Below are 60235 nucleotides of genomic sequence, written 5' to 3' on the forward strand. Positions count from 1 at the left end.
TCAAATCTGATACTGGGAAGATGACTACCATCTAAGGCGAACATGGGCGTAGGCTTCTCTAACTCTCTGAAAGGAATGTCATGTTTCCGAACCCATGCTTCGTCCATGAAACAACCCTCAGCCCCAGAGTCTATCAAGGCACTACATGTAGCACCCGAACCGGTCCAGCGTAGATGGACCGACAAAGTAGTACAGGATTTTGATGGAGAGACTTGAGTAGTTGCGCTCACCTGTAGCCCTCCGCTTACAGATGAGCTCTGGCTTTTACTGGACATGAATTAACAAAATGTCCAGCAACTCCGCAATAGAGGCACAGGCGGTTGGTGATCCTCCGTTCCCTCTCCTTAGTCGAGATGCGAATCCCTCCCAGCTGCATGGGCTCAGTCTCAAAGCCAGAGGAGGGAGATGGTTGCGATGCGGAGCAGGGAAACACCGTTGATGCGAGCTCTCTTCCACGAGCCCGGTGACGAAGATCTACCCGTCGTTCTATGCGGATGGCGAGAGCAATCAAAGAGTCCACATCTGAAGGAACCTCCCGGGAGAGAATCTCATCCTTAACCACTGCGTGGAGTCCCTCCAGAAAACGAGCGAGCAGCGCCGGCTCGTTCCACTCACTAGAGGCAGCAAGAGTGCGAAACTCAATAGAATAATCCGTTATGGACCGTTCACCTTGGCATAAGGAAGCCAGGGCCCTAGAAGCCTCCCCACCAAAAACTGAACGGTCAAAACCCGAATCATCTCCTCTTTAAAGTTCTGGAACTTGTTAGAGCAATCAGCCCTTGCCTCCCAGATAGCTGTGCCCCATTCTCGAGCCCGGCCAGTAAGGAGTGAAATGACGTAAGCAACCCGAGCTCTCTCTCTAGAGTATGTGTTGGGTTGGAGAGAGAACACAATCTCACACTGCGTGAGAAAGGAGCGGCACTCAGTGGGCTGCCCGGAGTAGCAAGGTGGGTTATTAACCCTAGGTTCTGGAGGCTCGGGAGGCCAGGAAGTAACAGGTGGCACGAGACGTAGACTCTGGAACTGTCCAGAGAGGTCGGAAACCTGAGCGGCCAGGTTCTCCACGGCATGGCGAGCAGCAGACAATTCCTGCTCGTGTCTGCCGAGCATGGCTCCTTGGATCTCGACGGCAGTGTAACGAGCGTCTGAAGTCGCTGGGTCCATTCCTTGGTCGGTTCCTTCTGTCATGCAGGTGAAAGAGGACCCAAAAGCGACTTAACAGAAACAGAGTTTATTCAAGTCCAAACAGAAAACGACAAATCCTGAATCCTTAACAGGAAATGTCCAAACAGGGAATAACAGAAATCCTCTAGTCTGTAGAGGGGAATAACAGGAGAGGCGGCCACAGACTGCAGGTCGCTTCGGGTAGGCGCAGGCCGTAGCTGACAGAGACACCTGCTCACACGCAGCATCTGATGAAGGCAAAAACACGACAGGACAGGGCGATACACAATCACAGCACGGTGAATTCTAAACAAGGAACCGACAGGACAGGAACGGAACACAAAGGAAGAAATAGGGACTCTAATCAGGGGAAAGGATCGGGAACAGGTGTGGGAAGACTAAATGATGATTAGGGGAATAGGAACAGCTGGGAGCAGGAACGGAACGATAGAGAGAAGAGAGAGCGAGAGAGTGAGAGAGGGAGGGGGAGAGAGAGGGATAGAAAGAGGGAAAGAACCTAATAAGACCAGCAGAGGGAAACGAATAGAATGGGGAGCACAGGGACAAGACATGATAATAAATGACAAACATGACAATAACGGATTATTCTATTGAGTTTCGCACTCTTGCTGCCTCTAGTGAGTGGAACGAGCCGGCGCTGCTCGCTCGTTTTCTGGAGGGACTCCACGCAGTGGTTAAGGATGAGATTCTCTCCCGGGAGGTTCCTTCAGATGTGGACTCTTTGATTGCTCTCGCCATCCGCATAGAACGACGGGTAGATCTTCGTCACCGGGCTCGTGGAAGAGAGCTCGCATCAACGGTGTTTCCCTGCTCCGCATCGCAACCATCTCCCTCCTCTGGCTCAGAGTCTGAGCCCATGCAGCTGGGAGGGATTCGCATCTCGACTAAGGAGAGGGAACGGAGGATCACCAACCGCCTGTGCCTCTATTGCGGAGTTGCTGGACATTTTGTTAATTCATGTCCAGTAAAGCCAGAGCTCATCTGTAAGCGGAGGGCTACAGGTGAGCGCAACTACTCAAGTCTCTCCATCAAGATCCTGTACTACTTTGTCGGTCCATCTACGCTGGACCGGTTCGGGTGCTACATGTAGTGCCTTGATAGACTCTGGGGCTGAGGGTTGTTTCATGGACGAAGCATGGGTTCGGAAACATGACATTCCTTTCAGAGAGTTAGAGAAGCCTACGCCCATGTTCGCCTTAGATGGTAGTCATCTTCCCAGTATCAGATTTGAGACACTACCTTTAACCCTCACAGTATCTGGTAACCACAGTGAGACTATTTCTTTTTTGATTTTTCGTTCACCGTTTACACCTGTTGTTTTGGGTCATCCCTGGCTAGTATGTCATAATCCTTCTATTAATTGGTCTAGTAATTCTATCCTATCCTGGAACGTTTCTTGTCATGTGAAGTGTTTAATGTCTGCCATCCCTCCCGTTTCTTCTGTCCCTACTTCTCAGGAGGAACCTGGCGATTTGACAGGAGTGCCGGAGGAATATCATGATCTGCGCACGGTCTTCAGTCGGTCCCGAGCCAACTCCCTTCCTCCTCACCGGTCGTATGATTGTAGTATTGATCTCCTTCCGGGGACCACTCCTCCTCGGGGTAGACTATACTCTCTGTCGGCTCCCGAACGTAAGGCTCTCGAGGATTATTTGTCTGTGTCTCTTGACGCCGGTACCATAGTGCCTTCTTCCTCTCCGGCCGGGGCGGGGTTCTTTTTTGTTAAGAAGAAGGACGGTACTCTGCGCCCTGCGTGGATTATCGAGGGCTGAATGACATAACGGTTAAGAATCATTATCCGCTTCCCCTTATGTCATCAGCCTTCGAGATTCTGCAGGGAGCCAGGTGCTTTACTAAGTTGGACCTTCGTAACGCTTACCATCTCGTGCGCATCAGAGAGGGGGACGAGTGGAAAACGGCGTTTAACACTCCGTTAGGGCATTTTGAGTACCGGGTTCTGCCGTTTGGTCTCGCCAATGCGCCAGCTGTTTTTCAGGCATTAGTTAATGATGTTCTGAGAGACATGCTGAACATCTTTGTTTTTGTCTATCTTGACGATATCCTGATTTTTTCTCCGTCACTCGAGATTCATGTTCAGCACGTTCGACGTGTTCTACAGCGCCTTTTAGAGAATTGTCTCTACGTAAAGTCTGAGAAGTGCTCTTTTCATGTCTCCTCCGTTACTTTTCTCGGTTCCGTTATTTCCGCTGAAGGCATTCAGATGGATTCCGCTAAGGTCCAAGCTGTCAGTGATTGGCCCGTTCCAAGGTCACGTGTCGAGTTGCAGCGCTTTTTAGGTTTCGCTAATTTCTATCGGCGTTTCATTCGTAATTTCGGTCAAGTTGCTGCCCTCTCACAGCTCTTACTTCTGTCAAGACGTGTTTTAAGTGGTCCGGTTCCGCCCAGGGAGCTTTTGATCTTCTAAAAGAACGTTTTACGTCCGCTCCTATCCTCGTTACTCCTGACGTCACTAGACAATTCATTGTCGAGGTTGACGCTTCAGAGGTAGGCGTGGGAGCCATTCTATCCCAGCGCTTCCAGTCTGACGATAAGGTTCATCCTTGCGCTTATTTTTCTCATCGCCTGTCGCCATCTGAGCGCAACTATGATGTGGGTAACCGTGAACTGCTCGCCATCCGCTTAGCCCTAGGCGAATGGCGACAGTGGTTGGAGGGGGCGACCGTTCCTTTGTCGTTTGGACAGACCATAAGAACCTTGAGTACATCCGTTCTGCCAAACGACTTAATGCCCGTCAAGCTCGTTGGGCGTTGTTTTTCGCTCGTTTCGAGTTTGTGATTTCTTACCGTCCGGGTAGCAAGAACACCAAGCCTGATGCCTTATCCCGTCTGTTTAGTTCTTCTGTGGCTTCTACTGATCCCGAGGGGATTCTTCCTTATGGGCGTGTTGTCGGGTTAACAGTCTGGGGAATTGAAAGACAGGTTTAGCAATCACTCACGCACACTGCGTCGCCGCGCTTGTCCTAGTAACCTCCTTTTCGTTCCTGTTTCCACTCGTCTGGCTGTTCTTCAGTGGGCTCACTCTGCCAAGTTAGCTGGTCATCCCGGTGTTCGAGGCACTCTTGCGTCTATTCGCCAGCGCTTTGGTGGCCGACTCAGGAGCGTGACACGCGCCGTTTCGTGGCTGCTTGTTCGGACTGCGCGCAGACTAAGTCGGGTAACTCTCCTCCTGCCGGTCGTCTCAGACCGCTCCCCATTCCTTCTCGACCATGGTCTCACATCGCCCTAGACTTCATTACCGGTCTGCCTTTGTCTGCGGGGAAGACTGTGATTCTTACGGTTGTCGATAGGTTCTCTAAGGCGGCACATTTCATTCCCCTCGCTAAACTTCCTTCCGCTAAGGAGACGGCACAAATCATTATCGAGAATGTATTCAGAATTCATGGCCTCCCGTTAGACGCCGTTTCAGACAGAGGCCCGCAATTCACGTCACAGTTTTGGAGGGAGTTCTGTCGTTTGATTGGTGCGTCCGTCAGTCTCTCTTCCGGGTTTCATCCCCAGTCTAACGGTCAAGCAGAGAGGGCCAATCAGACGATTGGTCGCATACTACGCAGCCTTTCTTTCAGAAACCCTGCGTCTTGGGCAGAACAGCTCCCCTGGGCAGAATACGCTCACAATTCGCTTCCTTCGTCTGCTACCGGGTTATCTCCGTTTCAGAGTAGTCTGGGTTACCAGCCTCCTCTGTTCTCATCCCAGCTTGCCGAGTCCAGCGTTCCCTCCGCTCAAGCGTTTGTCCAACGTTGTGAGCGCACCTGGAGGAGGGTGAGGTCTGCACTTTGCCGTTACAGGGCACAGACTGTGAGAGCCGCCAATAAACGCAGGATTAAGAGTCCAAGGTATTGTTGCGGCCAGAGAGTGTGGCTTTCCACTCGCAACCTTCCTCTTACGACAGCTTCTCGTAAGTTGACTCCGCGGTTCATTGGTCCGTTCCGTGTCTCCCAGGTCGTCAATCCTGTCGCTGTGCGACTGCTTCTTCCGCGACATCTTCGTCGCGTCCATCCTGTCTTCCATGTCTCCTGTGTTAAGCCCTTTTTTCGCACCCCCGTTCGTCTTCCCTCCCCCTCCCGTCCTTGTCGAGAGCGCACCTATTTACAAGGTACATAAGATCATGGACATGCGTTCTCGGGACGGGGTCACCAATACTTAGTGGATTGGGAGGGTTACGGTCCTGAGGAGAGGAGTTGGGTTCCGTCTCGGGACGTGCTGGACCGTTCACTCATTGATGATTTCCTCCGTTGCCGCCAGGATTCCTCCCGAGTGCGCCAGGAGGCGCTCGGTGAGTGGGGGGTACTGTCATGTTTTGTCATTTATTATCTTGTCTTGTCCCTGTGCTTCCCATTCTATTCGTTTCCTCTGCTGGTCTTATTAGGTTCTTTCCCTCTTTCTATCCCTCTCTCTCCCCCTCCCTCTCACTCTCTCGCTCTCTCTTCTCTCTATCGTTCCGTTCCTGCTCCCAGCTGTTCCTATTCCCCTAATCAATCATTTAGTCTTCCCACACCTGTTCCCGATCCTTTCCCCTGATTAGAGTCCCTATTTCTTCCTTTGTGTTCCGTTCCTGTCCTGTCGGTTCCTTGTCTAGAATTCACCGTGCTGTGTTTGTGTATCGCCCTGTCGTGTCGTGTTTTCCTCAGATGCTGCGTGGTGAGCAGGTGTCTGAGTCTGTCTGGTTCAAGTCCCTTCCCGAGGCAACCTGCTGTTCACCTGCTGTTCAAGATCGAGTCTCCAGTTTGTCCTCGTCATTTCGAGTGAAAGTTGTGTTTTTTGTTTGTATTTACTTTACTGGATTAAAGACTCTGTTTTCGCCAAGTCGCTTTTGGGTCCTCTTTCACCTGCATGACACTACTCTCTTTGTTTACTGTTGTGCTATCATCAGATAATAGCTTCTTATGCTTTCATGTTGGCTGGATTCACAACGGGTGTAGCTTTAATTGAGTGATTTAATGAAAGTTAGATTTTTATATCATTTTGTTTGAATTTTCCACGCTGCATTTTCCCTGGCTTTTGGCCAAGTGGGACGCTAGCGTCCTCTATCCTAGAGAGGTTAAGGAGAAGTGGATCTAAAGTTCCATGCATAACACTTCCATTTCCATCAACATTTATAATGAGTATTTCTGTAAATTGATGTGGCTCTCTGCAAAAATCACCGTATGTTTTGGAGCTACTGAACATAACATGCCAATGTAAAATGACATTTTTGATTATGAATATGCACTTTATAGAACAAAACATATATGTATTGTGTAACATGAAGTCCGATGAGTGTCATCTGATGAAGATCATCAAAGGTTAGTGATTCATTTTATCTCTATTTGTGCTTTTTGTGACTCCTCTCTTTGGCTGTAAAAATGGCTGTGTCTTTCTGTGCGTTGGTGGTGACCTAACATAATCGTTTGTTTAGCTTTCGCTGAAAAGCATTTTGGAAATCAGACAATGTGGCTGGATTAACAATAATTTTATCTTTAAAATGGTGCCTAATACTTATATGTTTGAGACATTTGATTTATAATATTTCTGTTGATTTGTATTTGGCGCTCTGCAATTTCATTGGCTGTTGGCGAGGGGCTAGCGGAACCCCGTCCCCAGACAGGTTAAATAAGCCTGACCATTTAAAAAAATGAACTAGGAATAGATATAGTCCTTGGTTCACTCCAGACCTGTCTGCCCTTGACCAGCACAAAAACATGCTGTGGTGTTATGCATTAGCATCAAATAGCACCCGCGATGGTGCTTGCCTACGGAGCTGTGAGGGGAACGGCACCTCAGTACCTCCAGGCTCTGATCAGGCCCTACACCCAAACAAGGGCACTGCGTTCATCCACCTCTGGCCTGCTCGCCTCCCTACCACTGAGGAAGTACAGCTCCCGCTCAGCCCAGTCAAAACTGTTCGCTGCTCTGGCCCCCAATGGTGGAACAAACTCCTCACGACGCCAGGACAGCGGAGTCAATCACCACCTTCCGGAGACACCTGAAACCCCACCTCTTTAAGGAATACCTAGGATAGGATAAGTAATCCCTCTCACCCCCCTTTAAGATTTAGATGCACTATTGTAAAGTGACTGTTCCACTGGATGTCATAAGGTGAATGCACCAATTTGTAAGTCGCTCTGGATAAGAGTGTCTGCTAAATGACTTAAATGTAAATGTAAATGTAAATGTGCAACTTTTCAGTGAAGTTAGGAGCAAATATATACAGGCAGTTAGGAAAGCTAAGGCTAGCTTTTTCAAACAGAAATTTGCATCCTGTAGTATTATTTTTTTAAAATTCTGGGACACTGTAAAGTCCATGGAGAATTAGAGCACCTCCTCCCAGCTGCCCACTGCTCTGAGGCTGTCACCACCAATAAATCTAATTTCAATAAGCATTTCTCCACGGCTGGCCATGCTTTCCACCTGGCTACCCTTACCCTGGTCAACTGCCCGGCACCCTCCACAGCAATCCGCCAAAGCCCCCACCATTTCTCCTTCACCCAAATACAGATAGCTGATGTTCTGAAAGAGCTGCAAAATCTGGACCCCTACAAATAAGCAGGGCTAGATAATCTGGACACTCTCTTTCTAAAATTATCTGCTGAAATTGTTGCAACCCCTATTACTAGCCTGTTCAAACTCTCTTCATATCATCTGAGATTCCCAAAGATTGGAAAGCTACCGCGGTCATCCCCCTCTTCAAAGGGGGTGACACTCTAGACCCAAACTGCTACAGACATATCTATCCTACCCTAAGGTCTTCTTTCTAAGGTCTTCAAAAGCCAACATAACAAACAGATTACCGACCATTTCATATCAAATCAAATCAAATCAAATCAAATGTATTTATATAGCCCTTCGTACATCAGCTGATATCTCAAAGTGCTGTACAGAAACCCAGCCTAAAACCCCAAACAGCAAACAATGCAGGTGTAAAAGCACGGTGGCTAGGAAAAACTCCCTAGAAAGGCCAAAACCTAGGAAGAAACCTAGAGAGGAACCGGGCTATGTGGGGTGGCCAGTCCTCTTCTGGCTGTGCCGGGTAGAGATTATAACAGAACATGACCAAGATGTTCAAATGTTCATAAATGACCAGCATGGTCAAATAATAATAAGGCAGAACAGTTGAAACTGGAGCAGCAGCACAGTCAGGTGGACTGGGGACAGCAAGGAGCCATCATCTCTCACAAACTGTGAAATCAACTACGCTCAAATTGAAAAGGAGCTCTACGCCATTCTGTTCTGATGTAAACGTTTCCATCTGGTTCCGGTTGGAGCGAGTGGTCGCATCTGCACGCCGCTCCAACGGGTAGTATAACTTTTTCATTATATTTCATTATATCACAACGGTTTGATTTGTCTTATCTTAGCAATTTCTTCTCAGCTAGCTACATAGCCGTCTTTGTATCAAAGATAATTGCGTAATTATCGTATTTCGCCGTCCTAACGTAGTCTTCACTAGCCAGCTAGCTAACGTCCACTGATTAGCTGCACTGAGAAACTATTACTATTTCACTCAACTGAACGACTTGATTAGTTTAGTGTTAGCTACCTACATAGCTGTCTTTGCTGTCTTCGTATCATCGTATCCAAGATAATTGTGTTGTTTAGGTTTAGAGTGTGTAGTCTTAGAGTGATTATCTTAATTTACCGAGGTTACCGAGGTTAGCTAGCCAGCTATTTGTCGTCCTTAACGTAGGTGACTCTGCTAGCTAGCCAACAGCTAGCCAACGTCTTCTGTATAGAACTCAACTACCCGGTCGCATTCACAGGTTGTATCACTTTTTCACTTCATTTCATTACAGTACAACGGTTTGATTTGTTTGATCGTAGCTAGCTACTTAGCTAGCTACATAGCCGTCTTTGTATCAAAGATAATTGTGTAGTCTAGAGCGATTTTCTAGGTTCGCTAGCCATCTATTGTCGTTCTTTTAACGCAATGTAACGTAAACAACACTGCTAGCTAGCCTGCTAGCCCCCGAATAGCAACACTGCAGAAACTATTACACTCAACGGAACGACTTGATTAGTGTAGTGTCAACAACGCACCCACTGCCAGCTGGCCTACTTCAGCAGTACTGTATCATTTTAATCATTTTAGTCAATAAGATTCTTGCTACGTAGCTTAACTTTCTGAACATTCGAGACGTGTAGTCCACTTGTCATTCCAATCTCCTTTGCATTAGCGTAGCCTCTTCTGTAGCCTGTCAACTATGTGTCTGTTTATCCCTGTTCTCTCCTCTCTGCACAGACCATACAAACGCTCCACACCGCGTGGCCGCGGCCACCCTACTCTGGTGGTCCCAGCGCGCACGACCCACGTGGAGTTCCAGGTCTCCGGTAGCCTCTGGAACTGCCAATCTGCGGTCAACAAGGCAGAGTTCATCTCAGCCTATGCCTCCCTCCAGTCCCTCGACTTCTTGGCACTGACGGAAACATGGATCACCACAGACAACACTGCATTTAAGTCATTTAGCAGACGCTCTTATCCAGAGCGACTTACAAATTGGTGCATTCACCTTATGACATCCAGTGGGACAGTCACTTAACAATAGTGCATCTAAAACTTAGGGGGGGTGGGGTACTCCTACTGCTCTCTCTTCGTCCGCCCACGTGTTCTCGCACACCCCGAGAGCGTCTGGTCAGCGGGGTGGTGGCACCGGGATCCTCATCTCTCCCAAGTGGTCATTCTCTCTTTCTCCCCTTACCCATCTGTCTATCGCCTCCTTTGAATTCCATGCAGTCACAGTTACTAGCCCTTTCAAGCTTAACATCCTTATCATTTATCGCCCTCCAGGTTCCCTCGGAGAGTTCATCAATGAGCTTGATGCCTTGATAAGCTCCTTTCCTGAGGACGGCTCACCTCTCACAGTTCTGGGCGACTTTAACCTCCCCACGTCTACCTTTGACTCTTTCCTCTCTGCCTCCTTCTTTCCACTCCTCTCCTCTTTTGACCTCACCCTCTCACCTTCCCCCTACTCACAAGGCAGGCAATACGCTCGACCTCATCTTTACTAGATGCTGTTCTTCCACTAACCTCACTGCAACTCCCCTCCAAGTCTCCGACCACTGCCTTGTATCCTTTTCCCTCTCGCTCTCATCCAACACCTCCCACACTGCCCCTACTCGGATGGTATCGCGCCGTCCCAACCTTCGCTCTCTCTCCCCCGCTACTCTCTCCTCTTCCATCCTATCATCTCTTCCCTCCGCTCAAACCTTCTCCCACCTATCTCCTGATTCTGCCTCCTCAACCCTCCTCTCCTCCCTCTCTGCATCCCTTGACTCTCTATGTCCCCTATCCTCCAGGCCGGCTCGGTCCTCCCTCCCGCTCCGTGGCTCGATGACTCATTGCGAGCTCACAGAACAGGGCTCCGGGCAGCCGAGCGGAAATGGAGGAAAACTCGCCTCCCTGCGGACCTGGCATCCTTTCACTCCCTCCTCTCTACATTTTCCTCCTCTGTCTCTGCTGCTAAAGCCACTTTCTACCACGCTAAATTCCAAGCATCTGCCTCTAACCCTAGGAAGCTCTTTGCCACCTTCTCCTCCCTCCTGAATCCTCCGCCCCCTCCCCCTCCTCCCTCTCTGCAGATGACTTCGTCAACCATTTTGAAAAGAAGGTCGACGACATCCGATCCTCGTTTGCTAAGTCAAACGACACCGCTGGTTCTGCTCACACTGCCCTACCCTGTGCTCTGACCTCTTTCTCCCCTCTCTCTCCAGATGAAATCTCGCGTCTTGTGACGGCCGGCCGCCCAACAACCTGCCCGCTTGACCCTATCCCCTCCTCTCTTCTCCAGACCATTTCCGGAGACCTTCTCCCTTACCTCACCTCGCTCATCAACTCATCCCTGACCGTTGGCTACGTCCCTTCCGTCTTCAAGAGAGCGAGAGTTGCACCCTTCTGAAAAAACCTACACTCGATCCCTCCGATGTCAACAATTACAGACCAGTATCCCTTCTTTCTTTTCTCTCCAAAACTCTTGAACGTGCCGTCCTTGGCCAGCTCTCCCGCTATCTCTCTCTGAATGACCTTCTTGATCCAAATCAGTCAGGTTTCAAGACTAGTCATTCAACTGAGACTGCTCTCCTCTGTATCACGGAGGCGCTCCGCACTGCTAAAGCTAACTCTCTCTCCTCTGCTCTCATCCTTCTAGATCTATCGGCTGCCTTCGATACTGTGAACCATCAGATCCTCCTCTCCACCCTCTCCGAGTTGGGCATCTCCGGCGCGGCCCACGCTTGGATTGCGTCCTACCTGACAGGTCGCTCCTACCAGGTGGCGTGGCGAGAATCTGTCTCCTCACCACGCGCTCTCACCACTGGTGTCCCCAGGGCTCTGTTCTTGGCCCTCTCCTATTCTCGCTATACACCAAGTCACTTGGCTCTGTCATAACCTCACATGGTCTCTCTTATCATTGCTATGCAGACGACACACAATTAATCTTCTCCTTTCCCCCTTCTGATGACCAGGTGGCGAATCGCATCTCTGCATGTCTGGCAGACATATCAGTGTGGATGACGGATCACCACCTCAAGCTGAACCTCGGCAAGACGGAGCTGCTCTTCCTCCCGGGGAAGGACTGCCCGTTCCATGATCTCGCCATCACGGTCGACAACTCCATTGTGTCCTCCTCCCAGAGCGCCAAGAACCTTGGCGTGATCCTGGACAACACCCTGTCGTTCTCAACTAACATCAAGGCGGTGGCCCGTTCCTGTAGGTTCATGCTCTACAACATCCGCAGAGTACGACCCTGCCTCACACAGGAAGCGGCGCAGGTCCTAATCCAGGCACTTGTCATCTCCCGTCTGGATTACTGCAACTCGCTGTTGGCTGGGCTCCCTGCCTGTGCCATTAAACCCCTTCAACTCATCCAGAACGCCGCAGCCCGTCTGGTGTTCAACCTTCCCAAGTTCTCTCACGTCACCCCGCTCCTCCGTTCTCTCCACTGGCTTCCAGTTGAAGCTCGCATCCGCTACAAGACCATGGTGCTTGCCTACGGAGCTGTGAGGGGAACGGCACCTCAGTACCTCCAGGCTCTGATCAGGCCCTACACCCAAACAAGGGCACTGCGTTCATCCACCTCTGGCCTGCTCGCCTCCCTACCACTGAGGAAGTACAGCTCCCGCTCAGCCCAGTCAAAACTGTTCGCTGCCCTGGCCCCCAATGGTGGAACAAACTCCTCACGACGCCAGGACAGCGGAGTCAATCACCACCTTCCGGAGACACCTGAAACCCCACCTCTTTAAGGAATACCTAGGATAGGTTAAGTAATCCCTCTCACCCCACCCCCCCTAAGTTTTAGATGCACTATTGTTAAGTGACTGTCCCACTGGATGTCATAAGGTGAATGCACCAATTTGTAAGTCGCTCTGGATAAGAGCGTCTGCTAAATGACTTAAATGTAATGTAAATGTAATGTCAGGTAGTCCTGGGGCACGGTCCTAGGGCTCAGGTCCTCCGAGAGAGAGAAAGAAAGAGAGAATTAGAGAGAGCATATGTGGGGTGGCCAGTCCTCTTCTGGCTGTGCCGGGTGGAGATTATAACAGAACGTGGCCAAGATGTTCAAATGTTCATAAATGACCAGCATGGTTGAATAATAGTAAGGCAGAACAGTTGAAACTGGAGCAGCAGCATGGCCAGGTGGACTGGGGACAGCAAGGAGTCCTCATGTCAGGTAGTCCTGGGGCATGGTTCTAGGGCTCAGGTCCTCCGAGAGAGAGAAAGAAAGAGAGAAGGAGAGAATTAGAGAACGCACACTTAGATTTACACAGGACACCGAATAGGACAGGAGAAGTACTCCAGATAAACAAACTGACCCTAGCCCCCCGACACATAAACTACTGCAGCATAAATACTGGAGGCTGAGACAGGAGGGGTCAGGAGACACTGTGGCCCCATCCGAGGACACCCCCGGACAGGGCCAAACATATCCCACCTTCTCCGCTATGCAATCTGGTTTCAGAGCTGGTCATGGGTGCACCTCAGCCACGATCAAGGTTATAAACGACATCATAACCACCATCGATCGATAAGAGACATTACTGTGCAGCCGTATTCATCGACCTAGCCAAGGCTTCCGACTCTGTCAATCACCACATTGTTTTTTGGCAGACTCGACAATCTTGGTTTCTCAAATGATTGCCTCGTCTCGTTTACCAACTACTTCTCAGACAGAGTTCAGTGTGTCAAATCGGAGGGCTTGTTGTCCAGACCTCTGGCAGTTTCTATGGGGTTGCCACAGGTTTCTATCCTCGGGCCGACTCTCTTCTCTGTATACATCAATGATGTTGTTATTGCTGCTGGTGATTCTCTGATCCACCTCTACGCAGACGACACCATTCTGTATACTTCTGGCCCCTCTTTGGACACTGTGTTATCTAACCTCCAGACGAGCTTCAATGCCATACAACTCTCCTTCCGTGGCCTCCAACTGCCCTTAAATGCAAGTAAAACTAAATGCATGCTATTCAACCGATCACTGCCCGCACCTGCTCGCCCGTCCAGCATCTCAACTCTGGACGGCTCTGACTTAGAATACGTGGACAACTACAAATACCTAGGTGTCTGGTTAGACTGTAAACTTTCCTTCCAGACTCACATTAAGCTACTCCAATCCAAAATTAAATCTAGAATCGGCTTCCTATTTCACAACAAAGCATCCTTCACCCAAGCTGCCAAACATACCCTCGTAAAACTGACCATCCTACCGATCCTCGACTTTGGTGATGTCATCTATAAAATAGCCTCCAACACTCTACTCAACAAATGGGATGCAATCTATCACAGTGCCATCTGTTTTGTCACCAAAGCCCCACACACTACCCACCACTGCGACCTGTACGCTCTCGTTGGTTGGCCCTTGCTTCATACTCGTCGCCAAACCCACTGGCTACAGGTTATCTACAAGTCTCTGCCAGGTAAAGCCCCACCTTATCTCAGCTCACTGGTCACCATAGCAGCACCCAGTCGTAGCACGCGCTCCAGCAGGTATATCTCACTGGTCATCCCCAAAGCCAATTCCTCCTTTGGTTGTCTTTCCTTTCAGTTCTCTGCTGCCCAAAATCTCTGAAGTTGGAGACTCACTAGCTTTAAGCACCAGCTTTCAGAGCAGCTCACAGATCACTGCACCTGTACATAGCCCATCTGTAAACATCCCATCTATCTACCTACCTACCTCATCCCCCTAATGTATTTATTTATTTATCTTGCTACTTTGCACCCCAGTATCTCTACTTGCACCTTCATCTTCTGCACATATACCATTCCAGTGTTTAATTGCTATATTGTAATTAATTCACCACCATGCCTTAACTCCCTTATCTTACCTCATTTGCACTCACTGTTTATAGACTTTTTGTTTTCTTTTTTTGCACTGTATAATTGACTATGTTTTGTTTAATCCATGTGTAACTCTGTGTTGTTGTATGTGTCAAATTGCTATGCTTAATCATGGTCAGGTCGCAGTTGCAAATGAGAACTTGTTCTCAACTAGCCTACCTAGTTAAATAAAGGTGAAATAAATTTAAGATGGTGAGGAAAGCACTTTTAAAGAGTAACCAGGCACCTTCTACTGACAGGATGAGGTCAATATCCTTCAAGGGGCCCCGGGCCAAGTCATTTAGAAAGGCCTGATCACTGAAATGTTTTAGGGAGCGTTTGACAGTGATGAGAGGTGGTTGTTTGACTGCGGACTCATTACGCACGCAGGCAATGAGGCAGTGATCGCTGAGATCCTGGTTGAAGACAGCAGACAAGTTGGTCAGGATGATACCTAAGAGGGTGCCATTGTTTAAGGATTTAGGGTTGTACCAGGTAGGATCCTTGATAATTTGTGGGCAAGTTGGTCAGGATGATACCTAAGAGGGTGCCATTGTTTAAGGATTTAGGGTTGTACCAGGTAGGTTCCTTGATAATTTGTTTGAGATTGAGGGAATTTAGCTTAGATTGTAGGATGGCCGGGGTGTTAAGCATGTCCCAGTTTAGGTGACCTAACAGTACGAACTCTGAAGATAGATGGGGGTGATCTATTCACATATGGTGTACAGGGCACTGCTGGGGGCTGAAGGGGGTCTATAACAACAAGCAGCAACGGTGAGAGACTTGTTTCTGGAAAGGTGGATTTGTAAAAGTAGAATCTCGAATTGTTTGCGCACAGACCTGGATAGTAGGATAGAACTCTGCAGTCTATCTCTGCAGATTTCAACTTTGCCCCCTTTGGCAGTTCTATCTTGTCGGAAAATGTTATGGTCAGGGATGGAAATTTCAGGATTTTTGGTGGCCTTCCTAAGACAAGATTCTTTAGAATCTTAGAATCTTTAGATAGAACATGGCTAGGACATCCGGGTCAAACTTAGGGAGGAGGCTTCTAATGTTAACATGCATGAAACCAAGGTTTTTACGCTTTTACCAAGGCTTTTACGGTTACAGAAGGCTGCAGGGCTGCAGGGTTAACCTCGACATCACCAGAGGAACAGATGAGGAGTAGGATAAGGGTACGGCTAAAGGCTATAAGAACTGGTTGTCTAGTGCGTTCGGAACAGAGAGTAAAAGGCTTTTACGGTTACAGAAGGCTGCAGGGCTGCAGGGTTAACCTCGACATCACCAGAGGAACAGACGAGGAGTAGGATAAGGGTACGGCTAAAGGCTATAAGAACTGGTTGTCTAGTGCGTTCGGAACAGAGAGTAAAAGGAGCAGACATCTGGGTGTGATAGAATAGATTCAAAGCATAATGTACAGACAAAGGTATGGTAGGATGTGGATACAGTGGAGGTAAACCTAGGCATTGAGTGACGATGAGAGAGGTTTTTGTCTCTAGAGGCACCATTTAAGACATATGAGGTCATTGTATGTGTGTGAGGTGGAACTAAAGGGTTAGCTAAGGTATTTTGAGCAGGGCTGGAGGCTCTACAGTGAAATAAGACAATAATCACTAACCCAAACAGAAATAGACAAGGCATTAGGGATAGGCATGAAGAGCCGAGTGGTCATAAGGTCCAGTGAGTAGCTAGGCGAACTGGAGACACGGTAACAGCTAGCAGCAATGCACCCTGGACTGAAGAGACAGACAAATAGGAGAAATGTGCAGGAGAAATTACACGTTAAATTACACATCTCTCCAGGTAGGAATAGCGCAAAAAAATATGATCAACGGCTCATTTTAGAGAAGACATTCTCCTGAGTGATGACATCAGCCAGTATTGTAATCTGACATGTATGATAGACGTTTTTGTGATCTACAATTCCTATTCCTATTAATAACTTCCAGTGTAGTGAGAGAGACTTTACCACAGTACTACGTCATACTGAGAGAGACCTTACCACAGTACTACTGAGAGAGACTTTACCACAGTACTACTGAGAGAGACTTTAACACAGTACTACTGAGAGAGACTTTACCACAGTACTACGTCATACTGAGAGAGACTTTACCACAGTACTACTGAGAGAGACTTTACCACAGTACTACTGAGAGAGACTTTACCACAGTACTACTGAGAGAGACTTTACCACAGTACTACTGAGAGAGACTTTACCACAGTACTACTGAGAGAGACTTTACCACAGCACTACCGACCGAATTTCTTACTGATAAAAATAACACAACATTCAGAATGGGTGAATATTATCCTTTAACCATCAATCAACTACCTCCAGATATCAGTGCATCAGATCTCCCTCTCTGCTCTACTAAACCCTGCTTCCTGTCGCACATAGACTCCTCCTGCAGGGTTCATCTCAGGTCTCTGATGGTTTAGATGTTCTCATAAGGAGGCAGCATCCCTCTATAAGATCACTGAGATGAGTTGATGAGAAGCCACCTCTAATTCATGTGGAGTGGTTTGTCTGTCTCATTCTTTCTGTCTCCTTAACAGTGAGTCAACATGATCAGAATTCTTATCTCCATCACCATGGGTTACACAGCCTGGGCTGCAGGTATTCAGATCACTGTATTAATCAACTACTAATATCCTTGTTTCATTGTTTTGATGTTTCACCTCTGTCTCTCTCTCTCTCTCTCTCTCTCTCTCTCTCTCTCTCTCTCTCTCTCTCTCTCTCTCTCTCTCTCTCTGTCTCTGTCTCTCTCTCTACAGTTTCTTATCTCAGTAACCAGGTTTACCAGAGTCCTGCATCCCTGTACAAGAAACAGGGAAAGTCGGCTAAGATGGAGTGTTCACATAGTATATCAGGCTATAATCGTATCCTCTGGTACAAGCTGTCCAACTACAGAGAATTAGTGTATTTAGGATACCTGTTTGGGAAAGATGGATATCCTGAGGCTGGATTTGATATAGAAGGAGATGCTAATGCAGGTGGTACCAGCACCTTAACCATCAAACAACTAACTCCAAATAGCAGTGCTGTGTATTACTGTGCTGCTAGTTTACACAGTGCATCAGATCTCCCTCTGCTCTACAAAAACATTTAAGTCATTTAGCAGACGCTCTTATCCAGAGCGACTTACAAATTGGTGCAATCACCTTATGACATCCAGTGGGACAGTCACTTAACAATAGTGCATCTAAAACTTAGGGGGGGTGGGGTGAGAGGGATTACTTAACCTATCCTAGGTATTCCTTAAAGAGGTGGGGTTTCAGGTGTCTCCGGAAGGTGGTGATTGACTCCGCTGTCCTGGCGTCGTGAGGGAGTTTGTTCCACCATTGGGGGCCAGGGCAGCGAACAGTTTTGACTGGGCTGAGCGGGAGCTGTACTTCCTCAGTGGTAGGGAGGCGAGCAGGCCAGAGGTGGATGAACGCAGTGCCCTTGTTTGGGTGTAGGGCCTGATCAGAGCCTGGAGGTACTGAGGTGCCGTTCCCCTCACAGCTCCGTAGGCAAGCACCATGGTCTTGTAGCGGATGCGAGCTTCAACTGGAAGCCAGTGGAGAGAACGGAGGAGCGGGGTGACGTGAGAGAACTTGGGAAGGTTGAACACCAGACGGGCTGCGGCGTTCTGGATGAGTTGAAGGGGTTTAATGGCACAGGCAGGGAGCCCAGCCAACAGCGAGTTGCAGTAATCCAGACGGGAGATGACAAGTGCCTGGATTAGGACCTGCGCCGCTTCCTGTGTGAGGCAGGGTCGTACTCTGCGGATGTTGTAGAGCATGAACCTACAGGAACGGGCCACCGCCTTGATGTTAGTTGAGAACGACAGGGTGTTGTCCAGGATCACGCCAAGGTTCTTGGCGCTCTGGGAGGAGGACACAATGGAGTTGTCAACCGTGATGGCGAGATCATGGAACGGGCAGTCCTTCCCCGGGAGGAAGAGCAGCTCCGTCTTGCCGAGGTTCAGCTTGAGGTGGTGATCCGTCATCCACACTGATATGTCTGCCAGACATGCAGAGATGCGATTCGCCACCTGGTCATCAGAAGGGGGAAAGGAGAAGATTAATTGTGTGTCGTCTGCATAGCAATGATAAGAGAGACCATGTGAGGTTATGACAGAGCCAAGTGACTTGGTGTATAGCGAGAATAGGAGAGGGCCAAGAACAGAGCCCTGGGGGACACCAGTGGTGAGAGCGCGTGGTGAGGAGACAGATTCTCGCCACGCCACCTGGTAGGAGCGACCTGTCAGGTAGGACGCAATCCAAGCGTGGGCCGCGCCGGAGATGCCCAACTCGGAGAGGGTGGAGAGGAGGATCTGATGGTTCACAGTATCGAAGGCAGCCGATAGATCTAGAAGGATGAGAGCAGAGGAGAGAGAGTTAGCTTTAGCAGTGCGGAGCGCCTCCGTGATACAGAGGAGAGCAGTCTCAGTTGAATGACTAGTCTTGAAACCTGACTGATTTGGATCAAGAAGGTCATTCAGAGAGAGATAGCGGGAGAGCTGGCCAAGGACGGCACGTTCAAGAGTTTTGGAGAGAAAAGAAAGAAGGGATACTGGTCTGTAATTGTTGACATCGGAGGGATCGAGTGTAGGTTTTTTCAGAAGGGGGTGCAACTCTCGCTCTCTTGAAGACGGAAGGGACGTAGCCAACGGTCAGGGATGAGTTGATGAGCGAGGTGAGGTAAGGGAGAAGGTCTCCGGAAATGTTCTGGAGAAGAGAGGAGGGGATAGGGTCAAGCGGGCAGGTTGTTGGGCGGCCGGCCGTCACAAGACGCGAGATTTCATCTGGAGAGAGAGGGAGAAAGAGGTCAGAGCACAGGGTAGGGCAGTGTGAGCAGAACCAGCGGTGTCGTTTGACTTAGCAAACGAGGATCGGATGTCGTCGACCTTCTTTTCAAAATGGTTGACGAAGTCATCTGCAGAGAGGGAGGAGGGGGGAGGGGCGGAGGATTCAGGAGGGAGGAGAAGGTGGCAAAGAGCTTCCTAGGGTTGGAGGCAGAAGCTTGGAATTTAGCGTGGTAGAAAGTGGCTTTAGCAGCAGAGACAGAGGAGGAAAATGTAGAGAGGAGGGAGTGAAAGGATGCCAGGTCCGCAGGGAGGCGAGTTTTCCTCCATTTCCGCTCGGCTGCCCGGAGCCCTGTTCTGTGAGCTCGCAATGAGTCATCGAGCCACGGAGCGGGAGGGGAGGACCGAGCCGGCCTGGAGGATAGGGGACATAGAGAGTCAAGGGATGCAGAGAGGGAGGAGAGGAGGGTTGAGGAGGCAGAATCAGGAGATAGGTGGGAGAAGGTTTGAGCGGAGGAAGAGATGATAGGATGGAAGAGGAGAGAGTAGCGGGGGAGAGAGAGCGAAGGTTGGGACGGCGCGATACCATCCGAGTAGGGGCAGTGTGGGAGGTGTTGGATGAGAGCGAGAGGGAAAAGGATACAAGGCAGTGGTCGGAGACTTGGAGGGGAGTTGCAATGAGGTTAGTGGAAGAACAGCATCTAGTAAAGATGAGGTCGAGCGTATTGCCTGCCTTGTGAGTAGGGGGAAGGTGAGAGGGTGAGGTCAAAAGAGGAGAGGAGTGGAAAGAAGGAGGCAGAGAGGAAAGAGTCAAAGGTAGACGTGGGGAGGTTAAAGTCGCCCAGAACTGTGAGAGGTGAGCCGTCCTCAGGAAAGGAGCTTATCAAGGCATCAAGCTCATTGATGAACTCTCCCGAGGAACCTGGAGGGCGATAAATGATAAGGATGTTAAGCTTGAAAGGGCTAGTAACTGTGACAGCATGGAATTCAAAGGAGGCGATAGACAGATGGGTAAGGGGAGAAAGAGAGAATGACCACTTGGGAGAGATGAGGATCCCGGTGCCACCACCCCGCTGACCAGACGCTCTCGGGGTGTGCGAGAACACGTGGGCGGACGAAGAGAGAGCAGTAGGAGTAGCAGTGTTGTCTGTGGTGATCCATGTTTCCGTCAGGGCCAAGAAGTCGAGGGACTGGAGGGAGGCATGGGCTGAGATGAACTCTGCCTTGTTGACCGCAGATTGGCAGTTCCAGAGGCTACCGGAGACCTGGAACTCCACGTGGGTCGTGCGCGCTGGGACCACCAGAGTAGGGTGGCCGCGGCCACGCGGTGAGGAGCGTTTGTATGGTCTGTGCAGAGAGGAGAGAACAGGGATAAACCGACACATAGTTGACAGGCTACAGAAGAGGCTACGCTAATGCAAAGGAGATTGGAATGACAAGTGGACTACACGTCTCGAATGTTCAGAAAGTTAAGCTACGTAGCAAGAATCTTATTGACTAAAATGATTAAAATGATACAGTACTGCTGAAGTAGGCTAGCTGGCAGTGGGTGCGTTGTTGACACTACACTAATCAAGTCGTTCCGTTGAGTGTAATAGTTTCTGCAGTGTTGCTATTCGGGGGCTAGCAGGCTAGCTAGCAGTGTTGTTTACGTTACGTTGCGTTAAAAGAACGACAATAGATGGCTAGCGAACCTAGAAGATCGCTCTAGACTACACAATTATCTTTGATACAAAGACGGCTATGTAGCTAGCTAAGTAGCTAGCTACGATCAAACAAATCAAACCGTTGTACTGTAATGAAAATGAAGTGAAAATGTGATACAACCTGTGAATGCGACCGGGTAGTTGAGTTCTATACAGAAGACGTTGGCTAGCGTTGGCTAGCTGTTGGCTAGCTAGCAGTCACCTACGTTAAGGACGACAAATAGCTGGCTAGCTAACCTCGGTAAATTAAGATAATCACTCTAAGACTACACACTCTAAACCTAAACAACACAATTATCTTGGATACGATGATACGATGATACGAAGACAGCAAAGACAGCTATGTAGCTAGCTAACACTACACTGATCAAGTCGTTCAGTTGAGTGTAACAGTTTCTCCAGTGCAGCTAATCAGTGGACGTTAGCTAGCTGGCTAGTGAAGACTACGTTAGGACGGCGAAATACGATAATTACGCAATTATCTTTGATACAAAGACGGCTATGTAGCTAGCTGAGAAGAAATTGCTAAGATAAGACAAATCAAACCGTTGTGATATAATGAAATATAATGAAAAAAAAACCTCCTCCCTGGTGTACTGTAGACTAATCACACCTGTATTAACGTCACACTGTATCTGACTCTGATTCAATGCCAAAACACTCACCAGCTGGTCTAACAGAAAGGGGAGGTTCCCTCTGATATACAGGAGACCATGATACAGTATGGTATGATATCATGTCTTTCCTGTAGGTGGAGTTACAGCTCAACTAATCCATGTGGACTCACCAGACACAATACCACAGTAAACTATGGTGTGTAGTAAGGAGTCTGAGAGTTGAAGATCCATGTCCTTTTGAATGTTCATCATGAATGTGGAACACCATACTGTGGTATCAGCAGGTAGAACACACTCTCCCCAGCTACAACACCATACTGTGGTATCAGCAGGTGGAACACACTCTCCCCAGCTACAACACCATACTGTGGTATCAGCAGGTGGAACACACTCTCCCCAGCTACAACACCATACTGTGGTATCAGCAGGTGAAGCTGCTCTGATATATCTCCCATATATCTCCCATGATGGGGTAAACCTATAGACTGATAGCAGATGTTTTAGACCGCTGCCCCACTAGGGAGGCTCACTCCAAAACGTTCTTAATGTTTATCAATTGCCTTGCTCAAACGTATCAAAATACTAAAATACTACACAGGACTCTTAAAGAATTTAATTGAAATGTTGATTGTATTTTTTGATCACAGAGACAATGAGAAAATATGGGGAAAAAATAATGAAATGCACGAGCCCCAAGTAATACATTTGGGCCAGATTACTCTCACCGGAATCAGCCCGAGATCAATCCCCACATCCTAGCCATACGTAATATGTGACATTATATACTTTCGGGAAAATAGACTTTTCCAAGGCATTCAACGCCATTGACCATTCCCTACTCATTCAAAAACTGTCTGAAATGGGCCTGGACAATAAGTCTTGCAAATGGTTTAAGAGCTATCTGACAGACAGGACATAATGTGTGCGTTCTGATGGTGTTGAGTCTAGTTTCCTGGATATTAGGTGTACCACAGGGCTCAGCCTTGGGACCATTTCTCTTTACTGTTCATATTAATAATATTGGTCTTTGTATTAAATCCCTTCATATTAATCTGTATGCAGATGATATGGTTATGTATGCCATAGAACTGACCGTTAAAGCTACAGTGCCTTCAGAAAGTATTCATACCCCTTGACTTCTTCCACATTACCCCTTAATGACAATGTGAAAACATGTTTTTAGAAATGTTTGCAAATGCATTGAAAATGACATACAGAAATATCACATTTACATAAGTATCAACACCCCTGAGTCGCACACTCCATATATAATCTCCCAGTCATTTATTGGGGATTTACAAACTACTGCTGAAAGATACGTTCCAGTGTAGATCTGGCCTTGTGTTTTAGGTTACTGTACTGCTGAAAGGTACGTTTCAGTGTAGATCTGGCCTTGTGTTTTAGGTTACTGTACTGCTGAAAGGTACGTTCCAGTGTAGATCTGGCCTTGTGTTTTAGGTTACTGTACTGCTGAAAGATACGTTTCAGTGTAGATTTGGTCTTGTGTTTTAGGTTACTGTACTGCTGAAAGATACGTTCCAGTGTAGATCTGGCCTTGTGTTTTAGGTTACTGTACTGCTGAAAGGTACGTTTCAGCTCCCAGTGTCTGGTGAAAAGAAGACTGAACCAGATTTTCCTCTAAGATTTTGCGAGTGTTATGCAGGTGAGTGAGGACCCAAAAGCGATATAACGAGTCTTTTAATGTCCAAACAGGGAAAACATAAATCCTCAATCATTACAGGGGAAGTCCAAACAGGGAAAACACAAATCCTCTAGTTTAACAGGAGAGTCCCCCTTCTAGTTGTTGAGGAGAGTTGCAGGACTAGCAGCAACAGACTGCAGGTCCCTTCGGGTAGGCGCGGGCCGTAGCGGATAGAGACACCTGCTCACACGTAGTATCTGATGACGAGACAGAATACAACTGGACGGAACAAAAGCAAAGCTAACAGCAAACAAGAATCCGACAAGGACAGAAGCAGAAACAGAGAGAGAAATAGAGACTTAATCAGAGGGCAAAATAGGGGACAGGTGTGAAAGAGTAAACGAGGTCGTTAGGAGAATGAGGAACAGCTGGGAGCAGGAACGGAACGATAGAGAGAGAGAGGAATAGAGAGAGAGAAAGAAACCTAATAAGACCAGCAGGGGGAAACGAAGAGAAGAGAAAGCACAGGGACAAGACATGACAATATAATACATGACAGTACCCCCCCCACTCACCGAGTGCCTCCTGGCGCACTCGAGGAGGAAACCTGGCGGCAACGGAGGAAATCATCGATCAGCGAACGGTCCAGCACGTCCCGAGATGGAACCCAACTCCTCTCCTCAGGACCGTAACGGGAAACGATGAAGAGGGGAATCTAGTGCAATTACTATTATAAAAATGAGACACGGGTAGAGAACTGTAAGAGTTTGAGCAATCAGGACCAAACAGGCCAGGAGAGTAACAACTAGGGACAGACCGAGACACAGCAAGGCTAAGACCAGGAACAGGAGAGAGGCGGTGGCTGTGGACAGACTGAGACACAGCAAGTGCAGGAGCAGGACCAGGAGAGATGCGGTGGCTGGGGACAGACTGAGACACAGCAAGGGCAGGAAAGATGCGGTGGCAGGGGACAGACTGAGACACAGCAAGGGCAGGAGAGATGCGGTGGCTGGGGACAGATTTAGACACAGCAAGGCCAGGAGCAGAAGCAGGAAGAGAGTTACCGGACTTAGTCTGCGCGCAGTCCGAACAAGCAGCCACGAAACGACGCGTATCACGCTCCTGAGTGGGCCACCAAAAACGCTGGCGAAAAGAAGCAAGCGTACCCCGAACGCCGAGGTGGCCAGCTGACTTGGCAGAGTGAGCCCACTGAAGAACGGCCAGACGAGTAGGAACGGGAACGAAAAGAAGGTTCCTAGGACAAGCGCGCGGAGAAGGAGTGTGAGTGAGTGCTTGCTTAACCTGCCTCTCAATTCCCCAGACAGTCAACCCGACAACACGCCCCTCACGGAATCTCCCCTCGGGGTCGGTGGAGGCTACTGAAGAACTGAAGAGACGGGATAAAGCATCAGGCTTGGTGTTCCTTGTGCCCGGACGATAAGAAATAACGAACTCGAAATGAGTGAAATACAGCGCCCAACGAGCCTGACGCGCATTAAGTCGTTTGGCAGAACGGATGTACTCAAGGTTCTTATGGTCAGTCCAAACGACAAAAGGAACGGTCGCCCCCCTCCAACCACTGTCGCCATTCGCCTAGGGTTAAGCGGATGGCGAGCAGTTCGCGGTTAGCCACATCATAGTTACGTTCCGACGGCGACAGGCGATGAGAAAAATACGCGCAAGGGTGGACCTTATCGTCAGAATGGGAGCGCTGGGACAGAATGGCTCCCACGCCCACCTCTGACGCGTCTACCTCGACAATGAACTGTTTAGTGACGTCAGGTGTAACAAGGATAGGAGCAGATGTTAAACGCTTCTTGAGGAGATCAAAAGCTCCCTGGGAGGAAACGGACCACTTAAAGCACGTCTTGACAGAAGTAAGGGCTGTGAGAGGAGCTGCCACTCGACCGAAGTTACGAATGAAACGCCGATAGAAATTCGCAAAACCGAGAAAGCGCTGCAGTTCGACACGTGACTTAGGAACGGGCCAATCGCTGACAGCATGGACCCTAGCGGGATCCATCTGAATGCCTTCAGCGGAAATAACAGAACCGAGAAAAGTGACGGACGGAGACATGAAAAGCGCACTTCTCAGCCTTCACGTAAAGACAATTCTCTAAAAGGCGCTGGAGGACACGTCGAACGTGCTGAACATGAATCTGGAGTGACGGTGAAAAAATCAGGATCTCGTCAAGGTAAACAAAAACAAAGATGTTCAGCATGTCACTCAGTACATCATTAACTAATGCCTGAAAGACAGCTGGAGCATTAGCGAGACCGAACGGCAGAACCCGGTATTCAAAATGCCCTAACGGAGTGTTAAACGCCGTTTTCCACTCGTCCTGTCATGCAGGTGAAGGAGGACCCAAACGCGACTTAACAGAAACAGAGTTTATTAATGCTCAAAACCAAATAACTGAAATCCTCTAGATAGTAGAGGGGAAAACAACTGGAGAAGCGGCCACAGACTGCAGGTCGCTTCGGGTAGGCGCAGGCCGTAGTCCACTGAGACACCTGCTCACACGCAGCGTCTGAAGAAGGCACAAAACACGACAGGACAGGGTGATACACAATCACGGCAAAAAACACGACAGGACAGGGCGAAACGCAATAACAGCATGGAATACAAAACAAGGAACCGACGGCACAGGAACGGAACACAAAGGAATAAATAGGGAGTCTAATCAGGGGAAAGGATCGGGAACAGGTGTGGGAAGGCTAAATGATGATTAGGGGAATAGGAACAGCTGGGAGCAGGAACGGAACGACAGAGAGAAGAGAGAGCGAGAGAGTGAAAGGGGGGAGGGGGAGAGAGAGGGATAGAACCAAACAAGACCAGCAGAGGGAAACGAATAGCATGGGGAGCACAGGGACAAGACATGACAATAAATGACAAACATGACACGTCCCCCTCCCTGATGCGCTACGAAGGTCCAACTTAGTAATGAACCTGGCTCCCTGCAGAATCTCGAAGGCTGACGACATAAGGGGAAGCGGATAACGATTCTTAACCGTTATGTCATTCAACCCTCGATAATCCACGCAGGGGCGCAGGGTACCGTCCTTTCTCTTAACAAAAAAAACCCCCGCTCCGGCGGGAGAGGAAGAAGGTACAACGGTACCGGCGTCGAGAGCAACAGACAGATAATCTTCGAGAGCCTTACGTTCGGGAGCCGACAGAGAGTATAGTCTACCCCGGGGGGGGGAGTGGTCCCCGGAAGGAGATCAATACTACAGTCATACGACCGGTGAGGAGGAAGGGAGGTGGCCCTGGACCGACTGAAGACCGTGCGTAGATCATGATATTCCTCCGGCACCCCTGTCAAATCACCAGGCTCCTCCTGTGAAGAGGGGGCAGAAGAAACAGGAGGGATAGCAGACATTAAACATTTCACATGACAAGAAACGTTCCAGGATAGGATAGAATTACTAGACCAATTAATAGAAGGATTATGACACACTAGCCAGGGATGGCCCAAAACAACAGGTGTAAAAGGTGAACAGAAAATCAAAAAATAAATGGTTTCACTATGATTACCAGAGACAGTGAGGGTTAAAGGTAGCGTTTCACGCTGAATCCTGGGGAGAGGACTACCATCCAAGGCGAACATAGCCGTGGGCTCCCCTAACTGGCGGAACAAACTCCCTCACGACGCCAGGACAGCGGAGTCAATCACCACCTTCCGGAGACACCTGAAACCCCACCTCTTTAAGGAATACCTAGGATAGGATAAAGTAATCCTTCTCACCCCCCCCCCTTAAAATATTTAGATGCACTATTGTAAAGTGGTTGTTCCACTGGATGTCATAAGGTGAATGCACCAATTTGTAAGTCGCTCTGGATAAGAGCGTCTGCTAAATGACTTAAATGTAATGTAAATGTAACTGCCTGAGAGGAATGTCATGTTCCCGAGCCCAGGCTTCGTCCATAAAACAGCCCTCCGCCCCAGAGTCTATTAATGCACTGCAGGAAGCTGCCGAACCGGTCCAGCGTAGATGGACCAACAAGGTAGTACAGGAACTTGACGGAGAGACCAGAGTAGTAGCGCTCGCCAGTAGCCCTCCGCTTACTGATGAGCTCTGGCCTTTTACTGGACATGAAATGACAAAATGACCAGCGGAACCGCAATAGAGACAGAGGCGGTTGGTGATTCTCCGTTCCCTCTCCTTAGTCGAGATGCGAATACCCTACAGCTGCATGGGCTCAACACCTGAGCCAGTGGGGGGAGATGGTAGAGATGCGGCGAGGGGGGACACTGTTAACGCGAGCTCTCTTCCATGAGCTCGGTGACGAAGATCTACCCGTCGTTCTATGCGAATGGTGAGTTCAATCAAAGAATCCATGCTGGAAGGAACCTCCCGGGAGAGAATCTCATCCTTAACCTCAGCGTGGAGACCCTCCAGAAAACGAGCGAGCAACGGCGGCTCGTTCCAGTCACTGGAGGCAGCAAGAGTGCGAAACTCTATAGAGTAATCCGTTATGGATCGATTACCTTGACATAGGGAAGACAGGGCCCAGGAAGCTTCTTTCCCAAAAACTGAACGATCAAAAACCCGTATCATCTCCTCCTTAAAGTTCTGATACTGGTTAGTACACTCAGCCCTTGCCTCCCAGATAGCCGTGCCCCACTCACGAGCCCGTCCAGTAAGGAGAAATATGACGTAGGCGATACGAGCAGTACCCCTGGAGTACGTGTTGGGCTGGAGAGAGAACACTATATCACACTGGGTAAGGAACGAGCGACATTCAGTGGGATCCCCAGAGTAACACGGTGGGTTATTAATTCTGGGCTCCGGAGACCCGGAAGCCCAGGAGGTAACCAGTGGATCGAGGCGGAGATTGTGAATATCCTCCGAGAGGCCGGAGACTTGGGCGGCCAGGGTCTCAACGGCATGTCGAGCAGCAGACAATTCCTGTTCGTGTCTGCCTAGCATCGCTCCCTGGAACTCGACGGCTGAGTGGAGAGAATCCGAAATCGCTGGGTCCATTCTTGGTCGGATTCTTCTGTTATGCAGGTGAGTGAGGACCCAAAAGCGATATAACGGAAACAGAGTCTTTTAATGTCCAAACAGGGAAAACACAAATCCTCTAGTTTAACAGGAGAGTCCCCCTTCTAGTTGTTGAGGAGAGTTGCAGGGCTAGCGGCAACAGACTGCAGGTCCCTTCGGGTAGGCGCGGGCCGTAGAGGATAGAGACACCTGCTCACACGTAGTATCTGATGACGAGACAGAATACAACTGGACGGAACAAAAGCAAAGCTAACAGCAAACAAGAATCCGACAAGGACAGAAGCAGAAACAGAGAGAGAAATAGAGACTTAATCAGAGGGCAAAATAGGGGACAGGTGTGAAAGAGTAAACGAGGTCGTTAGGAGAATGAGGAACAGCTGGGAGCAGGAACGGAACGATAGAGAGAGAGAGGAATAGAGAGAGAGAAAGAAACCTAATAAGACCAGCAGGGGGAAACGAAGAGAAGAGAAAGCACAGGGACAAGACATGACAATATAATACATGACAGCGAGTGCTTAGCTCCACACCGTTTATTTTTATCCTGAAAAACTCCCCAGTCCTTAATGATTACAATCATACCCATAACATGATGCAGCCACCACTATGCTTGAAAATATGGAGAGTTGTACTCAGTAATGTGGATTATTGGATTTGCCCCAAACATGACACGGTTTTTGCTATCGTGCTCGACTGTGACTAGAATGATGTTGTATACGACAGCCAACTTTCCGGGACATAAACATGTCTTATATTGGCAGAAAGCTTAAATTATTGTTAATCTAACCACAGTGTCCAATTAACAGCAGCTATAGAGTGAAAAAATACCATGCTATTGTTTGAGGAGAGTCCACAACAACAAAACACTTTCATCACGGGAATTGGTTTGATACATTCACCTCTGGACGTAAATAATGTACTTACATTCAGTGATCTAGCTCTGATGTGTCATCCTGAGGGTCCCAGAGATAAAATATAGAATAGTTTTGTTTGATAAAATCCAGTTTTATGTTCGACAGTTTCACCCCACTGCTGTCTCTGGCTCCACTCCCACCCCATCCGGCCATCTAGATCTGTGAATGTGTATAAGCTAATGATCCCATCATGTACGACATTTCTGGGGAAAAAATGTAAACTTACAGTTGTTATTACCATATAATTGTTCTATGATCTCTATAGTTATGTACTTGAAAATGTATCAATGGCACATTGAAATGGCACATTCGGTCAAACTCCTGACAGACTTGATACAAAATATTGTGCAGTAATGTAATTCTTCACTGGATCAGTCTGAAACTTTGCACACACACAACTGCCATCTGGTGGCCAAAATCAAATAACAGCTAGACTCCAATCTGAAACTATGGCATTTCAAAGATTATTCATTTTTGAGGGGAAAAAATGTGAAGTTATTATACAGACCAAAACGTATAAGATCTCCAAAGCCTGTGTCAACTTCAGACCTTATATCCCAAAACCCCATTATTTCCCCCCTTCATTTCTCCCATAGCAATGGTCAACAAACCAGAGGTAGAAAATGCTGACTCATTTCAGTGTTTTAGGACTACAAGCTGGTGAGCTCTATAGGATAGAATATAATATGTAAAGAGCTGATGGTCTCATCATGGACTGTAGGGGACCTCTAACTTTAATAATGTGAATGTCTCTACAGTCTGAACCACTAATTAGCATGATGTATTCAGATCATCAGTCCCTCCCACTTCACTGACATGTTGAATATGGTGGAACCTGCCGTGGTCTACTGATTGTCATCTATTCATCTATGTGACACTCCTCTTGTTTTATATACATTGATACCAGACTCTTTCCAGCACTCTCACATATAACGTGATCAAACATGTTCACATTGCTCTTCTCTGTTACTGTCTCACTGCTCTGTGCTGCAGGTACAGTTTCATAATGTTTCATTTATTTAACCAGGAAAGTTAAAGAACAAAATTCTTATTTACAATGAAGGATTTCTCTAGTTATTGATATTGATGTTTCCAAGCATATGTTCACTTCACCTGAGTCTTGATGTATTCAGGTCTAACTGTACCTAACTCTATTGATTTCATTCTCACTGTGTCCTTACAGGTCTTGTTGAGGGGAGTGAAGTCACTCAGACACCCACCATACTCTGGGAACTCAAAGAAAGTGATGCTCAGATGAACTGCAGTCACACTAAGGGATCTAGCTACTACCAGATGTACTGGTACAGACAGCTTCCAGGAGAGGGAATGAAGCAGGTAGTTTACACAAGTACTTATAGCGATCCAGAATATGGAGACTTCAGTAAAGACAAATATCTAACTGTTAAGGCTGTAGCTGAGAGTGGATCTTTCACAGTGAAGAAGTTGGAGACAGGAGACAGTGGAATGTACTTCTGTGCTGTGAGTGAACACAGTGATACAGACAACAAGTACAGCTGCACAAAACCCCCAGTATTTCAATAGGATGTAATATAACATGTAAAGAGATGGCCTCTAACTCTAGTTCTTCTAATGTCTGATGGTCTCATCACATACTGTAGGGGACATCTAACTATAGTTCTTCTAATGTCTGATGGTCTCATCACATACTATAGGGGACCTCTAACTCTAGTTGTTCTAATGTCTGATGGTCTCATCACATACTGTAGGGGGACCTCTAACTCTAGTTCTTCTAATGTCTGATGGTCTCATCACATACTGTAGGGGACCTCTAACTCTAGTTCTTCTAATGTCTGATGTATACATAATTAATCATCTTAACTACAATTTCCTCTAACAGATGGGTTCATTGTCATGATCATGTAATCAGTCATGTTCACAGTGAGGTCCTATGAGCAAGCTTTACAGTACAGGCTTCCTGACACTCCCTCTAACACTGTCACTATCCACCACCCTGAAGGAAACATGCTACTACAACAGCCAATCTCCTTTCACCTCAGAGCTTCATCCAGGAGACACTCATATCACATCATCATTGTGTTCCTCAGCATATTCATCATCTTCATCATTATCTTTTTCTTCATCATGATGTTCAGAGTTCTGATTCACCTGGCAGCTCTACCACTCTGGGTGACAGGTATTAAATCACTTACGATGAGAAGTCTAACGATACTACGAATGTCATCAAACTGAATAAAATATCCGTTCTCTACCTCTCTCCTCTCTCTCTCTCCTTCTCTCCCCTCTTCTCTCTCTCCCTCTCCTCTCTCCTCTCCTTTCTCTCTCTGTCCACAGGGCAGTTGTTTAGTAGCATGGTTCATCAGAGGCCTGTGGCACTAACAGAAGGTCCTGGAGGAGACGTTCAACTCACCTGCAGCCATACGATCCCTAACTACTACGTGATACTATGGTACAAACAGTCAGCAGGAGACACTGCTATGAAACTCATTGGTTATGCAAATTACAAGTTAATAACCATGGAGAAATCATTTGAAAAGCACTTCAATGTGAGTGGAGATGGTGGGAAAGAGGCTTATCTTCATCTAGTGAGTCTGAGAGGAACTGAACACAGTGCAGTTTATTACTGTGCAGCCAGCCAACACAGTGATGTAGACTTCCTCCTGTTCTCTACTAAAACCCTGTCTGATGGTAATATTAGACCACGGCTCAGAACACCTGCATCTGAGGTTTGACTTGGACTCAGGGCCAATGAATAAACACAGATGGATGATGGCATAAGGTGATATCTGTCCTGGTACAGTATACCAGTATTTACAGTTTAGAGTCACCACTCATTAACATACATTATGCAATGTTACAATGTCAAATTCCATGACTCCATTTCTATCTATATAAAAAGACAAATCCTTTAATGATGTAGATACCGGTATGTTCCACAATACACCTTTAAGTTGAACAGGAGACCTGTAGGTGAACAAGGGATCTGCTTGAATATCAACACAAGTTCTGACGTCAAAGTGATGTCATTTCCTTCCCCTCCGGCAGCTCAGTTCAGCTCCCCTTCTCTATTGACTTGTTCTCCTCTCCCCCCTATGGGCTCTGGTCTAAAATAGTGAACTATATAGGGAATAGGGTGCCATTTGGGATACTGTTATACATTTGACACTCCCACTAGATGACATGACATCTCTGACTATCTGAAAACCCTTTCTCCTTGTCCATGTGACTCTTCTCTCCAGAACCATCAACATGATCAAGCTTCTCATACATGTAGCAACTCTACCACTATGGGTGACAGGTACTAAATCCCTCATGAAAGATAGATTTACTACTGAAATATATTGCTGTCAATATGCTGAGTAATACTGTATCTTTCATATGGTCTGTTTTCATCCACAGGGCTGTCACAAACAGACAAAGTTCACCAGACTCCTACTGCAATACTAAAAGGACCTGAAGACAAAGTTAATCTCACCTGCAGCCACACTGATTCAAATTACTACACGGTACTGTGGTACCAACAGTCAGCCCAAAACACTGGTCTGAAACTCATTGGGTATGTGAGATACACCAGTCCAACGGTGGAAGATTCCTTTAAAGGGCGTTTTGATGTCAGTGGAGATGCTGCAGCTAATAAAATGGTGTATCTACATTTTCCCAAAGTGACAGAAGCTGAAGACAGTGCAGTGTATTTCTGTGCTGCTAGTGAAGCACAGTGTTTCACTATACCCTCTCTCCTCTACAAAACCCTCTCTGATCCTCTCATATAATACTGACTATGTCTCTATACACCTGCACCTGTCTTCAACCACTTCAACAACACTTTGCTATGAACCATTAGATATCAGACAGATGGTAATGATGCTGTTATAAGTGGCTAGTTTAGATAGTTTAGCTGCAGCACTTCCTCACTTCTCCACCAAGGAGGCAGTGGTTCTCCACACTGAGCTGTAAAAGGGGCTGCATAGGGTCCCTGGTCAGACGCAGGGTACTAAATAGGGAATAGGGTTCGACTTGGGATGCAGAGAGAGAATTGATAACTATCCTGATGGAGCTGTCATTTTGATCATTCATGAGCTTGTTTAATCTGTCATAAACAGATATATAAAAGTTATAAAATCCCACAGCAAACAAGCACAAAAACAGACCAATTTACAAATGTACTTTATTATATTCAAAGTTTAGAAAAAAGTGACAAAATCATAAAAAAAACAGTTGTTTCAATGATTTTAAGGTTACTAACCTCCTAGTCAGAATGTATAAACAGACTAAGATTTAGGACTGTTGAGAATGTGAGCCTATGGTTGTGTGGGGGAAAATGGTTGAGTGTGTATTGTGGGACGCTTGTGGAAGGCTAGCCAAAACGTTTGACAAAGGGTAAACAATTTAAAAGCAATGCTACGAAATACTAATTGAGTGTATGTAAACTTCTGACCTACTGGGAATGTGATGAAAGAAACAAAAGCTGAAATAATTAATTATCTCTACTATTATTCTGACATTTCACATTCTTAAAATAAAGTGGTGATCATAACTGACCTAAGACAGGGAATTTTTACTAGGATTAAATGTCAGGAATTGTGAAAAACTGAGTTTAAATGTATTTGGCTAATGTGTATGTAAACTACTGACTTCAACAGTAAATGCCTGGATTATTTTAATTTCGGTGAATCTCTTGGGTTACAGCAACCCCAAGTGTAAAATAGGAAATAATGGTTAACTTTCAGAAAGTATTGAGTTTTTAAGAGGAGTACAACAAGGCTGTCCATTGTCTCCATATCGATTTATTATGGCCATTGAAACGCTAGCTATTTAAATTAGATCCAACAAGAACATAAAGGGGTTAGAAAACAAAAGTGGCAGTGTATTATGTATTGGATTGTTAAAAGACAGTTTTTACACTACCTTGTAGTTTACCAATACCTTAGCCAAATACATTTAAACTCTGTTTTTCACAATTTATTAAACTTCCGACTTCAACTGTAAATTATTTTGCAGTTTAATAATTTAATCTTTTCAGTCCCATAATTCTGTCATAGATTTTCAATTAGATTTAAGTCAACACTGTAAGCCCATCTGGAACATTCACTGTCTTCTTGATAGTCAACTGCAGTGTAGATTTGGCCTTATGTTTTAGGTTATTGTCCTGCTGAACGGTGAATTGATATCCCAGTGTCTGGTAGAAAGCAGACTGAACCAGGTTTTCCTCTAGGCTTTTGTCTGTTCTTATTTTTTAACTCCCCAATCCTTAACGATTACAAACATACCCATAACATGATGCAGCCATCACTACTGTCACGCCTTGGTCATTGTATTTTGTGTTTTTGTTATATGTTTGGGTAGGCCAGGGTGTGACATGGGTTTATATGTTGTTTTTCGTATTGGGGTTTGTAGTATTTGGGATCGCGGCTAATTAGGGGTGTTGTATAGGCTTGGCTGCCTGAGGCGATTCTCAATTGGAGTCAGGTGCTTAACGTTGTCTCTGATTGGGAACCGTATTTAGGTAGCCTGAGTTCGCTTTGTATTTTGTGGGTGTTTGTACCTGTCTCTGTGTAGTAGTCACCAGATAGGCTGTAATTAGTTTCACGTTTCGTTTGTTGTTTTCGTATTTCAGTTATTTCATGTACCGTTTTCATTCATTAAAGTCATGAGTAACCTACACGCTGCATTTCGGTCTGACTCTCTTCATTCAACAGAAGAACGGCGTTACAACTACACTTGAAAACATGCCGAGTGGTACTCAGTAATGTGTTATATAGGATTTGCCCAAAACATAACATTTTGTAATCAGGACAAAAAGGTCATTGCTTTGCCACGTTGTTTGCAGTATTATTTTAATGCATTGTTGCATTGTCTCGCCTTGGTCTTAGTATTTTGTGTCTTCTTTATTATTTGTTCAGGCCAGGGTGTGACATGGGTTTATGTTGTTGTCTTATTGGGGTTTTTGTAGGCATTGGGATTGTGGTTGATTAGGGGTGTGTCTAGTATAGGCTTGGCTGCCTGAGGCGGTTCTCAATCAGAGTCAGGTGATTTCTCGTTGTCTCTGATTGGAAACCATATTTAGGTAGCCGGGGTTTCACTGTGTATTTCGTGGGTGATTGTTCCTGTCTCTGTGTAGTTGTTCACCAGACACGCTGTATTAGGTTTTTACATTCCGTTTGTTGTTTTTGTATTTGTATAGTTATTTCATGTATCGCGATCATTCATTAAAGACATGAGTAACCACCACGCTGCATTTCGGTCCGACTCTCTTTTGACAAACGAACGCCGTTACAGAATCACCCACCCCACACGGACCGAGTGGCGTGGTTACAGGCAGCGACAGCAGGAGCAGCGAAGGGAGGACGTTATGGACAGCAGAAGTATGGAGTATACGACGTGGGATGAAATAGACAGGTGGGTGGTCGACCCAGAGAGAGTGCCGGAGCCCGCCTGGGATTCGCTGGAGCAGTGCGAAGAGGGCTATAGGAGAATGGAGTCGAAGAGAAAGACACGGCGGCGCAGAAAGAAACCCGAAAGTCAGCCCCAAAAATGTATTGGGGAGGGCTCAGGGAGAGAGTGGCAGAGGCAGGAGTCAGACCTGTTAATCGTGAGGAGCAGCAATCAATGGACTTCTGGACTTGGGAGGAGATATTAGATGGGTGGGTGAATATTTCCTTTAACCATCAATCAACTAACTCCAGATATCAGTGCATCAGATCTCCCTCTCTGCTCTACTAAACCCTGCTTCCTGTCCCACATAGACTCCTCCTGCAGGGTTCATCTCAGGTCTCTGATGGTTTAGATGTTCTCATAAGGAGGCAGCATCCCTCTATAAGATCACTGAGATGAGTTGATGAGAAGCCACCTCTAATTCATGTGGAGTGGTTTGTCTTTCTCATTCTTTCTGTCTCCTTAACAGTGAGTCAACATGATCAGAATTCTTATCTCCATCACCATGGGTTACACAGCCTGGGCTGCAGGTATTCAGATCACTGTATTAATCAACTACTAATATCCTTGTTTCATTGTTTTGATGTTTCACCTCTGTCTCTCTCTCTCTCTCTCTCTCTCTCTCTCTCTCTCTCTCTCTCTCTCTCTCTCTCTCTCTCTCTCTCTCTCTCTCTCTGTCTCTGTCTCTGTCTCTCTCTCTACAGTTTCTTATCTCAGTAACCAGGTACACCAGAGTCCTGCATCCCTGTACAAGAAACAGGGAAAGTCGGCTAAGATGGAGTGTTCACATAGTATATCAGGCTATAATCGTATCCTCTGGTACAAGCTGTCCAACTACAGAGAATTAGTGTATTTAGGATACCTGTTTGGGAAAGATGGATATCCTGAGGCTGGATTTGATATAGAAGGAGATGCTAATGCAGGTGGTACCAGCACCTTAACCATCAAACAACTAACTCCAAATAGCAGTGCTGTGTATTACTGTGCTGCTAGTTTACACAGTGCATCAGATCTCCCTCTCTGCTCTACAAAAACCTCCTCCCTGGTGTACTGTAGACTAATCACACCTGTATTAACGTCACACTGTATCTGACTCTGATTCAATGCCAAAACACTCACCAGCTGGTCTAATAGAAAGGGGAGGTTCCCTCTGATATACAGGAGACCATGATACAGTATGGTATGATATCATGTCTTTCCTGTAGGTGGAGTTACAGCTCAACTAATCCATGTGGACTCACCAGACACAATACCACAGTAAACTATGGTGTGTAGTAAGGAGTCTGAGAGTTGAAGATCCATGTCCTTTTGAATGTTCATCATGAATGTGGAACACCATACTGTGGTATCAGCAGGTAGAACACACTCTCCCCAGCTACAACACCATACTGTGGTATCAGCAGGTGGAACACACTCTCCCCAGCTACAACACCATACTGTGGTATCAGCAGGTGGAACACACTCTCCCCAGCTACAACACCATACTGTGGTATCAGCAGGTGAAGCTGCTCTGATATATCTCCCATATATCTCCCATGATGGGGTAAACCTATAGACTGATAGCAGATGTTTTAGACCGCTGCCCCACTAGGGAGGCTCACTCCAAAACGTTCTTAATGTTTATCAATTGCCTTGCTCAAACGTATCAAAATACTAAAATACTACACAGGACTCTTAAAGAATTTAATTGAAATGTTGATTGTATTTTTTGATCACAGAGACAATGAGAAAATATGGGGAAAAAATAATGAAATGCACGAGCCCCAAGTAATACATTTGGGCCAGATTACTCTCACCGGAATCAGCCCGAGATCAATCCCCACATCCTAGCCATACGTAATATGTGACATTATATACTTTCGGGAAAATAGACTTTTCCAAGGCATTCAACGCCATTGACCATTCCCTACTCATTCAAAAACTGTCTGAAATGGGCCTGGACAATAAGTCTTGCAAATGGTTTAAGAGCTATCTGACAGACAGGACATAATGTGTGCGTTCTGATGGTGTTGAGTCTAGTTTCCTGGATATTAGGTGTACCACAGGGCTCAGCCTTGGGACCATTTCTCTTTACTGTTCATATTAATAATATTGGTCTTTGTATTAAATCCCTTCATATTAATCTGTATGCAGATGATATGGTTATGTATGCCATAGAACTGACCGTTAAAGCTACAGTGCCTTCAGAAAGTATTCATACCCCTTGACTTCTTCCACATTACCCCTTAATGACAATGTGAAAACATGTTTTTAGAAATGTTTGCAAATGCATTGAAAATGACATACAGAAATATCACATTTACATAAGTATCAACACCCCTGAGTCGCACACTCCATATATAATCTCCCAGTCATTTATTGGGGATTTACAAACTACTGCTGAAAGATACGTTCCAGTGTAGATCTGGCCTTGTGTTTTAGGTTACTGTACTGCTGAAAGGTACGTTTCAGTGTAGATCTGGCCTTGTGTTTTAGGTTACTGTACTGCTGAAAGGTACGTTCCAGTGTAGATCTGGCCTTGTGTTTTAGGTTACTGTACTGCTGAAAGATACGTTTCAGTGTAGATTTGGTCTTGTGTTTTAGGTTACTGTACTGCTGAAAGATACGTTCCAGTGTAGATCTGGCCTTGTGTTTTAGGTTACTGTACTGCTGAAAGGTACGTTTCAGCTCCCAGTGTCTGGTGAAAAGAAGACTGAACCAGATTTTCCTCTAAGATTTTGCGAGTGTTATGCAGGTGAGTGAGGACCCAAAAGCGATATAACGAGTCTTTTAAAGTCAAACAGGAAAACATAAATCCTCAATCATTACAGGGGAAGTCCAAACAGGGAAAACACAAATCCTCTAGTTTAACAGGAGAGTCCCCCTTCTAGTTGTTGAGGAGAGTTGCAGGACTAGCAGCAACAGACTGCAGGTCCCTTCGGGTAGGCGCGGGCCGTAGCGGATAGAGACACCTGCTCACACGTAGTATCTGATGACGAGACAGAATACAACTGGACGGAACAAAAGCAAAGCTAACAGCAAACAAGAATCCGACAAGGACAGAAGCAGAAACAGAGAGAGAAATAGAGACTTAATCAGAGGGCAAAATAGGGGACAGGTGTGAAAGAGTAAACGAGGTCGTTAGGAGAATGAGGAACAGCTGGGAGCAGGAACGGAACGATAGAGAGAGAGAGGAATAGAGAGAGAGAAAGAAACCTAATAAGACCAGCAGGGGGAAACGAAGAGAAGAGAAAGCACAGGGACAAGACATGACAATATTTACATTTACATTACATTTAAGTCATTTAGCAGACGCTCTTATCCAGAGCGACTTACAAATTGGTGCATTCACCTTATGACATCCAGTGGGACAGTCACTTAACAATAGTGCATCTAAAACTTAGGGGGGGTGGGGTGAGAGGGATTACTTAACCTATCCTAGGTATTCCTTAAAGAGGTGGGGTTTCAGGTGTCTCCGGAAGGTGGTGATTGACTCCGCTGTCCTGGCGTCGTGAGGGAGTTTGTTCCACCATTGGGGGGCCAGGGCAGCGAACAGTTTTGACATGACAGTACCCCCCCACTCACCGAGTGCCTCCTGGCGCACTCGAGGAGGAAACCTGGCGGCAACGGAGGAAATCATCGATCAGCGAACGGTCCAGCACGTCCCGAGATGGAACCCAACTCCTCTCCTCAGGACCGTAACGGGAAACGATGAAGAGGGAATCTAGTGCAATTACTATTATAAAAATGAGACACGGGTAGAGAACTGTAAGAGTTTGAGCAATCAGGACCAAACAGGCCAGGAGAGTAACAACTAGGGACAGACCGAGACACAGCAAGGCTAAGACCAGGAACAGGAGAGAGGCGGTGGCTGTGGACAGACTGAGACACAGCAAGTGCAGGAGCAGGACCAGGAGAGATGCGGTGGCTGGGGACAGACTGAGACACAGCAAGGGCAGGAAAGATGCGGTGGCAGGGGACAGACTGAGACACAGCAAGGGCAGGAGAGATGCGGTGGCTGGGGACAGATTTAGACACAGCAAGGCCAGGAGCAGAAGCAGGAAGAGAGTTACCAGACTCAGTCTGCGCGCAGTCCGAACAAGCAGCCACGAAACGACGCGTATCACGCTCCTGAGTGTGCCACCAAAAACGCTGGCGAAAAGAAGCAAGCGTACCCCGAACGCCGAGGTGGCCAGCTGACTTGGCAGAGTGAGCCCACTGAAGAACGGCCAGACGAGTAGGAACGGGAACGAAAAGAAGGTTCCTAGGACAAGCGCGCGGAGAAGGAGTGTGAGTGAGTGCTTGCTTAACCTGCCTCTCAATTCCCCAGACAGTCAACCCGACAACACGCCCCTCACGGAATCTCCCCTCGGGGTCGGTGGAGGCTACTGAAGAACTGAAGAGACGGGATAAAGCATCAGGCTTGGTGTTCCTTGTGCCCGGACGATAAGAAATAACGAACTCGAAATGAGTGAAATACAGCGCCCAACGAGCCTGACGCGCATTAAGTCGTTTGGCAGAACGGATGTACTCAAGGTTCTTATGGTCAGTCCAAACGACAAAAGGAACGGTCGCCCCCCTCCAACCACTGCCGCCATTCGCCTAGGGTTAAGCGGATGGCGAGCAGTTCGCGGTTAGCCACATCATAGTTACGTTCCGACGGCGACAGGCGATGAGAAAAATACGCGCAAGGGTGGACCTTATCGTCAGAATGGGAGCGCTGGGACAGAATGGCTCCCACGCCCACCTCTGACGCGTCTACCTCGACAATGAACTGTTTAGTGACGTCAGGTGTAACAAGGATAGGAGCAGATGTTAAACGCTTCTTGAGGAGATCAAAAGCTCCCTGGGAGGAAACGGACCACTTAAAGCACGTCTTGACAGAAGTAAGGGCTGTGAGAGGAGCTGCCACTCGACCGAAGTTACGAATGAAACGCCGATAGAAATTCGCAAAACCGAGAAAGCGCTGCAGTTCGACACGTGACTTAGGAACGGGCCAATCGCTGACAGCATGGACCCTAGCGGGATCCATCTGAATGCCTTCAGCGGAAATAACAGAACCGAGAAAAGTGATGGACGGAGACATGAAAAGCGCACTTCTCAGCCTTCACGTAAAGACAATTCTCTAAAAGGCGCTGGAGGACACGTCGAACGTGCTGAACATGAATCTGGAGTGACGGTGAAAAAATCAGGATCTCGTCAAGGTAAACAAAAACAAAGATGTTCAGCATGTCACTCAGTACATCATTAACTAATGCCTGAAAGACAGCTGGAGCATTAGCGAGACCGAACGGCAGAACCCGGTATTCAAAATGCCCTAACGGAGTGTTAAACGCCGTTTTCCACTCGTCCCCCTCCCTGATGCGCTACGAAGGTCCAACTTAGTAAAGAACCTGGCTCCCTGCAGAATCTCGAAGGCTGACGACATAAGGGGAAGCGGATAACGATTCTTAACCGTTATGTCATTCAACCCTCGATAATCCACGCAGGGGCGCAGGGTACCGTCCTTTTTCTTAACAAAAAAAAACCCCGCTCCGGCGGGAGAGGAAGAAGGTACTACGGTACCGGCGTCGAGAGCAACAGACAGATAATCTTCGAGAGCCTTACGTTCGGGAGCCGACAGAGAGTATAGTCTACCCCGGGGGGGAGTGGTCCCCGGAAGGAGATCAATACTACAGTCATACGACCGGTGAGGAGGAAGGGAGGTGGCCCTGGACCGACTGAAGACCGTGCGTAGATCATGATATTCCTCCGGCACCCCTGTCAAATCACCAGGCTCCTCCTGTGAAGAGGGGGCAGAAGAAACAGGAGGGATAGCAGACATTAAACATTTCACATGACAAGAAACGTTCCAGGATAGGATAGAATTACTAGACCAATTAATAGAAGGATTATGACACACTAGCCAGGGATGGCCCAAAACAACAGGTGTAAAAGGTGAACAGAAAATCAAAAAATAAATGGTTTCACTATGATTACCAGAGACAGTGAGGGTTAAAGGTAGCGTTTCACGCTGAATCCTGGGGAGAGGACTACCATCCAAGGCGAACATAGCCGTGGGCTCCCCTAACTGCCTGAGAGGAATGTCATGTTCCCGAGCCCAGGCTTCGTCCATAAAACAGCCCTCCGCCCCAGAGTCTATTAATGCACTGCAGGAAGCTGCCGAACCGGTCCAGCGTAGATGGACCAACAAGGTAGTACAGGAACTTGACGGAGAGACCAGAGTAGTAGCGCTCGCCAGTAGCCCTCCGCTTACTGATGAGCTCTGGCCTTTTACTGGACATGAAATGACAAAATGACCAGCGGAACCGCAATAGAGACAGAGGCGGTTGGTGATTCTCCGTTCCCTCTCCTTAGTCGAGATGCGAATACCCTACAGCTGCATGGGCTCAACACCTGAGCCAGTGGGGGGAGATGGTAGAGATGCGGAGAGGGGGGACACTGTTAACGCGAGCTCTCTTCCATGAGCTCGGTGACGAAGATCTACCCGTCGTTCTATGCGAATGGTGAGTTCAATCAAAGAATCCATGCTGGAAGGAACCTCCCGGGAGAGAATCTCATCCTTAACCTCAGCGTGGAGACCCTCCAGAAAACGAGCGAGCAACGGCGGCTCGTTCCAGTCACTGGAGGCAGCAAGAGTGCGAAACTCTATAGAGTAATCCGTTATGGATCGATTACCTTGACATAGGGAAGACAGGGCCCAGGAAGCTTCTTTACCAAAAACTGAACGATCAAAAACCCGTATCATCTCCTCCTTAAAGTTCTGATACTGGTTAGTACACTCAGCCCTTGCCTCCCAGATAGCCGTGCCCCACTCACGAGCCCGTCCAGTAAGGAGAAATATGACGTAGGCGATACGAGCAGTACCCCTGGAGTACGTGTTGGGCTGGAGAGAGAACACAATATCACACTGGATAAGGAACGAGCGACATTCAGTGGGATCCCCAGAGTAACACGGTGGGTTATTAATTCTGGGCTCCGGAGACCCGGAAGCCCAGGAGGTAACCAGTGGATCGAGGCGGAGATTGTGAATATCCTCCGAGAGGCCGGAGACTTGGGCGGCCAGGGTCTCAACGGCATGTCGAGCAGCAGACAATTCCTGTTCGTGTCTGCCTAGCATCGCTCCCTGGAACTCGACGGCTGAGTGGAGAGAATCCGAAATCGCTGGTTCCATTCTTGGTCGGATTCTTCTGTTATGCAGGTGAGTGAGGACCCAAAAGCGATATAACGGAAACAGAGTCTTTTAATGTCCAAACAGGGAAAACACAAATCCTCTAGTTTAACAGGAGAGTCCCCCTTCTAGTTGTTGAGGAGAGTTGCAGGACTAGCGGCAACAGACTGCAGGTCCCTTCGGGTAGGCACGGGCCGTAGAGGATAGAGACACCTGTTCACACGTAGTATCTGATGACGAGACAGAATACAACTGGACGGAACAAAAGCAAAGCTAACAGCAAACAAGAATCCGACAAGGACAGAAGCAGAAACAGAGAGAGAAATAGAGACTTAATCAGAGGGCAAAATAGGGGACAGGTGTGAAAGAGTAAACGAGGTCGTTAGGAGAATGAGGAACAGCTGGGAGCAGGAACGGAACGATAGAGAGAGAGAGGAATAGAGAGAGAGAAAGAAACCTAATAAGACCAGCAGGGGGAAACGAAGAGAAGAGAAAGCACAGGGACAAGACATGACAATATAATACATGACAGCGAGTGCTTAGCTCCACACCGTTTATTTTTATCCTGAAAAACTCCCCAGTCCTTAATGATTACAATCATACCCATAACATGATGCAGCCACCACTATGCTTGAAAATATGGAGAGTTGTACTCAGTAATGTGGATTATTGGATTTGCCCCAAACATGACACGGTTTTTGCTATCGTGCTCGACTGTGACTAGAATGATGTTGTATACGACAGCCAACTTTCCGGGACATAAACATGTCTTATATTGGCAGAAAGCTTAAATTATTGTTAATCTAACCACAGTGTCCAATTAACAGCAGCTATTAGAGTGAAAAAATACCATGCTATTGTTTGAGGAGAGTCCACAACAACAAAACACTTTCATCACGGGAATTGGTTTGATACATTCACCTCTGGACGTAAATAATGTACTTACATTCAGTGATCTAGCTCTGATGTGTCATCCTGAGGGTCCCAGAGATAAAATATAGAATAGTTTTGTTTGATAAAATCCAGTTTTATGTTCGACAGTTTCACCCCACTGCTGTCTCTGGCTCCACTCCCACCCCATCCGGCCATCTAGATCTGTGAATGTGTATAAGCTAATGATCCCATCATGTACGACATTTCTGGGGAAAAAATGTAAACTTACAGTTGTTATTACCATATAATTGTTCTATGATCTCTATAGTTATGTACTTGAAAATGTATCAATGGCACATTGAAATGGCACATTCGGTCAAACTCCTGACATACTTGATACAAAATATTGTGCAGTAATGTAATTCTTCACTGGATCAGTCTGAAACTTTGCACACACACAACTGCCATCTGGTGGCCAAAATCCAAATAACAGCTAGACTCCAATCTGAAACTATGGCATTTCAAAGATTATTCATTTTTGAGGGGAAAAAATGTGAAGTTATTATACAGACCAAAACGTATAAGATCTCCAAAGCCTGTGTCAACTTCAGACCTTATATCCCAAAACCCCATTATTTCCCCCCTTCATTTCTCCCATAGCAATGGTCAACAAACCAGAGGTAGAAAATGCTGACTCATTTCAGTGTTTTAGGACTACAAGCTGGTGAGCTCTATAGGATAGAATATAATATGTAAAGAGCTGATGGTCTCATCATGGACTGTAGGGGGACCTCTAACTTTAATAATGTGAATGTCTCTACAGTCTGAACCACTAATTAGCATGATGTATTCAGATCATCAGGTCCTCCCACTTCACTGACATGTTGAATATGGTGGAACCTGCCGTGGTCTACTGATTGTCATCTATTCATCTATGTGACACTCCTCTTGTTTTATATACATTGATACCAGACTCTTTCCAGCACTCTCACATATAACGTGATCAAACATGTTCACATTGCTCTTCTCTGTTACTGTCTCACTGCTCTGTGCTGCAGGTACAGTTTCATAATGTTTCATTTATTTAACCAGGAAAGTTAAGAACAAAATTCTTATTTACAATGAAGGACTTCTCTAGTCATAGATATTGATGTTTCCAAGTGTATGTTCACTTCACCTTAGTCTTGATGTATTCAGGTCTAACTGTACCTAACTCTATTGATTTCATTCTCACTGTGTCCTTACAGGTCTTGTTGAGGGGAGTGAAGTCACTCAGACACCCACCATACTCTGGGAACCCAAAGAAAGTGATGCTCTGATGAACTGCAGTCATACTAAGGGATCTGGCTACTTCCAGATGTACTGGTACAGACAGCTTCCAGGAGAGGGAATGAAGCAAGTCGTCTTCATTACTCCCAGTTCTCAACCTGACTATTCAGGGGAATTCAGTAAAGACAAATTCTCAGCCAGAAAGGCTGTAGCTGAGAGTGGATCTTTCACAGTGAAGAAGTTGGAGACAGGAGACAGTGGAATGTACTTCTGTGCTGTGAGTCAACACAGTGATACAGACAACAAGTACAGCTGCACAAAACCCCCAGTATTTCAATAGGATGTAATATAACATGTAAAGAGATGGTCTCATCACATACTGTAGGGGGACCTCTAACTCTAGTTCTTCTAATGTCTGATGGTCTCATCACATACTGTAGGGGGACCTCTAACTCTAGTTGTTCTAATGTCTGATGGTCTCATCACATACTGTAGGGGGACCTCTAACTATAGTTCTTCTAATGTCTGATGGTCTCATCACATACTGTAGGGGACCTCTAACTATAGTTCTTCTAATGTCTGATGGTCTCATCACATACTGTAGGGGGACCTCTAACTATAGTTCTTCTAATGTCTGATGGTCTCATCACATACTGTAGGGGACCTCTAACTATAGTTCTTCTAATGTCTGATGGTCTCATCACATACTGTAGGGGACCTCTAACTCTAGTTGTTCTAATGTCTGATGGTCTCATCACATACTGTAGGGGGACCTCTAACTATAGTTCTTCTAATGTCTGATGGTCTCATCACATACTGTAGGGGGACCTCTAACTCTAGTTGTTCTAATGTCTGATGGTCTCATCACATACTGTAGGGGACCTCTAACTCTAGTTCTTCTACTGTCTGATGGTCTCATCACATACTGTAGGGGGACCTCTAACTCTAGTTGTTCTAATGTCTGATGGTCTCATCACATACTGTAGGGGACCTCTAACTCTAGTTCTTCTACTGTCTGATGGTCTCATCACATACTGTAGGGGACCTCTAACTCTAGTTGTTCTAATGTCTGATGGTCTCATCACATACTGTAGGGGACCTCTAACTCTAGTTGTTCTAATGTCTGATGGTCTCATCACATACTGTAGGGGGACCTCTAACTCTAGTTGTTCTAATGTCTGATGGTCTCATCACATACTGTAGGGGACCTCTAACTCTAGTTGTTCTAATGTCTGATGGTCTCATCACATACTGTAGGGGACCTCTAACTCTAGTTGTTCTAATGTCTGATGGTCTCATCACATACTGTAGGGGACCTCTAACTCTAGTTGTTCTAATGTCTGATGGTCTCATCACATACTGTAGGGGACCTCTAACTCTAGTTGTTCTAATGTCTGATGGTCTCATCACATACTGTAGGGGACCTCTAACTCTAGTTGTTCTAATGTCTGATGGGTTCATCACATACTGTAGGGGACCTCTAACTCTAGTTGTTCTAATGTCTGATGGTCTCATCACATACTGTAGGGGACCTCTAACTCTAGTTGTTCTAATGTCTGATGGGTTCATTGTCATGATCATGTAATCAGTCATGTTCACAGTGAGGTCCTATGAGCAAGCTTTACAGTACAGGCTTCCTGACACTCCCTCTAACACTGTCACTATCCACCACCCTGAAGGAAACATGCTACTACAACAGCCAATCTCCTTTCACCTCAGAGCTTCATCCAGGAGACACTCATATCACATCATCATTGTGTTCCTCAGCATATTCATCATCTTCATCATTATCTTTTTCTTCATCATGATGTTCAGAGTTCTGATTCACCTGGCAGCTCTACCACTCTGGGTGACAGGTATTAAATCACTTACGATGAGAAGTCTAACGATACTACGAATGTCATCAAACTGAATAAAATATCCGTTCTCTACCTCTCTCCTCTCTCTCTCTCCTTCTCTCCCCTCTTCTCTCTCTCCCTCTCCTCTCTCTCTCTCCTCTCCTTTCTCTCTCTGTCCACAGGGCAGTTGTTTAGTAGCATGGTTCATCAGAGGCCTGTGGCACTAACAGAAGGTCCTGGAGGAGACGTTCAACTCACCTGCAGCCATACGATCCCTAACTACTACGTGATACTATGGTACAAACAGTCAGCAGGAGACACTGCTATGAAACTCATTGGTTATGCAAATTACAAGTTAATAACCATGGAGAAATCATTTGAAAAGCACTTCAATGTGAGTGGAGATGGTGGGAAAGAGGCTTATCTTCATCTAGTGAGTCTGAGAGGACCTGAACACAGTGCAGTTTATTACTGTGCAGCCAGCCAACACAGTGATGTAGACTTCCTCCTGTTCTCTACTAAAACCCTGTCTGATGGTAATATTAGACCACGGCTCAGAACACCTGCATCTGAGGTTTGACTTGGACTCAGGGCCAATGAATAAACACAGATGGATGATGGCATAAGGTGATATCTGTCCTGGTACAGTATACCAGTATTTACAGTTTAGAGTCACCACTCATTAACATACATTATGCAATGTTACAATGTCAAATTCCATGACTCCATTTCTATCTATATAAAAAGACAAATCCTTTAATGATGTAGATACCGGTATGTTCCACAATACACCTTTAAGTTGAACAGGAGACCTGTAGGTGAACAAGGGATCTGCTTGAATATCAACACAAGTTCTGACGTCAAAGTGATGTCATTTCCTTCCCCTCCGGCAGCTCAGTTCAGCTCCCCTTCTCTATTGACTTGTTCTCCTCTCCCCCTATGGGCTCTGGTCTAAAATAGTGAACTATATAGGGAATAGGGTGCCATTTGGGATGCTGTTATACATTTGACACTCCCACTAGATGACATGACATCTCTGACTATCTGAAAACCCTTTCTCCTTGTCCATGTGACTCTTCTCTCCAGAACCATCAACATGATCAAGCTTCTCATACATGTAGCAACTCTACCACTATGGGTGACAGGTACTAAATCCCTCATGAAAGATAGATTTACTACTGAAATATATTGCTGTCAATATGCTGAGTAATACTGTATCTTTCATATGGTCTGTTTTCATCCACAGGGCTGTCACAAACAGACAAAGTTCACCAGACTCCTACTGCAATACTAAAAGGACCTGAAGACAAAGTTAATCTCACCTGCAGCCACACTGATTCAAATTACTACACGGTACTGTGGTACCAACAGTCAGCCCAAAACACTGGTCTGAAACTCATTGGGTATGTGAGATACACCAGTCCAACGGTGGAAGATTCCTTTAAAGGGCGTTTTGATGTCAGTGGAGATGCTGCAGCTAATAAAATGGTGTATCTACATTTTCCCAAAGTGACAGAAGCTGAAGACAGTGCAGTGTATTTCTGTGCTGCTAGTGAAGCACAGTGTTTCACTATACCCTCTCTCCTCTACAAAAACCCTCTCTGATCCTCTCATATAATACTGACTATGTCTCTATACACCTGCACCTGTCTTCAACCACTTCAACAACACTTTGCTATGAACCATTAGATATCAGACAGATGGTAATGATGCTGTTATAAGTGGCTAGTTTAGATAGTTTAGCTGCAGCACTTCCTCACTTCTCCACCAAGGAGGCAGTGGTTCTCCACACTGAGCTGTAAAAGGGGCTGCATAGGGTCCCTGGTCAGACGCAGGGTACTAAATAGGGAATAGGGTTCGACTTGGGATGCAGAGAGAGAATTGATAACTATCCTGATGGAGCTGTCATTTTGATCATTCATGAGCTTGTTTAATCTGTCATAAACAGATATATAAAAGTTATAAAATCCCACAGCAAACAAGCACAAAAACAGACCAATTTACAAATGTACTTTATTATATTCAAAGTTTAGAAAAAAGTGACAAAATCATAAAAAAAAACAGTTGTTTCAATGATTTTAAGGTTACTAACCTCCTAGTCAGAATGTATAAACAGACTAAGATTTAGGACTGTTGAGAATGTGAGCCTATGGTTGTGTGGGGGAAAATGGTTGAGTGTGTATTGTGGGACGCTTGTGGAAGGCTAGCCAAAACGTTTGACAAAGGGTAAACAATTTAAAAGCAATGCTACCAAATACTAATTGAGTGTATGTAAACTTCTGACCTACTGGGAATGTGATGAAAGAAACAAAAGCTGAAATAATTAATTATCTCTACTATTATTCTGACATTTCACATTCTTAAAATAAAGTGGTGATCATAACTGACCTAAGACAAGGAATTTTTACTAGGATTAAATGTCAGGAATTGTGAAAAACTGAGTTTAAATGTATTTGGCTAATGTGTATGTAAACTACTGACTTCAACAGTAAATGCCTGGATTATTTTAATTTCGGTGAATCTCTTGGGTTACAGCAACCCCAAGTGTAAAATAGGAAATAATGGTTAACTTTCAGAAAGTATTGAGTTTTTAAGAGGAGTACAACAAGGCTGTCCATTGTCTCCATATCGATTTATTATGGCCATTGAAACGCTAGCTATTTAAATTAGATCCAACAAGAACATAAAGGGGTTAGAAAACAAAAGTGGCAGTGTATTATGTATTGGATTGTTAAAAGACAGTTTTTACACTACCTTGTAGTTTACCAATACCTTAGCCAAATACATTTAAACTCTGTTTTTCACAATTTATTAAACTTCCGACTTCAACTGTAAATTATTTTGCAGTTTAATAATTTAATCTTTTCAGTCCCATAATTCTGTCATAGATTTTCAATTAGATTTAAGTCAACACTGTAAGCCCATCTGGAACATTCACTGTCTTCTTGATAGTCAACTGCAGTGTAGATTTGGCCTTATGTTTTAGGTTATTGTCCTGCTGAACGGTGAATTGATATCCCAGTGTCTGGTAGAAAGCAGACTGAACCAGGTTTTCCTCTAGGCTTTTGTCTGTTCTTATTTTTTAACTCCCCAATCCTTAACGATTACAAACATACCCATAACATGATGCAGCCATCACTACTGTCACGCCTTGGTCATTGTATTTTGTGTTTTTGTTATATGTTTGGGTAGGCCAGGGTGTGACATGGGTTTATATGTTGTTTTTCGTATTGGGGTTTGTAGTATTTGGGATCGCGGCTAATTAGGGGTGTTGTATAGGCTTGGCTGCCTGAGGCGATTCTCAATTGGAGTCAGGTGCTTAACGTTGTCTCTGATTGGGAACCGTATTTAGGTAGCCTGAGTTCGCTTTGTATTTTGTGGGTGTTTGTACCTGTCTCTGTGTAGTAGTCACCAGATAGGCTGTAATTAGTTTCACGTTTCGTTTGTTGTTTTCGTATTTCAGTTATTTCATGTACCGTTTTCATTCATTAAAGTCATGAGTAACCTACACGCTGCATTTCGGTCTGACTCTCTTCATTCAACAGAAGAACGGCGTTACAACTACACTTGAAAACATGCCGAGTGGTACTCAGTAATGTGTTATATAGGATTTGCCCAAAACATAACATTTTGTAATCAGGACAAAAAGGTCATTGCTTTGCCACGTTGTTTGCAGTATTATTTTAATGCATTGTTGCATTGTCTCGCCTTGGTCTTAGTATTTTGTGTCTTCTTTATTATTTGTTCAGGCCAGGGTGTGACATGGGTTTATGTTGTTGTCTTATTGGGGTTTTTGTAGGCATTGGGATTGTGGTTGATTAGGGGTGTGTCTAGTATAGGCTTGGCTGCCTGAGGCGGTTCTCAATCAGAGTCAGGTGATTTCTCGTTGTCTCTGATTGGAAACCATATTTAGGTAGCCGGGGTTTCACTGTGTATTTCGTGGGTGATTGTTCCTGTCTCTGTGTAGTTGTTCACCAGACACGCTGTATTAGGTTTTTACATTCCGTTTGTTGTTTTTGTATTTGTATAGTTATTTCATGTATCGCGATCATTCATTAAAGACATGAGTAACCACCACGCTGCATTTCGGTCCGACTCTCTTTTGACAAACGAACGCCGTTACAGAATCACCCACCCCACACGGACCGAGTGGCGTGGTTACAGGCAGCGACAGCAGGAGCAGCGAAGGGAGGACGTTATGGACAGCAGAAGTATGGGTATACGACGTGGGATGAAATAGACAGGTGGGTGGTCGACCCAGAGAGAGTGCCGGAGCCCGCCTGGGATTCGCTGGAGCAGTGCGAAGAGGGCTATAGGAGAATGGAGTCGAAGAGAAAGACACGGCGGCGCAGAAAGAAACCCGAAAGTCAGCCCCAAAAATGTATTGGGGGAGGGCTCAGGGAGAGAGTGGCAGAGGCAGGAGTCAGACCTGTTAATCGTGAGGAGCAGCAATCAATGGACTTCTGGACTTGGGAGGAGATATTAGATGGGTGGGTGAATATTTCCTTTAACCATCAATCAACTAACTCCAGATATCAGTGCATCAGATCTCCCTCTCTGCTCTACTAAACCCTGCTTCCTGTCCCACATAGACTCCTCCTGCAGGGTTCATCTCAGGTCTCTGATGGTTTAGATGTTCTCATAAGGAGGCAGCATCCCTCTATAAGATCACTGAGATGAGTTGATGAGAAGCCACCTCTAATTCATGTGGAGTGGTTTGTCTGTCTCATTCTTTCTGTCTCCTTAACAGTGAGTCAACATGATCAGAATTCTTATCTCCATCACCATGGGTTACACAGCCTGGGCTGCAGGTATTCAGATCACTGATTTCATCAACTAATAATATCCTCATTTGATTGGTTTTCATGTTTCAGGTGAATATGTTGCTATATCTGTTGTTTCACCTTTCACTCTCTCTCTCTCTCTCTCTCTCTCTCTCTCTCTCTCTCTCTCTCTCTCTCTCTCTCTCTCTCTCTCTCTCTCTCTCTCTCTCTCTCTCTCTCTCTCTCTCTCTCTCTCTCTGTCTCTGTCTCTCTCTCTCTACAGGTTCTTCTCTCATTAACCAGGTACACCAGAGTCCTGCATCCCTGTACAAGAAACGGGAAAGTCGGCTAAGATGGAGTGTTCACATAGTATATCAACCTATAATGTCATCCTCTGGTACAAGCTGTCCAACTACAGAGAATTAGTGTATTTAGGATACATGACAGCGAAAACTGCATTTCCTGAGGCTGGATTTGATATAGAAGGAGATGCTAATGCAGGTGGTACCAGCACCTTAACCATCAAACAACTAACTCCAAATAGCAGTGCTGTGTATTATTGTGCTGCTAGTTTACACAGTGCATCAGATCTCCCTCTCTGCTCTACAAAAACCTCCTCCCTGGTGTACTGTAGACTAATCACACCTGTATTAACGTCACACTGTATCTGACTCTGATTCAATGCCAAAACACTCACCAGCTGGTCTAATAGAAAGGGGAGGTTCCCTCTGATATACAGGAGACCATGATACAGTATGGTATGATATCATGTCTTTCCTGTAGGTGGAGTTACAGCTCAACTAATCCATGTGGACTCACCAGACACAGTACCACAGTAAACTATGGTGTGTAGTAAGGAGTCTGAGAGTTGAAGATCCATGTCCTTTTGAATGTTCATCTGGACTCAGTGTTGAACTAACAATCTTTCATTGTTGGATATTTTTCTTACTGTGAACGTGAATCTCTTGAATATTCTTGATCACAGGTTAGATACAATCTAAAATAATCTATAATTCCATATATTTCCTGAATGACTACAGTAGTTATAACAAACAGGTCTCTCTCTCCTCTTCTGTAACAGGTGAACTGCTCTGTTCCAGCTTTCCTCAGTCTCCATCTTCAGTATGAGACTGAACCTGCTCTGATATATCTACCATGATGGGGTATACTAGAGACTGAAGCTGCTCTGATATTTCTACCATGATGGGGTATACTAGAGACTGAAGCTGCTCTGATATTTCTACCATGATGGGTTATACTAGAGACTGAAGCTGCTCATATATATCTACCATGATGGGGTATACTAGAGACTGAAGCTGCTCTGATATATCTACCATGATGGGGTAGACCTAGAGACTGAAGCTGCTCTGATATCCCAGCTAGCAGTAAGGAATCAGCCCAAGTACACCGGCCGTATCCGTCTACTGTAATTCAGTCGACGTTGCCAGTATCTTTCCAGAAACCTCCCCCCCCAGAATCCCCTCCCCCAGAAGCGATGTAACGCAAATTAAAAACAATGTTTCCAAATTTCCCGATTTCGGCATTTTAAATATTACTTTTATACATTTTATAGATACAAATTATAAACATCCACAAAAAATATTGTTTGTTCTTAGGAAGCAACATTTCCGTGGTGAATGTGTCAGTGTGCTCACAGGAGTCACTACAGCGTGATGGGACAAGGATATCCCCGCCGGCCAAACCCTCCCTAACTTGGACAACACTGAGCCAATTGTGCGTCACCTCATGGGTCCCCTGGTGGCCGCCGGGTCTCAAACCAGCATCTGTAGAAACCTTATGTCTTTTAGACCTCTGCACCACTCCGGAGGCTCCATCCACAAAGTTCTTAATGCTTATCAATTGTCTTGCAGTAATATCAAAATACTAAAATACAACACAGGACTTTTAAAGAATTTAATTTAAATTATAATTTTATTTTTTGATCACAGAAACAATGAGAAAATATGGAAAAATAAATATTGAAAGGTAAATTATATACAGCAGCCCATGTAATCATCTGTCAGAGAGAAGCTACAATCGGCCCGAGCCCCAAGTAATACATTTGGGCCAGATTACTCACACCGGAATCGTCCCGAGCCCCAAGTAATACATTTGGGCCAGATAACTCTCACCACAATCGGCCCAAGAACCAAGTAATACATTTGGGCCAGATAACTCACACCGGAATCGTCCCTGATCTCAATCCCCGCATCCTAGCCATAAGTAATACTGCCGAAGGCGGCCCAGACTCGGGCCACATGACGTCGGCCGAGTTTAAATCTCGGGCAGAATCGGCCCAGATCCACTGTGTTAGCTGGGATATCTACCATGATGGGGTATACATAAGCATGAATTTCATCAACAAGAAGTACCACATTGCAGATAATAAACTTGATATCTCTAATATTGTATTGCTTTGGGATCATGACAATATGTACTTTTGAGGAAAATAGGACATTTTCTCGACTCATATCCCAACTTTGAGAAGGGATTGTGTGATGGTTAGTTTAGCAACTGCGTGACGCAGCATGACAACATTTTATTAATTGGACGATAATATGCTGGGTGGGGTGTTTTGTATACCAATGAGATCTCCTTTCTCTAATATATTTGGCAATGCTGTTTCAGCTGTTATACTTGTTTAAGATGATGTTTTAAATTGCCTAGGTCATAAATGTCATTGTGCTGCCATATTTCTAGACTTTTCCAAGGCATTCAACACCATTGAACATTCCCTACTCATTCAAAACCTGTCTGAAATGGGCCTGGACAATAAGTCTTGCAAATGGTTTAAGAACTATCTGACAGACAGGACACAATGTGTACGTTCTGATGGTGTTGAGTCTAGTTTCCTGGATATTAGGTGTACCACAGGGCTCAGCCTTGGGACCGTTTCTCTTTACTCTTCATATTAATAATATTGGTCTTTGTATTAAATCCCTTCATATTAATCTGTATGTAGATGATATGGTTGTTTTCCATAGCACTGATTGTCAATTAGGGCTAGGTGTCCCGGGACAAAGCCGACAACATCCAGTGAAATTGGAGGGCGCGCAATTCAAGTAAATATTTATAATATTAAACATACATGACCATACAAGTGTCTTATATCATTTAAAAGCTTAACTTATTTTTAATCTAACTGCGTTTTCAGATTTCAAAAATAATTTATGGCGAAAGCATACCATGCAATTGTCTGTTGATTTCCAAAACCCCTTTATTTTCCCCCTTCATTTCTCTCATAGCAATGGTCAACAAACCAGAGGTAGAAAATGCTGACTCATTTCAGTGTTTTAGGACTACCAGCTCCCGAGCTCTATAGGATAGAATATAATATGTAAAGAGCTGATGGTCTCATCATGGACTGTAGGGGGACCTCTAACTTTAATAATGTGAATGTCTCTACAGTCTGAACCACTAATTAGCATGATGTATTCAGATCATCAGTCCCTCCCACTTCACTGACATGTTGAATATGGTGGAACCTGCCGTGGTCTACTGATTGTCATCTATTCATCTATGTGACACTCCTCTTGTTTTATATACATTGATACCAGACTCTTTCCAGCACTCTCACATATAACGTGATCAAACATGTTCACATTTCTCTTCTCTGTTACTGTCTCACTGCTCTGTGCTGCAGGTACAGTTTCATAATGTTTCATTTATTTAACCAGGAAAGTTAAGAACAAAATTCTTATTTACAATGAATGACTTCTCTAGTTATTGATATTGATGTTTCCAAGCATATGTGCCTGGGTCTTGATGTATTCAGGTCTAACTGTACCTAACTCTATTGATTTCATTCTCACTGTGTCCTTACAGGTCTTGTTGAGGGGAGTGAAGTCACTCAGACACCCACCATACTCTGGGAACTCAAAGACAGTGATGCTCAGATGAACTGCAGTCACACTAAGGGATCTAGCTACTACCAGATGTACTGGTACAGACAGCTTCCAGGAGAGGGAATGAAGCAGGTAGTTTACACAAGTACTTATAACATACCAGACTATGGAGCCTTCAGTGAAGACAAATATGCAAAAGTTAAAACTACAGCTAAGAGTGGATCTTTCACAGTGAAGAAGTTGGAGACAGGAGACAGTGGAATGTACTTCTGTGCTGTGAGTCAACACCGTGATACAGACAACAAGTACAGCTGCACAAAACCCCCAGTATTTCAATAGGATGTAATATAACATGTAAAGAGATGGTTTCATCACATACTGTAGGGGACCTCTAACTCTAGTTCTTCTAATGTCTGATGGTCTCATCACATACTGTAGGGGGACCTCTAACTCTAGTTCTTCTAATGGTCTCATCACATACTGTAGGGGACCTCTAACTATAGTTCTTCTAATGGTCTCATCACATACTGTAGGGGACCTCTAACTCTAGTTCTTCTAATGGTCTCATCACATACTGTAGGGGACCTCTAACTCTAGTTGTTCTAATGTCTGATGGTCTCATCACATACTGTAGGGGACCTCTAACTATAGTTCTTCTAATGTCTGATGGTCTCATCACATACTGTAGGGGACCTCTAACTCTAGTTCTTCTAATGTCTGATGGTCTCATCACATACTGTAGGGGGACCTCTAACTCTAGTTGTTCTAATGTCTGATGGTCTCATCACATACTGTAGGGGACCTCTAACTCTAGTTCTTCTAATGGTCTCATCACATACTGTAGGGGACCTCTAACTCTAGTTCTTCTAATGTCTGATGGTCTCATCACATACTGTAGGGGACCTCTAACTCTAGTTCTTCTAATGGTCTCATCACATACTGTAGGGGACCTCTAACTATAGTTCTTCTAATGTCTGATGGTCTCATCACATACTGTAGGGGGACCTCTAACTCTAGTTGTTCTAATGTCTGATGGTCTCATCACATACTGTAGGGGACCTCTAACTCTAGTTGTTCTAATGTCTGATGGTCTCATCACATACTGTAGGGACCTCTAACTCTAGTTGTTCTAATGTCTGATGGTCTCATCACATACTGTAGGGGACCTCTAACTCTAGTTGTTCTAATGTCTGATGGTCTCATCACATACTGTAGGGGACCTCTAACTCTAGTTGTTCTAATGTCTGATGGTCTCATCACATACTGTAGGGGACCTCTAACTCTAGTTGTTCTAATGTCTGATGGTCTCATCACATACTGTAGGGGACCTCTAACTCTAGTTGTTCTAATGTCTGATGGTCTCATCACATACTGTAGGGGACCTCTAACTCTAGTTGTTCTAATGTCTGATGGTCTCATCACATACTGTAGGGGACCTCTAACTCTAGTTGTTCTAATGTCTGATGGGTTCATTGTCATGATCATGTAATCAGTCATGTTCACAGTGAGGTCCTATGAGCAAGCTTTACAGTACAGGCTTCCTGACACTCCCTCTAACACTGTCACTATCCACCACCCTGAAGGAAACATGCTACTACAACAGCCAATCTCCTTTCACCTCAGAGCTTCATCCAGGAGACACTCATATCACATCATCATCGTCTTCCTCAGCATATTCATCTTCATCATGATGTTCAGAGTTCTGATTCACCTGGCAGCTCTACCACTCTGGGTGACAGGTATTAAATCACTTACGATGAGAAGCAAAACGATACTACGAATGTCATCAAACTGAATAAAATATCCTTCCTCTTGCTCCATCTTTCTCACCTTCTCTCCTCTCTCCGTCTCTCCTCTCTTTCTATGTCACCTTCTCTCCCCTCTCTCTCCCTCCCTCGCTGTGTCCACAGGGCAGTTGTTTAGTAGCATGGTTCATCAGAGGCCTGTGGCACTAACAGAAGGTCCTGGAGGAGACGTTCAACTCACCTGCAGCCATACGATCCCTAACTACTACGTGATACTATGGTACAAACAGTCAGCAGGAGACACTGCTATGAAACTCATTGGTTATGCATATACCAAGTCAATAACCATGGAGAAATCATTTGAAAAGCACTTCAATGTGAGTGGAGATGGTGGGAAAGAGGCTTATCTTCATCTAGTGAGTCTGAGAGGACCTGAACACAGTGCAGTTTATTACTGTGCAGCCAGCCAACACAGTGATGTAGACTTCCTCCTGTTCTCTACTAAAACCCTGTCTGATGGTAATATTAGACCACGGCTCAGAACACCTGCATCTGAGGTTTGACTTTGACTCAGGGCCAATGAATAAACACAGATGGATGATGGCATAAGGTGATATCTGTCCTGGTACAGTATACCAGTATTTACAGTTTAGTGTCACCACTCATTAACATACATTATGCAATGTTACAATGTCAAATTCCATTACTCCATTTCTATCTCTCCCCTCTCACCCTCTCTCTTTCTCTCTCTCCCCTGCATAGATGTGATTCACATGACTACACTCTCTCTCTCACTGTTCTGACCTGAAGTCAGTGTAGTGTATTACTGTTCTGATCTAAAGTCAGTCCAGTGTATTACTGTTCTGATCTGAAGTCAGGTCAGTGTATTACTGTTCTGATCTGAAGTCAGTTCAGTGTATTACTGTTCTGATCTTAAGTCAGTGCAGTGTATTACTGTTCTGACCTGAAGTCAACACAGTGTATTACTGTTCTGATCTGAAGTCAGTGCTGTCATGTTTTGTCTTAGATTGTCTTGTCATTTTGCTTTTCCCTCTGTTCATTTTCCCCCTGCTGGTCTTTTTAGGTTCGTTCCCCTTTTTCTCTCTCCCTTCCTCTCTCTCTTCTCTCTATCGTTCCGTTCCTGCTCCCAGCTGTTCCTATTCCCCTAATCAATCATTTAGTCTTCCCACACCTGTTCCCGATCCTTTTCCCTGATTAGAGTCCCTATTTCTCTCCTTGTTTTCCGTTCCTGCCCTGTCGGATCCTTGTCTATTGTTCACCGTGCTGTGTCTATGTATCGCCCTGTCGTGTCGTGTTTCCCTCAGATGCTGCGTGGTGAGCAGGTGTCTGAGTCTGCTACGTTCAAGTGCCTTCCCGAGGCAACCTGCAGTTCTTGATCAAGTCTCCAGTCTGTTCTCGTCATTACGAGTAGAATTATGCCTTTTGATTGTAAAGTTACTTTACTGGATTAAAAACTCTGTTTTCGCCAAGTCGCTTTTGGGTCCTCATTCACCTGCATAACAGAAGGATCCGACCATAGAATGGACCCAGCGACTACAGATGCTCGTAACACTGCCGTCGAGATCCAAGGAGCCGTGCTCGGCAGACACGAGCAGGAATTGTCTGCTGCTCGCCATGCCGTGGAGAACCTGGCCGCTCAGGTTTCCGACCTCTCTGGACAGTTCCAGAGTCTTCGTCTCGTGCCACCTGTTACTTCCTGGCCTGCCGAGCCTCCGGAACCTAGGGTTAATAACCCACCTTGCTACTCCGGGCAGCCCACGGAGTGCCGCCCTTTCTCACCCAGTGTGATATTGTGTTCTCTCTCCAGCCCAACACATACTCTCTAGCGAGAGAGCTCGGGTTTGCTTACGTCATTTCACTCCTTACTGGCCGGGCTCGAGAGTGGGGCACAGCTATCTGGGAGGCAAGGGCTGATTGTTCTAGCAATTACCAGAACTTTAAAGAGGAGATGATTCGGGTTTTGACCGTTCAGTTTTTGGTAGGGAGGCTTCTAGGGCCCTGGCTTCCCTATGCCAAGGTGATCGATCCATAACGGATTACTCTATAGAGTTTCGCCTCTTGCTGCCTCTAGTGACTGGAACGAGCCGGCGCTGCTCGCTCGTTTTCTGGAGGGACTCCACGCAGTGGTCAAAGATGAGATTCTCTCTCGGAGGTTCCTTCCAGTGTGGACTCTTTGATTGCTCTCGCCATCCGCATAGAACGACGGGTAGATCTTCGTCACCAAGCTCGTGGAAGAGAGCTCGCGTCAACGGTGTTTCCCTGCTCCGCATCGCAACCATCTCCCTCCTCTGGCTCAGAGACTGAGCCCATGCAGCTGGGAGGTATTCGCATCTCGACCAGGAGAGACGGAGGATCACCAACCGCCTGTGCCTCTATTGCGGATTTGAGGGACATTTTGTCAATTCATGTCCAGTAAAAGGCCAGAGCTCATCAGTAGCGGAGGGCTACTGGTGAGCGCTACTACTCAGGTCTCTTCATCTAGATCCTGTACTACTATGTCGGTCCATCTACGCTGGACCGGTTCGGGTGCTACATGCAGTGCCTTGATTGACTCTGGGGCTGAGGGTTGTTTCATGGACGAAGCATGGGCTCGGAAACATGACATTCCTTTCAGACAGTTAGACAAGCCTACGCCCATGTTTGCCTTAGATGGTAGTCATCTTCCCAGTATCAGATTTGAGACACTACCTTTAACTCTCACAGTATCTGGTAACCACAGTGAGACTATTTCTTTTGATTTTTCGTTCACCTTTTACACCTGTTGTTTTGGGTCATCCCTGGCTAGTATGTCATAATCCTTCTATTAATTGGTCTAGTAATTCTATCCTATCCTGGAACGTTTCTTGTCATGTGAAGTGTTTAATGTCTGCCATCCTCCCATTTCTTCTGTCCCCACTTCTCAGGAGGAACCTGGCGATTTGACAGGAGTGCCGGAGGAATATCATGATCTGCGCACGGTCTTCAGTCGGCCCCGAGCCAACTCCTTCCTCCTCACCGGTCGTATGATTGTAGTATTGATCTCCTTCCGGGGACCACTCCTCCTCGGGGTAGACTATACTCTCTGTCGGCTCCCGAACGTAAGGCTCTCGAGGATTATTTATCTGTGTCTCTTGACGCCGGTACCATAGTGCCTTCTTCCTCTCCAGCCGGGGCGGGG

At 46.0% G+C, this 60235-nt stretch overlaps 1 protein-coding gene and 2 gene segments (V, D, J or C); all 3 read left to right on the forward strand.

Moving 5' to 3' along the window:
* Positions 1-30031: 30031 nt before the first annotated feature.
* LOC124047004 lies at positions 30032-30705 on the forward strand. The segment is given in 2 exon segments: positions 30032-30156; positions 30347-30705. Coding segments are annotated over 2 exon segments (408 nt in total).
* Positions 30706-32307: 1602 nt separating this feature from the next.
* Positions 32308-45206, forward strand: LOC124047005. Its single transcript, XM_046367750.1, has 3 exons — positions 32308-32440; positions 32542-32847; positions 44845-45206. Exons 1-3 carry the CDS (start codon positions 32392-32394, stop codon positions 45204-45206), a joined length of 717 nt encoding a protein of 238 aa, XP_046223706.1. The 5' UTR covers positions 32308-32391.
* Positions 45207-54977: 9771 nt separating this feature from the next.
* LOC124047006 lies at positions 54978-55651 on the forward strand. The segment is given in 2 exon segments: positions 54978-55110; positions 55293-55651. Coding segments are annotated over 2 exon segments (408 nt in total).
* The last annotated feature ends 4584 nt before the right edge of the window (positions 55652-60235 follow it).

This window comes from Oncorhynchus gorbuscha, linkage group LG10, assembly GCF_021184085.1.
Source record: "Oncorhynchus gorbuscha isolate QuinsamMale2020 ecotype Even-year linkage group LG10, OgorEven_v1.0, whole genome shotgun sequence".
Classification (NCBI taxonomy): Eukaryota; Metazoa; Chordata; class Actinopteri; order Salmoniformes; family Salmonidae; genus Oncorhynchus; species Oncorhynchus gorbuscha.

What these genes read in the sequence shown, in the direction of transcription:
- LOC124047005 (XM_046367750.1), top strand. Translation starts at nt 32,392, where the DNA reads ATGATCAAGCTTCTCATACATGTAGCAACTCTACCACTATGGGTGACA. An exon ending in TCTACCACTATGGGTGACAG is followed by an intron (nt 32,441 to 32,541) that starts GTACTAAATCCC and finishes TTTCATCCACAG; the next exon opens with GGCTGTCACAAACAGACAAA. An exon ending in AGTGTATTTCTGTGCTGCTA is followed by an intron (nt 32,848 to 44,844) that starts GTGAAGCACAGT and finishes GTGTCCTTACAG; the next exon opens with GTCTTGTTGAGGGGAGTGAA.